Here is a 53,018-nt window from a genome sequence, read left to right on the forward strand (position 1 = left end):
GGGTAGATTTGGAAAGGTGGCAGTGTGTGTTTGAAGTAGATTAAAGTTGCATTCTTGTTCCCAGCCCAGCAGCTGTGCGGGTGATCAGCTCCTTTCGGTGACTAGAGAATCGCTGGGGCTCCCTTCTCCTTTATATAAAGCAACACATGGGAAGATTACAAACATCCAGATTTGTTTGCACTCCACTCCCCAGCACCCATCCCCGGGCACCACTCACAGGGTAGGAATCCTCCCTCCTGCCCGTCTCACCCAGCGGTCAAGCTAAGGTCTGTAGCGCACAGCGACGGGAGCTACACGCGTGCAGGGAGTCAAGCTTTAAGGAAGAAGCGGGGGAGGGGAGAGTTTTGTCATTTGGCAAAGATGATGTACCCCAGTCCAGCCTCTCACGTGGAAACCCCCCGCCCCCTCTGGCTGGCTCCCCCCCCCAAAAAAATTCTAATAATCATTACAAAGTGTAAATTCGCCTCCAGATGCCTGGTCAAGCAACGTGCTTTAAATGTTCAAAGCCTTTATGAATACAAAAGGAAAGAATAGATGGGGAGGGGGTTACTGGACCCCAGAATCCCCTCTTTTCTCAGTCTCCTGGTGCTGCTCCTGAAGCTGCAACGGCTGAGATTTTCCTTCCGAGAAGCAAGATTTTAACTGGGTTGCAGTGTGTTCCTGTGTGTAAATGCTCCTGGTTGCTCATGGTCATTATTGTGCAGTTTGCAACCTGCTGATGCAAGTTTCCTCACATTTTGTTGTACGGCGTGTAGTAGTTTAGAACGAGCACCGCCCACTATGCGTGTTGTCACAGGGGGACAGGGCTCCTATTGGTCGGGCTGGTGGACAACACCTGCTCGACTCCTTCATTCAAGTGACACCAGAGCTTCCAGCGATATTTGAGGCACCATCCTTTCCCTTTCTGGCCACTTTGAGCACTTGCACCAGCCCTGATCACATGCTATCCAGCGAGCAGATTACAAGAAGAGCAGTAGCCTCCATTTATACACCCTTTGAAAAGAAACAGAGGTGGGAAACCCACAAAGGTCTCCAGTGTGGGGTTGCAACCAGGACCATGTGTGCAGAGCTGTTAAGTAAATTAGTTACCCTGGCGTTGGTACTTGCAAGCTTTGATCCAGTTTTGGGCACAGAAGCCACCAATCCGCCGGAAGGTCCCCAAGAGAGAGCCCCTCAACAAAAAGGGCGGCTGTCTTTGCAAAATACAGGTATGTGATCTAAAAAGAGGGGGGGGGATGCTTGAAGAGACCGGTCTAATTAAACTCAAATGCAAACAAACTGCATGTTAAATGTTGGTCAATAAGGAAGTAGTTATAGTGAAACGGAGGTGTCTTTCTGTTGTATTTACAGAGTATTGGATAACTAGACGTGCATAATGACATTTATTTTTATGTGTGACTGTCAAACATAAATCATGAGGAAATAAGTGTTCACTCCTAATTACCTTTAAAGCCCCAGCTAGCCAAGCACGTGCTGTCCTTTGAATCGCAGAGACAAGTAGCTCGCTGCATTTAATCTCTGCTCAACAATGATGAAATCCTTATAGAGATCAATTTAGCGGCAACTGGAAAGTTATTCCACGTGATCATAAATGGTGAAGACGCGATTTTTGTTTAAGATTATTGTTACTTGTGGCACCGAATCAGAAAAGTGCCATGGCCGTCCTTGCACGTTGCAAATCAGTCCACTTCAATCCTTTAATTTTAAATAATCCAACCATTCTGGAGGCAAACAAGAAACTCCAGCAGGTCAGACGCAGGCGATTTCTAATCCAGGAGATGCTGTTTGAACCGAGGTTTAGATTTCGTCTGAAAGAGAAGGTTTCTCTATGCTAAGTACACAGTTAAAACATGGGGGTGAGGGGGGGACGTGACTGAAAATTACTAGAGCTGCTGCCTGCTTCTCTTGCGCAGAGAACCAAGTAATGATGCAATTGGCCATGGGGTTTCTCTTCTCATCCCTCCTCGTGTATTATCTGCCTAGTAGAAAGAACCGAGGCGTGCACATTACTGGATCTTTTCCCAGGCATGGAAAGAGCACGAGGGAGCTGTACACTTTTCTCTCTCTCTCTCTTACTTTTTTTTTTTTAACTGTCTCAATGCTGCAAGCCTTGTTTAAACACACACACGAGCCGGAATGCACGAATGCCCATTAGGGACTGCCACATGTGAATCACGGCACTGTGCAATTCTCAGCAAACTGGGAGCCAGGACATGTGATCCGAGAACCGTCTGCATCTAAATGCCAACAGAAGCACTACAGCTGGGCTTCCAGACCCAAAAAAAACCAAGATGCAGTTATACAACGCTTGACAAAGAAACCCCTTTTCGTTTTGTGTGCCTCTGTATGTGCAGCTTTCCACGTGGGAATAACACAATGCCAGGTCACACTGATTAACTGATTTCCAGCTCCCCTGGGTTTTGTAACTGCAAAGCCCTATGTGGCTTTTCCTGCCCTCCCCCGTCTTTTCGCTCCCCCTTTACATCTGATTGTCTTTCTTTCTACCTGAACACAAACTCCTAAGACATTGTCTGTGTCGTTATTATACGGTATTTGCACATATTAATTTTCTTGTTGTGATATATTAAGAGACATTACAACAGTTTTTTCTCCTCTTTGTCCTGAGTGAATTAAAATGAAAGTTGCTGTAAGGGATTTCAGATGGCAACATGTCAAAGGGGAAGGCTGCAGATGTTTTAAAAGCATGCTGTGGTTTAGAGAGGGATTAGGCTAGATCCCAAAAGTGAGCTTTAATTAAAGGTGCCACTAGTAAATGAGTACAACAAATTCTTAGCATCCTCAGTTCTGCTCGAAAAGCTGCCCCTATTTGACTTTATCCTTAAGCTTCTCAGCAACCACCTTCCTTTTGGCAGCATTTTTTTAAGGAAGGGCAAGGAGCTGCCTTGTTAAGATTTTGATTTGAAGGTGTCTGCCCAATGTTTGAAATAAAACATTATTTGCTTCAATATTATACACAGTTTGGAACGAAAAAATAACAGATTCAGTATGCATGTGGCTGAAAGGTCTATTTCACTGTTGCATTCAAATAATCTGAATTTTTGGATAGTAAGGAGGGTGGTGGGGAGAGGGCTCATGCAACAAGGGGCTCCGTCCCCTATTGAAAATTAGTGGGAGTTTTGCCATTGACTGCAAAGACAGCAGGATTGGGGCCCCCAGTGGTCAGCAAATAGTAGTGTGGTAATCATCAGACACTAGTTCAGAGTACTAGACAAAACAAATTCTAGCCTGATCCTGCAGTTCTCACTCAGGCAAAATTCCCATTCAAGTTAATGAGGGACTTCGCAAGAGTAGGAATTGTAGATCAGGCCCATCATATGTGCCGAAAGAATGAAACAACATTAGATATGTTCAGAAGACTATGGCTACGAGGTAAGTGGAGTGAATTTGGCATTTACTTTTTGGATCTCATATTCATAACAAAATGCATAAACATGTTGGCCTAATTTCTGCAAAAAGTGGACGTGCGGTGGGTACCGGAACTGTTGTCTCATGTGCTTTTCCTTTTGAACTGATGATCTTAGCAAAATAACTCTTCTCTCTCCCCTCACCCCCGTTTATGAATATTTGTACAAATTAACCATAATCTATGGTCATTTTAGCTGAAATCCAGCACTGCCTGGTTAATGCTGGCGATGTGGGATGTGGAGTGTTTGAATGCTTTGAAAACAACTCTTGTGAGATCCGAGGCTTACATGAGATCTGCATGACTTTCCTACACAACGCTGGAAAATTTGATGCCCAGGTAACCAAAAAAAAGGGGGGGTGGGTGAAATGCCCAGAGATATATGTTTAGAAGGTGCTATATTTAATTTAATGATTTTTTTAAAATACATCTTTAAAATAAGGCTTTAATTAAGGACCAGATCTGCTCTTCCACATGCCCAACTCCCATTTCCTTAATTGAAAATTGGATGCATACCACCAAGGGTTTGATTCTTTCTGCTCCCATTCAATTCAGTTGAAAAACTTCTATTGACTTGAATGGTGCTGCATCAAGCCCCAAGAACAGAATAACATATGCATTGTGTTTTAAGTTGTCGTATGCAACAGGCAATCTGTTTCCTACCGAGCTGTACCTCCACCTAAGAATTTTTTTCTAGTGGACCTGTGATAACAAAAATGGAATGGTGATGATGCCATGAATGAATCCTGCAGTCCTTACTCAGACAAAACTCCTGCTGCATTCATTAAGGACTGTAGGATTGATCCCATTGATACGAATGGGCATTCTGCCAATAGGTTGAAATATTGTAAGTTCTTCGCGGCACAGAGAGTATTGTGTATGTATCATTTTATTACTTGCATATATGATGCTGAAAATATCTCTATATCAACTGAAGTATCACGCTTTAGCATGCCCTATGCAAATCTGATCAAATTAATTCAAGTGAGTTGATGGATACACTTTTCCAAACCATCTAAGTGACTTAGGAGCCTAAGTCCCGTTTTCAAAAGTCACTTAGGCATGTTTGAAAATTTTTATCCAATGTGAGCTTGTGAAATTATTTTCAAGAACTACACACAACCAGCACAGGCATCTCCAAAAGCTGCTGTATTCAAATAGTTCTTTGGCTCAAACACTGACAATAAAATACATTCTTTAGGCAGTATGCGGTATTAAATTTGTCTCCTTCATTTTCTCCCCAGACCATTTAGGCATCACTGAAGCATCCTGTTATTATGTCTCGTAAACCTACTCTCCCATTTCAGTGTGGAGAGAAGAGAACATTACGACGGGCCAGCGGCATTTGGCTTGACGCGTGCAGTTTACAGCATAACTTTACTGAAGTCACCCAGCTGTAGCCTAATGGCACTTTATACAGCATAGTAGAAAACAGAGCTGTCTTGCACATCCAGCTGTTCTATTTAGTTGGGCCATGGGACCAGACCTAGCAGCAAAACGAATTCCCCTGTGCTGGAGATTTTAGGCTGAGATTTGCAAAGCTACATAAAGGATCTGGATGTCCAGTAAAATTGATGGGAACTGTGTGTCCAGATCCTCTGGGCATCTTTGAAAATCTCAGCCTTAGTTTCCAGGCAGCTGCCAGAGAATGATAATTAGAGATTATTTTATTTTATACATTATATATTATCAACAAGCAAAAAGTTTATGGAAGTAAAACCATGGGAAAACCAAACACACATATGAAATGATTGCAAAAAAGCCAGCAAATAATTGCTCCATTGGACATGTTCATATCTTTAAAGAGAACAGGGGCTATTTTTCATCCAGATTGTTTCTACTGCAATGCAAAGACACTGGGATCCGTGGGAACAAATTGTCCTCTAAAAAAAACGTGTAATTCCCATTGACTTTAATTTCTTCTCTTCAGTTTCTTTTACTGACCTTATCACTACAGTATCTGAGCAAGTTCCAGAATCCTATCTGACATGACTAGCATTTGTCACACGTGATTCTCTCTTTTCCTTACCCCTCTTTTTTTCTCCAATGGCAAAAATGTGAGACTGGGTTTTTTAAAACATTATTTCTTCTGTGTGTACAGTAGTTAAAGTCTACTGTGCCATGTGTGTTTGTTACTGAATGCAAGGTCAAAGAAGTGCACCTGGCACTTGGAATGGAAGGTGGTGATGTTTGACACAGTACTTTGATCAGTGGGGCGCATGTGTGTCTTGCTCTCAGATCTGTGTGAATCTGGTGTAACAATTGATCTCAGTAGAGTTACAAGGGTGTAAATCCGGAAACAGTGAGAGCAAAAATTGCCCCATTGATCACCCATCAGCTAGGATAACCCAAGGCTAATAAAAAATGGGGCAACACGGGATCGCTACCACCCAGCTGTCACTCAACAAGGAGACGAAAGCTGAGCATAGTTGCCAAGAGAATTGTGACATACCTATACAGTAGGACTAGCTATAATATTTAATGGTGGACAGAGGAAATGATAGGGATGGGGGATGGGCATGCCTTGAATATTCCTCTGTAAAGCAATATGAGGAGAGCATGGAAGATGGTTCTGGACATCACCTAAATAGCCTTTATTGTCTTCAATTTGCTTGTGAAGGCTTCAAATTGAAATGTCTTCCTCCAGCAGACACAAACATCAAGATGTTATTGTGGGTGACTTATGAGAGTGGGCTGGTAGCATTGATTTGGGGAGTCTTTTATTGTGAGGATGGGAGAGGGAAACAGGAAACATTGAAGCCAGTGGTTTCCTTAAGGGGACAGGGAGTGCTTCTATAAGAGCTATGTGAACTTTGCAAACTCATAAGGAAAGGCAGTTTTGGTGTGACTGACTGTGAATATCCCCTTTGTGGTCCTGGAGACTCAAAACACATCACTCTCATCAGTGATGTAAGCCCAATGTAGTCCATGGTGACAGACCAGGAATGAATTTAGTCCATTAAGTTGGACTCTCTGTTGTTTAAAAATGAAGCTGCTTCTTTCTCTCCTAGACCAGCAAGGACATGGGCTGTGATAGAGGCAGGGCACTCAGTGCTGGGAGGAGGCAATGAAAGCATAACATAACCATGGAGAAAACCAGACACAACCAGCCATGGAACAGCATCCAGCCCTTCTAGAATGGCAGGACAAGACAATCTGATGTGGCCTTTAAGAGCAAAGAAATAAAACGGGGGGAGACATTAACAAATAGCCTTAGCAGTCTAGTCACCCTTGACGCTGTCATGTGGAAGAGTGGCTAGTTGAACATAAATCACCCGATGTGCTTAACGGACACAAATACAGAACTACTCCGTTTCTTATCTTCTCAGGGAAAATCCTTCATTAAAGATGCTCTGAAATGTAAGGCTCACGCCCTGAGACACAAATTCAGCTGCATCAGTCGCAAGTGCCCTGCCATTAAAGACATGGTGTTCCAGTTACAGCGGGAGTGCTACCTGAAACACAACCTCTGCTCTGCCGCCAAGGAGAATGTCCAAGTCATTGTGGATATGATTCACTTCAAAGACCTGCTGCAGCATGAGTAAGTATGAGTGTGCAAGGAGCCTAGTATTGTAGTGAGGGCGAGGGAAGAATTTCACCTAAAAAGACATGTCACCTACTGGGTTGTATAGTCATTCCCCCAGCTGTTCTATAGCACTTTTCATCAGAAGATCCCCAAGTGCTTTACCAAGGAGGTCAGTATCATTATCCCATTTTACAGGTGGGAAAACTGAGGCACAGAGCAATGAAACGACCAGTTCAACTTTCAAAGTAAGTGTGAGTGTTGCACTTTTAGACACCAAGGCCTTTGAAAATCCCAGCCTAATTCCCTTAGGTTCTGTTAAAATCTCACCCTTAAACTCCAGGTTATGCTTAAGGAGAGTGGAGCTGTGACACAAATTTACTCCATCATTAATTACAGTTTCACAAAGTGAACATGGCCCCCTGAAAGCAAAGTTCCTTCCATGAGCATGGACCTTCCTGAAGCTAGGATCAACAGCATGGCTGGTGTCCTTGCAATCATTTATTGCATTGCCATTTCTGGTCTCTATCCTCATGGTGGTAGGGGATGAGAGTTTTGTGGAGGCACCAGCATGCCAGGCTTCTTCTGGGACAGTGAGGGCAAGCAGTGCGTCACATTGCACACCAGCACTGGCATTTCAGGAGCTGCATAGGCTGTAAATTGGTAGATACTTGTCTACAAGTAAAACTTTTTAGCTCTATAGCTGAAAAGTGCAATAAGAACCGAGTGCTTTGCCAAGGTGAGGCAATGTTCCCCACTTTACAGAGTGGGTAAGGTCAGAATTCTCAAAGGCCTCAATTTTTGGGTCCCCAACTTGGTTCACCTCCAGCCTGGTCAGCTAAGCTCTTTTAGAGCTGTGAGTGCTCAGCGCCTCTGAAAATCAGGCCCTGCCTATCCCAAGTTGGGCTCTCAAAATAGAGGCCCCCAAAATCAGGACAAGTTTTGAAAATTTTGGACTTAGGGACTTGCCCAGAGGCAATCAGCAAGTGGGTGGCAAAGCTGGGAACAAATCCAGGTCTTTTGACTCCGTGTTTTGCTCAGGTCACTAGGACACAGCTATCCTGTAGGCAGGATGAGGAGAGCGTGAAGTCAAGGAATGGGGAAGAGGCACTCCTCAGAGCTCTGGCAGACTATGAACACCTGTAAAGGGCACAACTAACAAAGGCTTCTAATAGTACCAGGAAAACTGCGCCACCATTTTTCAGGTGATTTTGTAGAGCCAAAGTCCAATTTTTTAATGGATGTCAGTAAAATTCTCACTGGCTCATTTGACAGGCATATTAAAATCTGTGTCCTGTCCCTTCACAGTTCCTGTTTCAAATAAAAGACAAAACTTTAGACCAGGAAACATTATTGACGCTCATTCTCACCACCTCCTTCTGTACTATTCCAAAATGAGCAGTCTTTTGTCATATTAGTTTTACCGTTTTCTCTTCATGTGTAAGCTAAACAGCACCTTGTGGGCCGTAAGTGCACCTCTTGGGGAACAGGTTGGGGGAATGGAGGTTTGGATCTATTTTTTTATTATAATGGTGAAAATGGTCAGAACAGTTGCACTTCCAGGACCTGTTATGCTCCAAATAACTAAAAAAATCCCAACACCACCACCCCAGTCAAGAATCCAAAGATGGATTCCTTATTCCTTAAACTCCCTCCTTCAAAGAAGTTGCATCCCCAGACATTAGTGATTCCATACAAACTTCAGTTTAACAACAGAGTAAAATCTCGGTACTTTCATCTACTCTACTATCCTCGTTTGCTAGCTCTCCTTATGCCTCCCTGTCTATTTTGCCTGTTTCAAGAGGATAGCCTCAGGTACAGGGCTCATCCGGCACCCGGCACTATGCACAACTGGTCTCCACCGAAGATGACATGAGCACCACTCCATGTGCCAGATTCAACCCTGGTGTAAGTGGGCTGAGCACATCACTGAAATCAATGGAGCTGCCACTGCTTACGCTACGGATGAATTGGGACCCTTGAGAATGCTAAAGTTGCAATTCAGGTGGTTCCTTTGACTAGAGACTTTTAACTGTATCACCCTTCTGGGCTCGCCCAGCCTGCCTGCTAACAGCTGAACTGTTGTCTGCTCTATTGGTGATACTGCCTAACCAGACGTGCTCCTCCAAGTGTTCTACTTGCCCTCTCTGACACTTCGCTAAGTAAGCTGGGCGTCATCCATTCACTGGCCATGTTGCGTCATGTGAATGCAGCACCACGGGATGTGACTCAAATTAAAAATAGTCAGTCTATAGATTTCCCGGTTGGCGGATGATTGCCAAGTGTGATCAGTATTCTGCCTGTGCTCTCAGGCTTTGAGTAACTTGCCATAGAGTGGGAATCCTCTTGCCATCTGCCTCAGTTGGGTGGGGGTGAAGATAGACAGTTTTGATCCTTAGTGACCCCGTTGGCAAAGAAATAGAACCAAATAAGTCTGGATAAGACAACTCAATATGGTAACAAACTATGCTTTCAAGGTGGACTTCAAGTCTCCTAGCTACATAGAATTAAATCAGTGGCCTATTGATCGCACTTCCAGCAGAGGCAGAAACTTGAAGCTTCAGATGAAGGCAAATGAAAGTGATAAAACCCAGAGAAACCCCTAGCCTGTTGCGCAGTGCTGTTCACGTGGGTGGGGAAATTCCTCCCTGACCTAGGCAGGTGATCAGTTTATGCCCTGAGGTGTGAGATTTGGTTACTGTTATGTACAATAATATGAGTATCTACTAGTGTTACAATTAAATGGCATTTACAATTAAAAGTCAATTTTAATTGTAGCTACTAGTGTTACAATTAAAAGTCAATTTTCTGTAATTAGCTAGATATTTTAGGAACGTGATGGGCCACATGGGAAGGGAATTGGCTAATTTTAAGGTCTCTTATCTCAGCTGACAACTAAGAGGGAGGTGGGGGGAAGGAGACAGAAGGGTGGCCACGCTGAAACATGCACAGTGACAGAGCATTAGGTCAGTGGCAGATGTGCTGACAGGGCTTTGGAGAAAACACTATCTAGGTATTTATACTGTGCTCACCACTGTAGCATCTAATGATATTAAAAACATCTCCTTAGCTCAGGGCAAGTTTGCATATTTCCTTTTTACATGAATGGTGTGTCCAGTAGGCTTCCCTCTGAGTTATTAGCTGCCATGGACAGCTAAATAAAGAGGACAAACTGCTAAAAAATATATTGTGGGGAACAATCTGGTCTGGCTAGGGTGAGATGGGACCTAATTGCTTTTTCCATCTAATTTCTGTGACTTGTGGTGGTGAAACTCACATTGTTGCCTCACCCTTGGAGGCTCAGGCGTATATGTAGAAATTTCATTATTCTTTTCCTTGTAGGATATTTCCTTGCCATTGCCAATCCTGGAGAGGGTCCAGAGACCTTGCCCCTTCACTCCCTGAAAACATAAGCAGGGTGATGCTCTGATAAATCGCCACTCGGTCAGTTAGGAGCCCCCCTTTTTCAGCCCCCTGCATCCCATCTATTCTAGAGAGCCGATGAGTCTGCTTTCAGTCTCAGCTTTTTCTCTTCTATAGTCCCAAGGAGTAAAGACTGAGTCCCATATGGGCTCCCATATGACAGTAATTTGTAGAAGTGAATAAAGTTTGTAGAGGCCAGGTGTAGGACTGATTTAATATCTGTTAGAGAAGTATCAGGAAGCAATATCCTACCCTCACAAGGTTTGGATTCAGTCGTTTAATAGGTGTTTTCTGGCTCTAACTGCTCTGAAATGACAATTTCACAATTAGCCTAAGGCTATGCCTATACTCCAAATTACTTAGGTACAACTTACGTTGTGGACAGCGCTATGTTGGTGGAGAGCTTTTCCCGCCGACATAGCTACAGCTTCTCCCAGAGGCAGGAGTAATTAAGCCGATGGGAGAGCTCTCTCTCAACATAGAGCATCTTCACCAGAAAAGCTACAGCAGTGCAGCTGCATCGGAGCTGCTGTAGTGTAGACACAGCCCGAGTAAATGCAAGACTGGAGGCAGTCCATCTCTGGGACAGTTGGTGACAATTCTGCCTTTGCTACATATGTTTTTTATTTTCAACTTAAAAATAAATCTTTGTGCTTGTGGCAGCCAAAAGCATCACCCCTCAAATCAATGCAACTCTCCAGCCCATATCAACTCGGGTGCAGGGGGGATAGGAGGGAGAATGGGCATTGGGTACAAAGTTCATCTTGACTCCTCAAATGGGTGAGCTGTTCCCAAGCATGCAACTGACTGATCAGACACCATATAATCATCCACTTTTTTTGTGCTAAAATACTTTAGCACTATTGACTCCACACAAGCAGCAGCCCAGGTCTCCTGATTCCTACCCTCTTGTTCTGTCCACTAGACAATTCAACATTGTGCATCTGTTGCCTGTCGTAACCCGACTAGCCATGTCTCTGTAGAAGCCATGCCTAATGCAGCTTCCAGGTGTAGGGGGACGGGACATTATTGTTCACTTGGTGTAGATGCTACCAAAGGACTCAAGTCTCGTTGTAACATGTAGGATATAAAACATGGCTGCCAGATGAGGGAACTGCTGTACTGCATTTAAGTCTTCTACAGCATCTGGCCACTAGCTGGCAAACACAGTCAGCCCCAAGCAGATGCTCTGGAGTAAGCAAGAGGAGAATGAGGCACAGTGACCTCACACCCACTTGCTGATGTGTAACCTACTTGCATCTTGCAACATGATTCTCTTTTAACTTCCCCTTCTGCTGTTTGATTTACCTTCAGGCCATATGTCGACCTGGTGAACATCCTGCTCACATGCGGGGACGAAGTGAAAAAGGCTATCACCAGAAGCATCCAGACCCAGTGTGAACAGAACTGGGGAAGCCTCTGCTCCATCCTGAGCTTCTGCACCTCAGTCGTGCACAGCGACTCCACACTAGGTCCTGAGAGGAAGCCAGGTGAAGCCACCAAAGCCTCTACCAGCCGTGGGGACATACTAGTCCACCCTGAGTCTGACCACAGGGAGAGCTCACGAGCTGCCAAGGGGGAGAGAGGTGGCAGGGCTCACTTGAACACCCACCCCCGGGTTAAAGCTGGAGCTCACAGCCCCAAAGGGGCACACGGGATCATTGAGCGGGCAGAAGAACTGTCCGACTTCTCCGACATCCGAAGGTGAAAGGAGGCACCAGCTCAACCCTCCCCCTCCACCAAAACTTCCTCCATTGAGTCCATCTTCTTAGCTATGGACATTCCAAAACCTTTACCATTCAGAGGGGTGATGTCAAGCACAGGGCATTGTGGGATATGTGGACTTCAGTGATAGTGTATAGATTAGTAGAGGGAGAGCAGTGGTTCTGGGTTATTGATTGTCTCCAGAGAATTGGATACTCACATAACCAATGGGTGAGACAAAAATGTTAACCCCCCCCCCCCCCTTTTAAAAACAACAGAACAAGTGGATATTGTTTTCAATTTGCTTTTCTTTTGGTTGGGGAAAAGGGTGTGGGGAGGGTTCAGCCAGCTTTTATTTTGGCCATTCACAGCTCACAGCTCCACTATGCTTATGGGGCAGTCTCCAAGCAGATGGCAGAATTCCAAAAGAGATCTTCTCTGCCCATGGCTGTGACTGTAAGAGTTCAAAGTGGGCTGCTGTGACACTGTAATGAAATAAATGTCCAGTTTATTGCACGGGGAGATTGCTGTTTTGAGCTATGTCATTTTCTCATAAGTCCTGAGCCATTGTTCCTTTCTGGGTGACACTATCTGACGTAAATGCCCCCTTGTATGTATTTTAACCACTGCTTAACTTTATTTTATTTATCCAGTTACTCCAAGATGTCAATGGCCTAAATAGCCAGCTTTGTGACCTGCTTAGCATCAGAATGAGCACATTTTCCACAGACCTCCAAAGTCCCCAGGCATGTCCTCTTTCAGAACCTGTGGCTGTGCTCACAGAGGAGCATTTGCTGCAGCAGCCTCCCCACTTGTGGGCAACCCAAAATGTGGGGCTTAGGCACAAACAGTTGATGTGTCCTTAAGCTTTGCGGGCTTAGGGAGTATTTTGGAGGCCTGTTGAAGATCTATCCCTTCTATTGTCTTTGGAAGCAGCATTATGGAGTTTGCAGGGCTGTAGAGACTCAGTGTTCTAAATCTGGCCACAGGCCATGGTTTATCAAAGTGCCAAAAATGACTATGGGATAGTGAGAGACGGTTAACTTTTTTTTTAAAACTAGCACACTGGGTAGTGACCTCCAAACCCTACAGAGTGAGAGTGAAATGCAGAGTGATAAGATGGGTTTGGAGAGCTTAATCTTCCTGAGTGATTTAAAGTTGGGGTGAGATGCTAGGGTGCATCCTTTCTTATCCCCATATGCAAATGTGGCCCTCAAGTTGCACTGCTGCAACCACGTATCCTAGGATGTTATTCTTAAAACATTGGTTATCGTATGCAAAGGCAGAGTGGGGTGGGAACTTTAGTAACCTCTGTTGGGGAAGGATGATCTTTCTTGCAAGACAGTATCACAGCAAGGATCTGAGCACTGGCCTTTTGCTTCAGGAGGCCTGGAGTCAAATCGCCAGTGGTGGGAAGGCAGTTTGGTACAGACTGAATTAACACAGGGAACTGACCTATGTCTTTGTCACTTGGGCCTTGTCTTCACTTACCGGAGGGTCCGGCGGCACGCAATCAATGTTCTGGGATCGATTTATCGCGTCTGGTTAAGACGCGATAAATCGATCCCGGAAGTGCTCACAGTCGGCGCCGGTACTCCAGCTCGCTGAGAGGAGTACGCGGCATCGACTGGGGGAGACTTCCTGCCGCGTCTGGACCGCGGTAAGTTCGGACTAAGGTACTTCGAATTCAGCTACGTTATTAACGTAGCTGAATTTGCGTACCTTAGTCCGAAGTGGGGACTTAGTGGGGACCAGGCCTAAGTGGGAGTGGAGGTGATTAGCACCACAAGGGATTTAGCCATAACTCCCACTGAGTCAAATTCTGCTTCTGGATATGTGTATGCGGCTTCCAGTATCTTCAGTGGGAGACTTGTGCATATATCCCTTAGCAGAATCTTGGGCATTACTTTTAATAGAAGACTTGTGGGTAAATCTCCTTGGTTCGGAGGGAGCAAAGAACAACCATTAACCTGAAGAGTTACACCGTTATGCAGCCATCAACCTCTTGATCAAAAAAGACCCCGATCCTACTCCCATTGAAATCTCTGCCAAAACTCTCAAATGACCTCGGGGAATCTAGGATCAGGCCAAGAGTCCTTGAGGAGTGGGCAAGTTCCTTCTAGTATGTGGACAAGATGACCGATTCAGTCATGGCAATGGTGGCCTGTGGCTCGTACACACAGAGGGTGCAACTCAGAGGGACTGTAGTTCCCTAGCTAATGTCAATGCACATACACCGCTTCCAGTGGTTTGCTTTGAAGGATACCCTCCCTACCCCAAAACAAAGTGTCTTGCTGCTGGTGATGCAATAGGAAAGTCTCTGGTCTCCCTCACTGTGAACTCCTCATGAGCATCCCACTGCCCCATGATGACACAGAGGCATAGTAAAGGACAAGCTCAAACCAAAAAGAGAACCAAACCATGACAGCGAAAAGGACTTGCTACCAAGTTAATATTCTTGCCTAACTCCATTGAGGTCTCTCTCTCTCTCTCTCTCTCTCTGTCATTAAAGGTCTGATTCATCTATGAGAACCAAACATATAGCGATATATATATATACACTCTTGAATGTCTTAGTCAACATATCACCTCAGCATGCATACAGTTCATTTTATTCATTCATTCTGCATGGGGAAAAGTATATATTCCTCCATCTCGTTAATTCAATGAACATTTCTTTATTGTTTCAAGGGGGCAGGGGATTTTGTATATGGCATAACATTTTTTTCCTCTGTGTGTGAAGATTTTCTGTGTTCATCTACTGATTCCACATATGCTATTATTGTAAATATTTAACATTTCTATTTATTATAGTGTCTCCATTTAAAAACCAAACACTGCTGGCTATGGTAATTTAAACGTGTGTCATGACCTGTGTTGTATATATTCATGCCACTAGTAGGTTTTTGTTGTTGTTTAAAGCAACGTAAATATAATTTTATACAGTTCCATAATGTTATTGACAGCACAAATCATTTATTTATTGTTAAACCTTCTTTCATGTCTAACAAGTAGGGTATGTTTACCTGAGAGTATGTTATCAAGACATCTACATAGCCTTAATTCTTTGTGAAATCAATTTTAAAAAATCTACTGTCCCCTTAGAGACCCTATGATACGGTGATCAACAATCCTCCCGAACCCGCTGTTTGCGAAGGAGGTTTAACTTCAAAAACAAGGTCTGGATATTTCTCTTAAGCTTTGCATCTGAAAAAAAACCCACCTATAAGAGAAACTGGGAAAAGTAAAATGCTTACTGGAAAATATAGAAATAACCCATCGCCCCACAAAAACACTGTCCTATCTTAAAAAATCAAGTTCTGAAACATAATAATTTAAAAACTGTCCTTAAATTCCAGTTCTCTGGGAGAAAAACATACTAGTTCTATCTCATGTAGAATTTACACCCAAATAAGCTTGTAAACATTGCATATGGATTTAGGCAAAGCTCTGTATCTTTTCACACTGCTATTATTTTTCCTGGAACACTAATAAATGTTTTGAATAAGTCTTGCTGAGATTACTACTTTTATTTTTTAAGTGCAGTTCTAGCTATGTTGGTAAGAGATAAGAAACCACGTTGAAGCTAGGCTTTTCAACAACATAGATACATTCAATGGGCTACACCCTCAGGTATGCCTGAGCTGTACTTGGCTTACCTGAGAAAGGGAGAGGGCAGTGATTTCCTGCTAGTCCTTTCCCCCAAGCCTGAGGGCTAATTTGACCCTGGAGCAAGTTAGAACAGCCTCAGGGATGCTCTAGTTTGCACCAGCTGGAAGGGTGCCCCAGGGCCATTTGCTCCAACCACCTCCCTCCTACTCCCTGAACACATCCTTATGTCAGGGGAGCAGGAGCAGGTGAAGTAGACCTGACTGCAACAGCTGTATGCAATCGGGATTCCCTATGCAAGCGAGGGACTCTTCTGGCCGCTTTACACTGTCAGAGTGGGGCCATTTTGTTTACTCTTGCAGTAGAGAAAGCCAAACAGCAGATCTTGACTCCATTATTGTATTATTTAAAGGGCCTGATTCTGGAGTCCTTAAACTAAGCTCCCATTGATTTCAGGGGGAGTTTTGCCTAAGTAAGGGCTTCAGGGTGGTGTTATTTAGGTACATGTGATACCACTGTATAGATAAGAGTCCTGCTCAGTCTTAGTTCTGTTTTTAAACTGTTCATCTTGAAGGGTGAGAAGCAGATATGGAGATGCATTGGTGCTCACAGATTCACCTTTCACCTCTGGAGCCTTGGGGTCAAATATTAGCTGCAATCAAATGGGCACATGAGGCTTGTTGAGTTTTATCCTAGCCCTCAGTAACTCAGATCACAAAACCATTCCACAAATTGACATCACTGGCACTTTTTGCTCAACAGACTTAACTGATGGATGAAGCTCAATGGACCTGCAGGATGGATGCAGATTAGCATTTAGTTATGTTGCCAGAGACGTATAGAGGAACCCAAGACTGGTGCTGCAGAGCTGGGTAGCAGGGTGTAGGGAAGCTGCCTGCATTGTCTCCAGTCTTAGTTCTTCATTTTGATGACTGCTAAATTAACCCATGTATCTTAAATATGGGACGCATTGCTTAAAGATGTGACAATTGCTGAGGATTTGTATTCAGATGCAATCCCAACGTGAGTTGCTCTATTACAGTCATTTCAGCAACAGTCTGAATGTGCAGCTGTAAATAAAATCTTAGAACTCTGTTGGTCCCTGAGCAAAGCAGAGCAGGTAAATCCCGGGATTTAAAGCAAGCAAGCAAACCCCAGTTTGAATGGTCTCTATAGTGGAGATGTGGAAAAAGCCAGGCTGGTGACCTGAACTGGAGACCAGGCCTGGAAACTATTTTTTTTTCCTTCTTCAGCTGGGATTATTTATGGGGCAGGGGGTGGGGAAGGGGAAGAATTACGAAAGAGCAAACCCAGGCCCTAAGGCAGGAATTGTTTATGACTGCTTGCATTAAAAGCACATTTTTAATGCTCCTTCTGCGAGGTTTAAAAATAACTAATCCAATTTAAGCCTTTGGATAAGATGGACTTCACAAGCTTAAATGTGATTTGCAGGAATCCATGACCTGTAATATTTCTTTGTTTAAGGTGCATTGCCACCTAGCAACAGCCTGTGCATAATCCTGCCACCGATTATCTTTAACCACTGTGCAAAGGGAAAGTGCATCTTGCCAGCAGTGCAGTGACAGCGTTTAGCAGGAAATGGCCCTATGCCAAGCTACGGTTTGCACCAGGAGGCTTACAGATAAGATGTAAAACCGAGATTCTGACCACTCATGATCATTAAAGATCTCACTGCATTCATTGCAAGAGTTGGGTCAGAGTCATGGCCAAAATCCAGCTCAGGTAATTACATTCTGCCAACTACTATTCTCCCTAAAATTTCAGCTAGTACAGTTATTTTCCATGTCCTGAAGCATAGTGCTGTGGAATCGCATTCCACTCCCGGCGTGGCTACATGTCAGTGATGGGTGATGTGATCCTGGCATTTCCTGAGGGGTCCAGTCTTATAAAACCCAGCAAAGTCTGAGTAACGGGGGGTTGTGCTGACATAAAATGTACAGAGGCATAGAGAGAAAGGGATCCAGATCTAAAATGAACTTCAGAGCAACCTCACCATGTAACTGGCCTATGGTCACCTACTACTATGAATGAGGGAGAGGGAGCAGTAGATTTAGCCACCTTCTTGCCTCCTACATTGGTTGTAGCCCTTATAGATTTGCTCTGTATGCACCTCACTAGCTACACCACAACACACCCACTTCCTACTCCCTTGTATTGAAGAGAGTCTGTGATGGCTTGCTGGGAGGTATGGACCATTCCTGTGTGAACTCCTTGCAGCCTGACTTTCTAATGAGGCAGGATTGCAGCCACTATAGCATCATGTGTGTCAGTCAAAACAAATAATTTATTCCAGGAATTTCATCTTATTTTTCCAGTTAATAAACTGCCTAGGCAGATCATAACTTCTTGCTTACGTATTAATTTGTGAATGTCTTCAGCAAATAGTTCTGCAAGTAACCTGCAGTTTGCAATTGAATATACAACCAGAATGTATGCCACTCTAAATAGACATTACACAAGTCACATGATATTGTTCCTTTTTCCTGATTGGAGGACTTATGGAACCAAACAACACAGTGCAAATGATGAGTTCTATATTTGACTGGCAAATTTTCAACCCACTCTGTGGTGTTCAGCACATATTATAATTTGTACTATTTTTATTTATATTACAATACCACCTAGAGGTCCAAATAAGATCAGTGTCTCATTGTGCTAGGTGCTGTACAAACACATAGCAAGAAACAGGCCTTCCCCCAATGAATTTACAGTCTAAATAGACAAGACGGGTAAATAGGAAACCGAGATGAAGTGACTTATACACGGTGCCACAGCAGATCAGTGGCAGAGCCAGTCATGGAACCCAGCTCTTCTGACTCCTAGCCCAGTACCCTGTCCATTTCCAGGGATCATGCTGCCTAACCAACATTTGCATTGGTGAACATTGCAACTAAAAAAAAGTCATGGTTTGGGAGTTTTCATGCTAGAAAAGCTCGAGTGCTCGAATATTTGCAGAAAGCAAATATAGTTGAACTGAAATTTGTTTTGAGTTCAAACACATAGCCAATTTTCCCAGCAAATTGTTCCGTTGTAGTTTCCATTAGAATCTTCTCATCTTCTGAGGGACTGGACTCAGCTTGTGCCCTCTCTTTTCATATTGCAGTTAGAAGGGAAAAACACATATTGTAGCTTGGGAGCATCCCTTCCAGGAAAAAATGAGAGTCCAGCTGGGTCTATCAACGTATTTACAACATTTTGTTGTTCTGTGCTTGTATAGCAAGGAGCTGAATGGGGTCCTGGTCCCTTGGTGCTACCACAATACAATTAATAATAATTATTATTAACCTTGAATACTGCATGCTCTTCTGGTTGCCCCTTCTCAAAAAAGATATATTAGAATTGGAAAAAGTATAGAGAAGGTCAACAAAAATGATGAGGGGTATGGAACAGCTTCCATATGAGGAGGGATTAAAAAGACTAGGACTGTTCAGCTTAGAAAAGAGTTGACTTGGGGGCAGCGACATATTATTGCCTAGGCCAACAAGGCCTAGGCCTAGGGCGGCAAATTTGCTGGGGGCGGAAAATTTGCTCTTGCCCCTTCCCCAACTCTGCCCCTTCCCCAAATCCCCGGCCCGCCTCCTCCCCCAGGCGCACCGCGCTTCCCTCCTTCCACCTCCGTCCCAGGCTTGCCGCGCTGGGAGGGAGGGAGAAGCGAGTTGCAGCGTGCTGGGAGGAGGCGGAGCAGAGGTGAGCTAGGGCCCGCGGGCGTGGGGAGTAACGGGGGGCCGGGAACCACTCCCTGGCCCACCCCAGTTCCCCTCTGCTCCACCGCCGCTGCCATCCCCCGAGCGCGCCGCAACTCCCCTTCTCCCCCCTCCCACCCAGGCTTGCCGCGTGAAAGCGCTGGGAGGGAGGGAGGAGAAGCGAGTAGCAGCGCGTTCGGGGGATAGCGGAGGTGAGCTGGGGCTGGCGGGCACGGGGAGTAACTCGGGGGGGCGGGGCAGGGAACCACTCCCTGCCCCAGCTCACCCCTGCTCCACTGCTGCCATCCCCCGAGCATGCCACAACTCCCTTCTACCCCCTTCTCCCCCCTCCCTCCCCGGTTTGCTGCGGGGGGAGCGGAGGTGAGCTGGCGGGGGGGGCAGAATTTTTTGACGGCCTAGTGGCGGCAAATTTGTTAATCCACTCCTGCTTGGGGGGATATATTAAAGGTCTATAAAATCATGAACTGTGTGGAGAAAGTGAAGAAGAAAGTGTTATTTACCCCTTCATGTAACACAGGGGTAACCCAATGAAATTAATAGGCAGGAGGTTTAAAACAAAGACAAGGAAGTACTTCTTCACACAACACACAGTTAACCTGTGGAACTCATTACCAGAGGATGCTGTGAAGGCCAAAAGAATAACTGGATTCAAAAAAGAATTATATAAATTCATGGAGGACAGGTCTATCAATGGCTATTAGCCAAGATGATCAAGGATGCAACCCCATGCTCTGGGTGTCCCTTAACCTCCAACTGCCAGAAACTGGGAGTGGATGACGGGATGGATCACTTGATAACTGCCCTGTTCCGTTCATTCTCTCAGAAGCATCTGGCACCAGTCACTGTCGGAAGACGGGATACTGGGCAGGATGGACCATTGGTCTGACCCAATATGCCCATTCTTATGCTAATAGTTAACAATATACTTACATCTATTTTTTTTGTACATTTTCTCTAGTGAAAGATGTCCATGCCAGCGTAAAATGCCATTTCCAAATCAAAACCTCATGATTTCTTGATCAAGAATGTAAAACTGTGACTCAGGCGTTTAAAGACAAGAGAAATTATGGGGAAGATAGAATTCCTATCTCCTAGGAAGCTGCCGGCTGTTGCCTTGAATTATAACCTTTTATTGCTTGTAAAAATGTGGTTTGGAGTTTATTTAGGAATTCTTTAAAAACAGAGGGAGCCTTATGAAAGTGTGCTCTGAAGGCCTCAGTGCAGAGAGGGCCATGGCTCTGACAGAGAATAACTTAGGAAAAAAAAAACTTGGTGTTCTTCCAGAGCTGGAAAAATAGTGCCATAGGGCACTGCTGCTGTGGGAAGTGTAAGGAGCTCTGCTGCGATGTAGCTATCGATATCTGTGATAAGACAGGCTGCAAAGGTCAGGGCTGTAACATGGTTCCGTAGTATGGGTGAAACAAGGTCTAGCTTGGGCTACGCAGCAAAAATCAAACAGTGTTAGAGCAAACTCCCCTTGTGGTGTACACAGGCCCAGTCAGGGCCGGCTCCAGGCACCAGCCTGGCAAGCAGGTGCTTGGGGCGGCTGCTCCGGAGAGGGGCGGCACGTCCAGCTATTCGGCGGCAATTCCGCGGACGGTCCCTCGCTCCCGCTCGGAGCGAAGGACCTCCCGCCGAATTGCCGCCGCAGATCGTGATCGCGGCTTTTTTTTTTTTTTTTTTTTTGGCTGCTTGGGGCGGCCAAAACCCCGGAGCCGGCCCTGGGCCCAGTGCAACTCTGTCTGACGTCAATGGAAAGAATAAGGAGTATCATGCTAATGAAAGCACTGTCACCAAGATTATTAGATTCCCCATCCCTCAAGGAATCTTCATTTTGTATCTAAGAACATTTAAAGTGCTCCGCCCTGCTCACGCTGAAGCACATTTGTCAGGCAGCCTCTCCCTCGTGATTCTTGCTCAGATTTCAAGGGCTCTGTCTCCCCAGGATATAAATGCAGCAGCAAAGTGCAGGGAGTGAGACTTTAGGAGAAGCTGCCAGGCAGTGGGAGGCTGGGAAAGGCCTGGAGGAACTCACATGCAGGAGTCCTGTGTCAAATTGATAGTCCGTTTGATGAAGTACAAAAGAATAAGGCACACTCTGCAGTTTGCTAAATTGAAATGAAAACAAAAAATCAATAGAAAGACAAATGTAGCGGGCGCAGCAAGTTACTGCCGTTGGGTTGCTTCAAAATATTATTATTTTGTTTTATTTATTTATTGCTGTGGTAGGGCCTAGAGACCTACCAGCTCGGGGCCCCATGGTGATAAGCAGACAGTGAGTCCCTGTTCTAAAGAGTTTACTATCACTGTCTGTAGGATAATTATACAGGCCCAGATTTTCTAAAGTGTGCATGTCACATTGCAGACACTTGCATGCATGTAAATCTCTGGTGCGCACGCACAAACCCTCATTTTTATGGCCATTGTATAGGTAGGTGTGCATGCAAATCAAGGTTTGCACACACACCAGCCCCCAGTTGTATCAGTGCAGAGCAAAAAGTGACTGTGATGAATTTGGGTCCCTGGCTTTATATTGGAAGGGTTTTCGCTACCCCTTTGGGCCCAGATTTTCAGAAGTGTTCACTCAATTTGCGGGCCCAACTTTAGCCAATTGATTTTTCAGAGCTGCTAAGTGCCACTAGTGTAGCCAACAGGGGTGGAGGATGCTCAGCACCTCAGGAAATCAGACCGTGGGCACTAATATTGGGCAAGCAGAAAAATGAAGCACCCAAAATTACAGGCCTTTTTTGCTAATAGGGGCTTGGGTGTTTAGGAAGGGACGGTTCATTCTGTGAGTTGGATTTGTGGCTCTCATTGCAAAATAATAAATGAATAAGAGCTAAGGGACAATTCCATCACACTTGTCTGACCTCCTGAACAGATGAACTGGACACTGCTTGTGCCCCGGTACAAGTGAAGGGAAACGATTAAATCGATACGTTGGGTTGCCGATGACTGGCCTGGACACTCAGAATTACTTCATTTAACAACGTTCTTCAGAACAACAATTGTGTGTATTGTATCTTTTTTCCATGGTCCTAACATCGGTATTTGTTGGTCCAAAAGGGGTGCATGAACCAAAGCAGGAGGAAGGGTAAAAATATAATGGGTGAAGAAGGCGTATGTGACAACAAATCTGGAGAGGCGAATGAGAAAGACTTTGGCTAGCACAGAAGACGAGTCAGAGCAATCGAGGCTGCTCGGCAGTTCTTGGAGCGTTCTAGAGATCGTCGCCAAGGCAGCTGGAGAAAGGTCGGCACTGTTGAGAGAGGCCTTTCAAAGGAACAGAGGCAGGTGAGAGTGGCAAGCTCAATAACGCTAAACTCTCAGAAAGGGGGAAATGTTTTCATGGAGAGAGTACTGGTTGGCTCCCAGTGTTACAGGGAGCAGTGAAAAGCTGGCACATTCTGGAATGTAACAGTAAGTAATGAGCCCTGAAAGATAAATAAAGGCCTAATCCTGATTTCATTGAAGTCCATGGTAAAATGTCTATTGTTAGTAATGGGATATCAGGATTGGGCTTTCTAGTTGGGCTTAGGGTCCATCTAAGGTTCTGGGATGATCACACTAGCATCAGGTTTTAAATACTTGATACGAGGTTAGAAGATGGACATGGGCCTGCTGCAAAATTCTGGTCCAGATTTCAAGTAACCCAAAGTTCAGGGATGCCTGGATCTGTTTTTATTTTTGCGGGGTAGGGACCCCATGAAGCAGGGCCGGCTCCAGGCACCAGCTTCTCAAGCAGGTGCTTGGGGTGGCTGTTCAGGACAGGGGCGGCAGTTCCAGGTATTTGGCGGGAATTCGGCGGACGGTCCCTCACTCCGCCTGGGAGTGAAGGACCTCCCACCGAATTGCCGCCGCAGATCGCGATCGCAGCTTTTTTAGATCGCGATCGCGGGGTTTTTTTTTTTTTTTTTTTTTTTTGGTTTTGGCTGCTTGGGGCGGCCAAAACCCTGGAGCCGGCCCTGCCTTGAAGATGGAGCCCTTTTCAAAATTTGGAGCCTGCTTTGGGTTCAGAATTCAGGGATGTTTGGAGCTAGTAAACTGAAAACAATCTGATGAGCAGAATGGTGCAGCTAGGGAGATTTCAAACTATATGGATAGTTAAGTACTGGAATAGATTTCCAAGAGAGATTGTGTAATCCCTGTCACTGGAGGTTTACAAGAATAGGTTAGACAAACACTTGTCAGGGATGGTCTAGGCATACTTAGTCCTGCCTCAGCATAGGGGGCTGGACTAGATGACCTCTCGAGGTTCCTTCCAGCCATACATTTCTGTGATTCTATGATATCTAGAGTAAAGCAGGCAAAAGGGTAATTAGAGAAGCAACAAAACATGCCAAATGTCACACTGCTGAGGATGGGAGCTGGGTAAGTTGTGTGGGCAGCAAAAAGAATGCCCCTCTCTGAATTTCTCAATTCTGGCTGGGACTCGGGGGGAGGGACCACTATTATTATTGATTTTTACAGTATCCAGAGTTGCGCCAGGCACTTTAAACTGCTTTGAAGAGCCTCCAACAGAGTTTTAGAACAAATGTAACAAATAAGCCAGGTGACAAAAAATAGGTTGGGTTGGAATCAGGAAGGACCAGGGCATAGCAACAAGAATATGATGATGCAACTTAAGCAGAGGGACATCTCAGTGAGTTAGTTAGAAAAGTTGTTCTTATGGTATTTTCAGATTCATCAGAAAAAGGAAATCCACTGGAAGATCCACTGGTCAAATCCTCTCTTGTGAAATTTCTAGTCAAATTTGTGCACACATGAAAAGATCAGACAAGCATCCAAACATTGGGAGTTGATCAAACAGGGTTTCTTTTGAAGATCCACCAATCTTTTCTTCTGTCTTTAATGAAGATTCAAAGAGGAGCTGCCTAAGGAGAGGATCAGATTTCCTGGCAGGGTGACACAGGGATAGTACAGAGAACAGCAGTGGCTGTGTTGAAAAGCCTGGGCACTCCTATGTTGGACAAATCCCACATTCAGGCAACATGCATCCCTGAGTTGTAAGGGAAATGAGAGTATTTTTAGGCCGCCTTTGCTGACAGATTCAACTCCGGAGGACAGGAAAGAAGGTGAAACTGACAACATCCCTCAGAAAAGGGGTCATGAGATATGGCAAGCAATTATAGACCAGCTATTGCAGCTGAACATTACTTAGGGGGGGAAACAGAAAGCACTGAGTGAGCAGACACCTTAAAAGTATCATTTGGAGTGAGGCAACCAACAGCAGGAGCAGTGCTAGTTTGGGACTGTCTCCAGGAGCTGACCACCCCAACCTTAGTGAAAGATACAAGTGTGGTTCTACTCTGAAAGAGACTATGTAAAAATCGCAGCCTTTTGCTCAGCTGATCTACCGCCCATATGTATTCAGAGTGAATTATATTCACTCTGTGAACATAGTAGGTTTTTACTACTATCAGGCCTGCAGAACCCACACACAAGTCCTGGGAGAGGTTGCTGGATTCCATTCTGTCTCCTATGTCAGCAAAAGAACTGAGTTCCAACTGCGGAGTCACCAGTGTAATTGCACTGTCCTCAAAGGATGCCCTCAGTGACAACTGTGGAACCCACTGACAGTAATGCAATTGCACAGATGTCATAGAAGGCAGCACAATTTTTATTATGGTTTTATTATGGTTGAGGACGCATGAGCTGGGAAAACGCAGCATGAGTCTGTGGTCTCAGGTTGAGTTTACAAAGCTGGCAATTAGCTAAAACACTACTAGCAATAGTAATATTACAGTAGTGCCAAAAGACCCCAACTGTGCTAAATTCTGAACAAACACACAGTAAGAGACAGTTCCTGCCCCATAGGACTTACCATCTAAACAGATCAGACGGACAAAAAGGGGAAGGAGAAATACAGGTGAAGAGACTCCAGTATCCTATCCACTAGATAAAACTCCTCTTCAAACATCTTTTTACTTGTGAAGTGAGCAAATTTGAACAGGAATCAGAGAAAGAGAGAATCTACGACCCTATAGTGACACAGTTACAGCACTGCACCTGTGCCGCTGAAGCATCGTTCTGTAGACACTTCCTATAGCAATGGTTTTTCCAACACCGTAGTTTACCCACCTCTCCCAGAGGCAGTAGCTAGGTCCACAGAATTTTTCCATTGACCTAGCCGTGTCTACACCAGGGGATAGATCAACCTAGCTATGGTGCTCAAAGTGTGAAATTTTTCACAGCCCCTGAGCAAAGAAGCTAGGTCGATCCAATTATTGAGTGTCAACTAGCCCTATGTAGCAATCCACAAGGCCACTTTCACAGAATGGATCCACCTTTTAAGGGCCATGTCTTTAATTCTCTGCCTCCTTTTGCACCCAATAACTGCAGGAGTAGTTTTACTCTTCCAGTTGTGTGCAGGTACCACTGGATTAATTTAGATGTCTTTCTACCTAATACATGGATGCAAACTGGTTAGTTAGGCATCTAATGACAGCAACCATGGCCGTAAATAATAATTAGATTCAAGTGTATGAGAGGAGGAATGGATGTACATGAAGGAAGGAAATGAAATGGATGAAAGGCTGAAAGGAAGTCATCTGTGGAAAGGTGGCCCCCCACTAGGTTTGGATAGAGATGACCCAACCTGTGGAGTTTAGATCTGAATTCAAACTTCTTCAAAGTCCAGGGATGTTTGGAATCAGGGTTTGTTCCCAGGGTAGAGTTGTATTTAAAAAGCAAACACAGAGGGGAAATGCATCCAAAAGAGAGAGAATGCAGAGCAAGATAAAAGGGGCTGGATTAGACTCCGTCTAGTATGATGCACTCAGTCAGTCTGGGTCTCCTTTTCCTGAGATAGGTGGGGCTTGCCATGGACAGCGTGCCCTGGAGAGCAATGGCAATAAGCCCAGGTCTGAGGAATAGTTCTTAGAGCTCACTCTCAGAGGAGAAGAGAAAAGACTTGGAAGCAAACTCATGGAATTCAAATTACTAGCTGCTAGCTTTTCAGCGGCCTCTGTGTAATGAATTGGGAGGGGGAATTTCCCAATCCAGCAGTTAACAAGCACAACTGACCCTAACTGGAAGTCCCAATAGAGAGACCCAGAGATAAAGCAGCCACAGGGACTGACATGTCATTTTAATTCTGGTTTTGAGCTTCAGAAATGTACGGGGTTAAATAGTCTTTGATTCATACACTCATGTTGTTTCTGACACCAGGTAAACATGGCATCTCTCCTTAGCTCACCCAGGGCCTCTGCCTCCACCATCCCCCTTTTGGAAAGCTTCAATGCCTGCTTTATATCTGACAGCAGCACAAGAGGGATGCAAAGCTAATCGTATAGAGAGGGGAGCCAAGGAGAGAGTCCAGCAGCTTGAAAAGCAGAGGAGAATGCCAGAGTCATGGTATCTGCAATCGGTATCTGGGACCCTGAATTTTCCAAGAAGTTGCAGTGATAAGGCAGTTCTGTCCAGGTGAAAGATAACAGTGAGGCTGCTAATTGTAGCTGCACAGACTGTTTCTCATGGCAATGTTGTTATCTCCCCAGATTCCAGCTCACAGAGGCTGCTGTCACTGCTCATAATATCCAGCAACTAGAGAGAGGGAGAGAGAAGGAGAAAGGGGGAAGGAAGGGAAAGAAGAACTGCAAACGAAAGGGAGGAGGAGAGAAATGAAGGGAGGAAAGGGAGAACAAAGAGCAGGTAAACAGAAATAACTGGGAACAGAAAAGGGAGGGAACTGAGATGGTAGATAAGAGAGGAAATAATAAAAGGAAGACAGGATAGGAGCTGCCCCAACAGGGACCTCCTATTGGCCCTAAAATCCCCTCTCTGGGGAGTTTATCAGTGAGGGATGGCCGCACAAAGTTAGTGCTGAATCCATCAGTCTTCACTTCTGAGCAAGATCCTTGTGGGGTGGTAGGAGACAGATCTCCACGCCCCACACATCGCCGATGGGGCTTTTGCACGCTCCACAGGGAGTGGAGGAAATGGTACAGCAGAGGCAACATGCCTCCCTTCCGCAGGGGGCCTGCTGCAGGGAGAAGATGGGGAGGAAGGTCAGAATAATTGCAAAAGAAATGAAGGAGGGATGATTGATGAGGCTTTCATGAGGTTAAGCCTGCGTGCAGGGTGTAGCTCAGAGAGGTGGTTGCTCTGGGCACTGACGATGCTCCCATTATGAATGGGGGAGTAAGGAAGGATGGGAGAGGAGAGTATAATAGCAGCACTTGTACTACCAAAGTGTCCCCCACCATCGCCGCACCCCTCTAGCCAAGCTGCTCAGGGCAGGTGCAAAATGAAAACCATTCTGAAATATATGCAAAAGCAATAGGATAAAAATCCACTTTCATTCAAATAAACAATTAACACAAACGTAATGGGGAAGAGGTGTGGAGGTCTGATCCACTAAAAACAGGAACATTATTGTTATCATTATTGTATAGCTCCTACAGCCCCCAAGCAAGATTGAGGCCTCACTGTGCTAGGCCCTGTACACACACATAGAAAAGGCAGCCCCAAAGAGCTCACAATCTCAACAGGCACGACAGACAAAGGGCAGGAGGGGAAACTGAGGCACAGAGAGGGGAAGGGACTTGCCCAAAGTCACACAGAGGGCAATGTCAGACCCAGGAATAAAATCTAGGTTTCCTGACTCCCATGCTAGTGCCCCTAGCCACTGGGCCATGCTGTCTCCCCACTAGGTCATTCAGGGAAAAAAAATTGGAGTGTGTGGGGGAATGGTTTCAAATGATTTTTAGCAATGGGGAGAGATGGACTGAGATCTCAGGGGAAGGAATCTCGCACTCTGCACAGCAAAGGCAAGGACACAGGATCTCTTAAAGGCAAGCAGTGCATGGACAAAGATACCTATCAGAATGAGGATCAAGGACATGGTCTTGAATCTAGCCCAGGCTAACACCACAAGAGGATTTTAAAAACAACAGTGCCAGCGTATAAGCAATCTGCCACGATCCAGGCAAACACAACCTGGGCAAAACATGCTCATGAATGGCCAGACCAGAGCAGCTGCACGCTGGCCATGTTGCAAGGTACTGAGAAGCACTGCTAAGAGGAGCATGATAATGCTGGAGCTTCATGGCCAGCCGTGAGGATCTGCCAACTTTGTCCTGAACAGGAGATATGACCAGAGATGCAACTTGTAACCATCTCCAGGGTCACCAGCTCCACTAGCTCCTTTCTCATTACTGCCTGAAGGGTTCTCCACAGTGCTGTCCAACAGTGCCTCCCCTGCTACTTCATGGTGGTTCTGGGTGCGGAATATGTCCACGGTAGGGCTCTGTGGGGCAAACCCAGCAACAGTGTAAACGGTCATGTAAATGGATCAGAAATTAGGTGTAAGCTGAATAAAACAAGTCAGACTTACAAGCTAAGGGGGCAAAAGGTGGGGAATGGCAGAAATGTCAACTAACACAAGGAAAATGCAACACAGCAGAAGAAAGCCCTCTACACCAAGCATTCATTTGACTGATGGGTGCATGTTACACAAGTCAATTCAACACTCCATTGACACAACAACCTCAAGTCTCTGTCAGCAATAGATATAATCCATCCAGAACAGGACTCTGCAGTATGTCTGGGTTGTCCCCCATATTCATTTTTCATTACCTAGGTCTGCCTGTTACACTCGCAGCTTACAGCAGACATGCAATTTACCCCCTGTCTTATATCAGGGTTGGATCTGACCCACGGTCTTCCATAGGGGCTGCATCCTTACACCAGGTCTAAATGCAGCCCTCAATGTCTAGCAAGCAATCTGATTACAGATCTCATGCACATCCTTTGGTTACATTGCTTCCCTTTCCTTTCTTTTCCTCTCCTTTCTCCCTCAGTGACTGGCACAGTCACTTGCTGATTGCTGTAGGGAACCCATTTTATTGCTAGAATATCTACTGCATAAAAGTATCTCTGAGGCCGGTCCATCTTCAGGCACAGGGCTCATTTCCCTGTTCTGCAACGCCATCTTGCAGCAGTATGGAGGAAAGCACCTTCCAGAATAGGAAGAAACATGGAGACATGCATCTACGGGACATCACAGCTTGAATGGTAATTGAAATGAAACAAAACTATGTAATATGAATTGGTGATGATTGCAGTCATTTGATTACTGCTAGAGACTTCAGGTCTAAAGACAAGTCAGCTGTGAAGTCAGCTCTGGGATTCAGCCCAACTTGTGACAATTTGCAAAACTTAGCAGCCTGTTGCTATCCCCATCCCTCATAACTGTGTCCACTACCCAACTTTCCAGCTTGCCACAACCCTTCCACATCCACTTAGGAAAGCGCTTCTGCTCCTCCAACTGAACCCAGCCAGCTGTCAACATTTGCACCATCCATGTGACATTTTCCCCCAACCTACTCCACAGCATCCAAACACCTCCCACATATGGGACATCCGCCTACAAAAAGCTGGAGGGGATATGGAGAGGAGAAAATAAGTGTGAATGCATGAGGGAGACATGCAATGGCAAAGACATCAACAGGACATTAAGAAGCCAGGACTGAGGGACATGTCCCCCATTTGCTCCCTACAGTGTTCCCACATCTGCTAGGACAAACCGTCTTCCCAGCTGCCAAAATCCTCCTGCACTCTCCTCCCATGCAAATCAGGTGCAGAAGGGACAGCCAACTCCTCGCTGTAACCATGACAAAAATAAATCACCTTTTAAAAAGAACCACACCCCACTTATAAATCTTGCTTCTGTGTGAATGCTTTTATTTTCTATTGTTACAAATAGCACCTGAATTGCTAAGACTAAAAGAGATCAGAGAAAACAAAGATGTTTCTCTGTTTTTTCAATTTATTTGATCTGTACATTAGACAGCACTTTGTGTATAGTCAATTTCACTGTTTCTTCTGTAGTGTCAATCAGTTTTCCCTCTTATTTATGTGGGATTTTCACACAGCAACAAGGGAGAGAAAAAGACATTTTTAAAATATAGGGAAATATGATTTCAAAAACATAAGAAGTGGCCAGAAGACTCAAGGACATGTGTAGGACCTGAAATAACTTTTAACTCATTTTTTAAAATGACTAAATTTTAACTTTCCAGTTGTCCCTTTAATAAGATAACGTTTGTTTGAATTTATGTTCACAGAACTTGACACTTCTTTTTGTAGTATTAATTCCAAGGCAGGTCACATTTTTTCAAGAGAGAAATGAATCTGCCAGAAAAAAATAATTAGTTCTCACTACTGATCTGGTTTTAAATACCTGGCTTGGAAGAACAATGGGCAATGTTGTGCAGTTGTAACTGAAAGAAGAGCTCTTGTAATTCTTGTTACTCTGTACTCAGGATATGTTTTCTTCCTCTCTGCTGTAAATCACCAGTGTTAGCACAAAGAAAAATACTCTCAGTAAAAATCTGTGAGGCTAACCACAAAAAAGATGTGCAGAGTCACATCATCTCACTTTGTCAGTTGTAGGTCTGGGTAGGGAGATGATGGGATAATAAAATAGGCTTGCTCTCATCCTGGCAACCCCAACCCTTCACACAAAGCCCTCGATCAGACACATAGGTAAGTGGTTGGAGAGGAGTCCAAATTGCTGCTAATCTCAGTCTGTTCTGTGAGAGGTCTCTAGAGGCCTCAAATGGTGTGGAGATTATTAGGGCTGCAAAGAGATGCCAGAGCTAGTGTGTCAGTATTGTTGATCCCCATTTTGCTTGTGTTCACTGGCTCCATCTCCTGCTCAGGGCTTTGTCTGTCCTCGTTTTAGTTCTAAGAATAGTTCCCAGGTCTGCTACTATCAATTCTGATGCTCAAAGTCTCTGGGTCTCCCCACCTTGCAGTACTCCTCTGTTTTCACTTGAAGGCAACATTGCGCCACACATTTCTATAGAAAGAAACAGGCTGGGAAAGGAAAAACACCACCACCGCTTCTTTCCCCAAATAGTATTCCACATTCTTTAGGATCCAACCCATTCATCTGCAGGTGGAGAGAGACACAGTTTCAGGCTAGGCGGGAAAGGGATGAGAGAGAAATTCAATTAAAGCACTGAGAGATCCCCGATGGAAACAGCAAAATCTCTCTCTGCCTCTGACAAATGGCTATGGGTGCCTGGCACCAGAGAGGCCCTATTACAACCATTCTGCTTCAAGGCCGCAACTCTCAGCCACCATTCTTCTAGGAAAGTTGTCACCTTCTGAACCTGGCCAACTCTTCTCCTGAATAGTTCAGAGAGGTGGTTGTTAATAATAGCAGGTTGATACTCTGCTATGTGAAGTATTCCTCAATAGGCAGTAGGAAGTAGAGTTTGGACTCACAATTTTCTCATTTGTCCCTGAGGATAGGGGACGATTTGCCACCTACCCTTTCCCACTGCAGAAGTGTTAGGAGATTTGCCACTCATTTGAGGCTGTGCTACCAGGAACAGCCCCACTGGCCACTGCCCCTAGAAACAGTGTTCAGGGGTGCAGCACACACTGCAGTGAGGAACTTGCTTAAATTCATGCTTGCTGAGGTTAGCATGTAGGTGTGGTGTGTGGAGAGAATATAAACTCTTTGGGGCAGGGCCATCTTTCTGGTCTGTGTTTGCACATCACCTAGCACAGTGGAATTTTGGTCCATGAGTGAGGCTCCTAAGTGTTACTGCAATTCAAATAATAATAATCATAATAATAACAACACTGCATTGAGCAGCTATCTTCTCACACAACCCCTTTCTTGAATGCTGCAAAATACCCACAGAGTGGATTCTGCAAGGGTGATTGGGGAGGAGGGGAGGGATCATGCCATGAAAGGACGGACTCATTTCTTTACCCTGCCACTTCCATGATCAGGACAAAGCATTTAAGCCAACAATTACATTTTACATTTATCTCAAGACTTTCACCCCAAAGGAACCCAAAGCATGCTATGAGTAATACACATCCAGAAATCAAGACACCCAGCATTAAAATGCAGACAGTGCTAGGGTAGAACATAGCAGTGGTTTAGTCATATACAAGAGTTTAGGACAGAAAGTGAAAACACACTGTATCCTTAAGAAGACAAAGAGTGCAGTCAATGCCTAAAAGTGCTTATGGGGGGGATTCTTAGCTTGCAGGGGAAATCATCTTGAGCTTCTGCATAAAAGGACACATTGTGTAAGACTTGTAGGTAATGTGGATTGTAGCTATCTAATTGGTATTCTGAATATCATAAATCAGGATCAAGTCCCCCAGAGGACCTTGCATTAGAACTAGTCGGGAAATTTTAGACAAAACATCTTTTCACTGGAATATGCCAATCTGTCAACATAGAAACTGTTTAAAGAAAAGATTGTTTTTTATGAATTTGCCATGTAAAAAAAAATTGAAAAAAGTTTTAAGATTATCAAAAAGTCCCATGTTGACATTTTCAAAACAAAAAAGTTCAGTTTTTCAGGTGGAAATGATTTTTCATTTTGAAATTTAAGTTTATTTACAGTAAAAAAGTTTTACAAAAATTAAAGGTCAAAATCAAAATACAATATTATGAAATTATGAAAACAAAATATTTGACCCAATCTAAAAAAAAAATTCAGATTTTCAGTTTGTGAAAATTTTCAAAATTTCAAATAAATTTTTTCAAAATCTTGAAAATTCTGATGGGACAGGAAAACCATTTCCTGCCTAACTCTATCTTGCATATAGGACAGCAGGAAAAGCTCTTTGGGACAAATTCATCGTTGTTGTAACTTCACTGACTGTCAAATCCCAATCTCAGTTTTCTTGGGGCTGGCAGTTCGAAAAACCATCTTTTCCCCTGTAAACTGAACAGATTTGATCTGAGTCATTGAGACATACTGGCTCAAATTTTCAAAGAGTTTGGGGGATTTAGACACATTTCTTCCATTAATTTGAATTAAAGAGAAAATATCCACTAATATCCCAGTGGGACCAACACGGCTACAACAACACTGTAAATATCAACCTAAATGGAAGCTGCATAACTAAATCTCCGATACCATTTTGAAAATACCGACCATTAACATAGCAGCCCACAATGTCATTTTTACTAAGTTACTTTTCAAAGTAGAACCATATTTGATGTTTTGCTCTTTTCCTTTTGCTCAAAATAGCCATCTGGTGATAAAACTCCTGGAACGGAGCCTTTGCTCTAGTTTCTGTTTGGGTATATTTTGTGCCAAAGCCTCCAGCAGTTAATATGACTTTAGGAATGCAGAATGTGGTTCTTTTCTGATACTTTCATATTCATGAAGCCAAATCCAGCTGCTAAGAGGACTTGTGAAGTATGGTTTGGGTCAAGATAAAGTTTTCTGTGTGCACATGCAATGCATCAAATGGAAAAGACTTGCCTGAAAGTTTTCATCCCTATTCAGACAGTCTCACACTTGCAGAGTTAATTACTCACATTAGCTACTGTTACTTTACTCATAACTGAAGATATGAAGCTTCCCTTAAATCAGTACCATCAAACCAGACTGAAGTTTCAATGCAAAGTCCTAGGGTCTGGATCCTCAGTGAAGTTAGTGGGTGCAACTTCACTGCTTTGTCTGACTTCTCAGGATAGCAGGGGTGAACAGGTCTGCAGAAGTAACTTTCCTAAGGGAAGAGAGAGTCTGACAGCTCCTGGAAGAAGGAGAGCTTCACTGCAGTGAAAACTGCAGAAAAACTGTAGTGTAATGCAAGTGCTCCTGTACTGCAACAAATATGAGAATCTAGAGAGACAGACAGAGCCAAACCAAGAATCTAGTCACAATACAGAAGAGTGACTCACAAACAAGAATTGTGGGCCTTTCCTGAAGTCTTTGTTCCATTTTGTCTGGGTTCATTGTGAGTCAATCCACGACAGTGAGACAGATAATTCCAAAAACTGTTTTGAAAGTTCATGTTAAATTCCTGATGTTTTCCTTTAAACATCTCAAGGCCCTGGGGGGAGGATTTTGAAAACTGGACACTTCTGTCTGGCCTGGAGGCACAAATGACAAGCACAATAGTAGGCAGCAAAACAGAGGATAAATGATGAGATACAGTGCATAGGGGGTGGGGCTAGGACTTCTAGACTGCAATGCTTCAGAGGATTAGAGAAGGGACATTCAGAGACTCTCTGGAGATCAGGACAAGCCTCTCACTATTTCTCCAGGGGAGTCTCAATGAAGCAATCTCACTACCTGCCCTTTTTTTTTTTTTTTTTTTTTTTTTTTTTGAGGGACAGTTCTTTTAGGTCCAAAATGTAGGTTGGGCAGGGGGAAAAGTTTACAAAATTTAATATTTAAACCAAATTATCATTGAAAATATTTCTATTAATCACAATGAAAACATCTGGACTTTTATTGTTTGGATTTAAACAAGTATTTCTAGCCAAAACTTTGCAGCAATGTGTTAGTGCAGGAGGAGCGGAAGGGGAATCTATTTGCCATAGCAAGGTTGAGTGAAATGCAAAAACAAACAGCAAAAATAGTGAAAAGTTAACTACACTTTAAAACTCCTCTCAGGTGTTATAATCTCAATTTTTATTATTGCTTGTTAGAGCTAGTAAAAAAAATGAGATTTTGAGAGGGGGAAAAATGAAAATATTTTGCTGGTTTTCAACCAGCTTAGAGAGTGGTCAAAATTTATCATAATTTTTTTTTGTCTATGTTCTGAGTTTTTAAAAATTTTCACCACTCTGTAACTGTTGGAAACCAGTGAGAAATTTTCAGGAAAAATACTGAAAAATTTTGCCAAACAGATGTGTTGAAATTTTGAAATTTTTTGACCAGCTGTATTATTTATTAACTATATCACAGGATACTGTATCAGGGGTCCATTGTGCTAGGCACTGTACAAACACATACGAAGAGATATTCCCTGCTCCAAAGACCTTGCAATCTGAATAGACAAGACACCCAAAGAAAGTATTGTTATCCCCATTTTACAGATGGGGAACTGAGATACAGAGCGGTGAAGTGATTTGCCCAAGTCTGTGTCAGAGCTGGGGACTGAATCCAGCTCTCCTCAATCCTATCCTAGTTCCTTAAATATTAGTGCATCCGTCCTATTGATGACATAGAGGGAAGAATTGTGTGATTTTTAACAATACTGCATGATTTTGACAATGAACCTAGACATAGGATGAGCTGAGACCAAAAGCCTTGCTACTGTCCTGTCCCTGCTCCAGCTACACCAGGTAAGAGTCCTTTATGTTATCTGGTGGTCAGCTGAGTAACATGCATCCGAAGCAAAGGTGCTGCTTCCCCACTTGGGACTGTAGCAATGGTTATATACGGGGTGTGAAAACATGCCAGCTAACCCTACAATCCAGATAACAGCAGCAAAATCACAGAGCATTAAATTGGAGAGACCAAGCTTTGAATTTTGGGGCAGCTGCTGGAGCTGCTCCCACTAGCTAACATCACCAGGAGAGGGATGTGTAGATTTTAGTCACAGATACGGCTGTTGTGTTTTTTCAGTGTAAATCTTTCTCCCTATTTAAATTTCCTCTTTGAAGGGGAATTGTTAATTGTTTCAGTTTTCCGTTTTCCCCTTAACTCTGGCAAACCTACTCATATATATAAACAGCTGTCAGACCTGGCCATCAAGAAAGCAAGCAGGCTGTTGAACTGGCTTTCTGACCACTTCTCAAATGTTTGCTCCTGCCTTTTGCAGCAGACGTGAGTATCTACTGCCAAAGAGTAAATAAAGGCTACTCCCTCCTCCAAAATTAATAGTAGCTCGTTTTGTCTCCCTGCCAGACAGGCTGTAATCTAATCGCACTCCTTGAGGCTTTACCCAGCAATCACTCTTTCCCTCACGCTGTCACATATGCCATCACATTGCATCACAGATTCCTCAACATCCACAATAGGTACAGTATGCTGGGGCCTTTCTCTGCAACACATCCACAGATTTGCAGGGGCGGGCTTTGTTCCATGCATTCACAAAGAGCAAAATAACAAGAGAAGACACACTGGGAATACTGGATTTTCGTTGTTAGGGTGCATTTCTTTTTCCATTAGCCACTATGTGTTAACAGGATACACCATTTGGTCAGCAGACTGCTGCCTTAGATGTGAGTGCAAGATGCCAAGAGGAGTTATCAGTTTAGGCATCTCTTGAAATCTAGGTCTAATTATGGCAAATCAGCTAGCTGGTATCTCAGCTATGCTAGCACGTAGGATGCACACAGAGAGTCCAGAGAGCATATAGGGGAATTCTGCTGATATAAATCACAACGTTTAACTCATGCAAAAGCCAAAGCATAAAGCAGAGGACCATTCAGATAACAGGACATTCGTGTGGAAAACTGAGGGTCTGAATTCCTGTAGAAATTGGGTTAAAAAATGAATCAAAATACAGACCGCTTGCAAAGAGAAGAGGATGAATTTTGGTGGGGGAGGGAGGTCGGCTAGTTCTGTGCTTTGGTTTAGTTTGTTTGAGAGGAGAAATCCAACGTGATTAGCTTATCTATCTGCCAGGCTCGAATGGGTAAACCTCCAATAGGCACAGGCGACATGTGCCAAGAGCATCACTGTTGTCACACAAATAACATTTGCTCTCAGGGAGACGTTAAAAGCAGCCAAGTCAGATGGAAAGAAGCCAGGCCAAGGCTGCTGAGTCTCTAAAGTAAAATCAGTAATGAGCCTAGCACTCGGATACCACAGTGATGAGCAACCATATCTAGAAACCTAGATACATCCTAGTCATTCAAAACCAGACAGATATTATAGGCATTAACTATCCCACACAGCATCTCCAAGTGCTCAGGTGGGGGAAGCCTTTGCGCACACCATACCTGGCACCAGCCAGGGCTCTTAGGCCCTCACCTTCCTGAGAATCATATTCAGTTAAAAAAAAAAATAATAAGGCAACTCTTGCCCAAAAGTTTCTTCAAAATTTGTTGAAGGCTTTACGTCAAAGCACTGAGGCCCCTCCCCAGAAACCAGAGCATCCTTTCAGTGATCTTTGAAATCCTGACCCAAAGCAGCCTTCCACCTCCCAGTGGATTCCCATGTGACACTGAAACCCAGGCATCCATTTCAGAGACTGCCTTTCTGGCCGGCTTTGTTTTGGTATCAGATAAACCTTTTTCAAGGGCAAAATTCAACACAGAGCAATGGACTGTGGAGTGGGGGTGTCAGACAAATCTTGCCCAGCTGGGGGGGTTCCATGGTAACATGCCAGGAGCCAGAGAGTTGCATTAAATTTGCTTAAAACAGAATAAATCCCAACCATTCCGAGCATTCCCCAACCCGTTGCTTCAATATGGATGTGCAGATCAACACAGACAATTGCATGCTGAGACCAGTAATCTTCACAAGCTACACCTCTGCATTACAAGAGGGAAGAAGCTGTGGGCTGCACTGTAGAACTCTACAGGCTACACTGGACCTGCAGGTGATGCTTTGGCCACAGTCCGTCTGCAGCCTGCTGGCCATGTCAAATCTCCGATACCCTGTTGTGGTGGGGGAAGAGGAAGAGCTGGGCAGCATTTTATCTTGGCAATAACCTTTCACAGTGAATGAGATTTGTTCAGCAGCTGAGAACTGCATGTTAAGCTACTGCCAAAAAAGATCGCAAATAGCCACTAGCATCATCAACCCTTAGCTGAATGGTGTCCCAATAGCATGAAGGATGACAGATTCATATCCATTCCAGTCAGCAATGGATTATAAATACCCCACCAGCCAGCGGCCATCTGATAGGATAGTCCTTGAGCTCTGCAATTGTGTGAGGGAGTTGTCGACTCTAAATTTACACACAGGCATATATTATATAAAATATATTACGCTGTGCTCCTTGGGCAGAGTAGAGTGACCAGATACCAAGTGTGAAAAATCGGGATGGGGGTGGGGGGTAATAGGTGCCTACATAAGACAAAGCCCTAAATATCAGGACTGTCCCTATAAAATCAGGATATCTGGTCACCCTAGGGCAGAGCCTCATGCTTACAACACAGCCTAGATAAGCTATGGGAACCTCCTTCAGCTCCATCTTGCACAGAAATGAGACCACAAAGGAGTTGTGGTGGTGGGGCTATATCGGTGATGGGATAGGGAGTCTCTAACCTCTAGATTGCAATCCACTTCAAATCTAGTCCACGTTGGTAAGTAACCAGAGTTGGTCCCATCTGACATCTTTTTGATGGACTAGATGAAATGAGGTAGTGGCCTCAGTCCAGTTCCTAATGGACTACTGTCTCAGCACATTTGACACCACTAAGTAACCTAGTCCTAGAGTGGAACTACATGCAGTAATTAACACTGAAGCAAGCAGACATGATAGGCCTGCCATTCTTGGCAGTGTAGTAGGCTGAAGGATTCTATAAATGGAATCTTCTCTCTAAGAAGATCTGGAGGGTCTTAATTATTGTGAAGTGGAAATTAGACATAATAAGGACTAACAAGAACTGAGCATGGGTAGGAAAACCCTCTCAGTCAATCAGAGAGATTCAGTTGTTTCCTAAATTATAAAGTCATTATGTCAGGCAAAATTAACTGTTCAAATTCCACTTCAAATATTAGCAATAGATGACCTGGCTTTTGACTCAGTTGTGTGGCATCTCCTCATTGGTTTTACACCCTGGATCTCCTCGCTTGTTTTCACTGCCCGGTCCTGTTTCCATACCATGGGTCAGAGTGTCATTTACAGCCAAAACATGTTTTTGGTTGCTTCTGGCTTTAATCCCTGGCCCTTCCAGTACTCATTCAATTTGTGGACAGGCAGGATGTCCAGAGAGGCAGCTGAGTGAAGATCTCACATCTTCAGGGATTTAGCATGTCACTTCCATTTAAATTATAAACATGCATGAACCATATACATATGGCTCTTATAATATGCAGTATCTCACTTGAGCCAACAAGGGCAAAGGAAATTCAGAGAGAATCTTAAACTTCTCCTGTGTCTAAGTATTACAAATCACCAGGGCAACATTCAGTATACAACTATGTAATTAGAGATTGTATCACCATGCAAATACACAAAAGGGATAAATTAAGGTTTCGTGGGCAACCTTAATTCTAGCACTTCCTAACTTTTGAGTGCTTGATTGTGTAACCTTAATATTCTTTTGAGCATAATTTTTGAGTGTAACATAAAATCAATTCAGATTGGCTCCAACCACCAGTCATTTCAGATGTTGAGTATAAAATGAAGATTTATTCCAGAACTGCTGGGGCTTATCATGAAAATGTACACAGAACCAACATCAGTTACTCACGTCAGAGTGGAGGATGTAAATCTGTATTTCAGGACATTTTATCCCACTGGAGTTTTAATCCAGCAAATGCTAACAAATCTTTCAGAATAAATGCATTAGGAATGAGAATGAGAGAGAGACTTCCTGCTCTAAGATCTCTTCGTTAGACCTAAAAGATCTCTTCGTTAGACCTCTATTACAGTTTGAAAGCTGTACTAACGATAGATCCCTAGAATCTCAGAATTGGTGCAGATAGGCAGAGATCTAGCAGTGACTTTTACATCCATGTCCATTTTGAATGTAATATTATAGATGTCCCGTTTCATTGGACTTGATCTTCCATTCCTTATTCAGGCAAAACTCCCCTCAACTTCAGTGGGGAGTTTTGCCTGAGTAAGGACTGCAGGATCAAGTGCATATTTTGTGAATATTATTTTTATAGGGCTGTGTGTTGGGCTTTGTCATCAATGAGAGCAATGATAGAGTTTAGAATATGACCCATTGGCTGCCAGGGTAGATATTATATGTCAAAAACAGAAAGACAGACAGAAAGTTTGGAAATGTGGTTAAGCACATTTTTTCTCTAGAAGCATTTAGGGGTTTGTCGTTTGCTTTGTTTCTATCGTATTGGGAACTAAGTAAAATCACATTTTAGACCTAAGATTTCCTTCCCTTTCCTTTTCAACTATTGAAAATTCTGAGACACAGAGCTGAATGCATCTTGGGCAGCTCTGACAGTGGCTTCAACTGACTGGATCTTTAATGGGATAAAGAGCACTTGTTTCCTTCTGGCACAAAGAATTTTTCATTTTTCCAAATGTTGCTTTTAAATCTATTTTTTTTATTTTATTTTGAAGTAATGGTTCAGTTTTACTTCTTCTTCTTATGAAAAAAAAATAATCACAGATAGACTATGAGCCTTCAGCATGTAGCCAGATTCTGGGAGGCTTTTTCTGGACCCAATTCAGCAGTGCTGAAGTATATGCCTATCTTTACTAATCCAATGTTACTTCAATAGGACTATACTGGAGCGCTTAAAACTGGACCCCTACTTCAGTATCTGCTGAATCAGAGCCAATATTTGCATGTGTTTTTCTCTTCCTTGATGATTTTGTCTTAAGTAGTAGATCTATATTTTAAATGTCAGGATACGGCAAAACTAAAGTCACATTTTTACCAAAGTGCCTTCTCTTTTGTCATTATATACAGATACAAAGGGGACAGCATGTGAATTCCAAGATCTTGGTTCTGCTAGCATTGGATGTCCATCACCTCTCACTTTCACCATATAAAATAAAAAGCCTAGATGCATTACAGCAACTAACTTTTACTTTTATCGTTTCCCCTAATTTCTGCTTGTAGCAGCACACTGGCGAAGAACCAACAGGATAGGAACAGGATAGGAACAAGGAGAGTGGGTGGGCTATAGATATTTTCTCTCCTAGGCTGGTAGTTCAAATACAACCTAGGTTGGCTGTGACCCAAAGTTGTTCCCTCAGAGGACTGTTCGGTGAACTGTACAAAAGGAGTTTGACCACTTCAGTCCATTTTACAGTTGACCACACCATTAAAAGCCACCTCCAGAATTAGAACTTGCTTCCCCTCCACTCTGCAGCCTTAGAGGTTGTGTCTACACAGAGGTTTTGGGGCAAGTCTCTCACCTCTGCTGTAGTGCAACTCCACTCAGGCTAATAACTGCAGGAGCACCCGTGTAGACTGGTTTCAAGTGTTTTTACCTCTATGTCATCTAACCCTGGTTGGGCCAGGTGAACAGTAGCCAGTGGCCCATCTTCACTAGGGCACCCAATGTTAAAGTTAGCAACCGTGCAGCATTTTAGAACGTTTCCCCTGCGCAGAAAGGGCCATTAATGCCCAAACAAGATATTATTTTATGATTCTATGATACCAACCGCTCCGTAGCGATTCACAACGCCCGGGATGGGGGTGGGGGACAGTGATAGCTGACCAAAGGGGTGGGAGGGAAGGAGGTCGTTTCCGAGGAAGCAGCTCAATGCATGAGAGTTAAAGATCTGTCCAGATGTTTTCATCGTTATTGGAAAATCTGTTGGTGCCTCTTTGCCCAGAGAAGCGCTGGGAGAGGAAATATCCTCTTCAGTTCTAATTAGGGCTGGACATTAAAACCAAGATGGACCATGAACAAAAAACAACAGAGATCAGAGAGAGAGAGAGATTCTCCTTTTCAGATTAACTCTCTGCAACCCTAACGTTATCATTCATCTCAGAAATGCTTAAACTGTGCCAATAATTCCAACCGTAGCCGTTCGCCTCTTCCTGGTCCAGGAAAATCATTTTCATCAGACTGAGAGACTAGCTAGAAAGGCTCCGATAAATCCAGAAGAAATTAAAATAAAAGGAGTTTTGTTGTTTCTACTTAAGACTTGAAAACATCAGAACCCAGTAGGGAATATTCCCGACTGGCCGCTAGCTACTCAATAGTTGGTTCTTACTTCAGCCCGCAGTGGAAAAATCACATAGCCAGAAAGAGAAATTAAACAGGCTGCCCTGTCCTCCAAAATGGAAAAAAAAATCTTCCTCTGATGAAAGCCATTTGCTGTGGTCTCACACAGCACGTCGCTTCTTCAAAACCCTGGACAAACAAATTAGTCCTTACAACCCTTTTACAGGTTGGGAAACTGAGGCACGGCGCACTGAAATGATTTACGGACGGCACACAAGTCTGTGCCAAAGCCAACACTAAATTTCCAGTGCTCCCGACGCCCAGTCCTCCAGACCACACTGACTCCAACTGTCTTCTGAACTGTCTTCACTCCGAAGAAGTGAGGTTTTTACTCACGAAAGCTTATGCCCAAATAAATCTGTTAGTCTTTAAGGTGCCACCAGACTCCTTGTTGTTTTTGTCTTCTGAATTTTCCACCTCGCTGTAGCCGTAGGAGCCTATGCGTGTGTTTGTGTTTGTATACACACGTGTAGTTCCCTTTTGGTACAATAGAAATTCATTCCTACGGCAGATATTCACTTCAAAGGGCCTGTCTGTATTTCTAAAGGGGGTTTGATGCCAGAACTATAGACATAGTGAGCTTGCTTCTGCTTCCAACTGAAGTCAATGGCAGTTTTGCGAAGGGGGTTATTTAATAGGCCAGTCATATCAACCCTATAGAACTTTACCGTGAATTTGCTAGGGGAGCCACAAATGAATACGATTTAGATAGGCTTTTCTAACCCCCTCTCCCCCCCGATAGAGTACTTTTCCTATGGCCCCAATTCAGCAGGGCGCTTGAGCACGTGCGTAGCTTCAAGGAGACAGAAAGCCAAGTGGGTGGCTGAAGAGCAAATAACAGTCAGAGGGGTAAAAGCTGCCCCTGGAAAAGGCGAGGCACACAACCCGCCCTCCCCCCGCACCCAGCCCCTCAGACACAGTGTTCGACACTTTAAAGGGATCGTGGGCTCCTGCACCAAGCTCAGGCTGAGACCTGGGACAGTCTCCCGGCTCCTGCAATTCCGCGGCCACCGCCCCGAGCCTTTGTCCTGGTGGAACGTGCTGGGGACACCACGTGTCAGCCGTGTCAACAGGGGACAGTCGCCGTGAAATCAGCTGTAGACTCGCCCCCGCATCCCCAGAGGTGGCTGTGCCCGAGGGGCGAGCGGTACGGCGGGAAACGGACGGGCTGCAGGGCCGCTGCAGCGCTCAGCACCAGCCAGGCTCCCTTATCGCCCTCCACTAACCGCTAATTACCACCGCCCTGATAACGCGGGCAGCCCTGACAGCCTGCAGCCCCAGGCATGGAAGCCGGTGGGTTGCTAAAAACAAACGGGCAACAACACAAAAGACTCCCTAGATACGCCGTAAAAGGCGTCATTTGCCAGTGTCTCTTGGGGTTCCAGGCTTACTAGTGGGTTACAACAGCGTCTGGGGGCGGCAAAGGGTTAAATGTACCAGGATCCCCCACCTCTAGCAACCACTGTGCCCAAGGGACATTATTTTAAAACTCATGTTCCCCCCTGGATTAGCATTCGGGTGTGAATCGGGGTAAAAAAGGTCACGATTCCCTTGTTTATCGGATCCAGCGTCCTCTCACGCTGGTTTAGACAAAAGCCCCTCTTTTGTGCCAGGGGGCGAGGTTATTTGCTTATGGAGGCTTGGGTATGCCAGGTTTCTTCTGTCCCTGTTTACGTAACGCACTCAAACCCCAGGGGTCAGTGCAGACCGCTGCCAGCAGTCTGTAGGCATTCAACCCAAATCTCTCGCTGAAGAGCCAAATTCCGCAGCCCTTCCTCGAGAAAACTCCCACTGACTTCACTACACAATCACCTAGAGCGTAGACTAAAGGCATTAAGCAAAGAGCGGGCACCACTGCTGTCAGTGGGGACTCCTGTTTCAAAACGGATGGCACAACGCGCCCCATTGGCTTTAATGGGAGTTTAGCTTGGATATGAGTCTGATTTTGGTCCTCATTAAGCTTTCCCCCCTCCTGTCCTACAGACAATAAACCTTCCCCCAAATCTGCACGCTGCCCTTTTGCCAAGTGCTCACCTAGTTACTTTAGTTTTAGTCACAGGATAATCTTAATTAAAAACAAAAATCCCGTCACAAAATCCCCAAACCCAAGGAAAACAATCTTGGTAATAAAGTTAGGTGCTTGCGTTTCTGTTTAAAAGAAGACTTATTAAGCAAAGATAAATTAAGGTGTGTCAATTTTTCAGACATTTTGCTGTGTTTTATTTTGATTTTTTTAAATGTTGCCAGGTTTATAGAGTGCAGATGATTTTTTAAATTTTGATAGATGTGCAGAAGGATCGTTCCAAACGCTTATTCGATGACATGGTGGTGGTTGGGCATGAACTAAGTTGTGGAAAGGCAGCGTTTGCGCTGCAAAGTTGATCGCGGTTCTTGTTGGGGCTTTGGGATGGCAATTGCTTTTGTATGTCCGTATCCATCACGAAAAAAGCCCGATAAATAATTAATACAGCCATTGTAACTAACTATAGATCTGATATTTATTTATGTGAACTTCGTTTCTGCATCTGAAAAAGAAACTTGCCAAAAATCCCAGTCACTGGGAAATTCTGCCTTGAAGAAAATCCAACACTCTACAAGGCTTTTCGCAGGTTCTCCTTTCTCTCTCTCTCTTCCCTCCCCATAAGCTCTTAAAATCACATTTATCCTTCCACTCTCCTTTTACTCTCACTGAGCCCTGGGTGCACGGGTTTTTATTCAAGTATATTGGTCCGGTTGCTTGAATAACTCTCCCCCCAAAATATTTATTTTTGGAAGCTTCTCTCTTCTAACCGTTTTCGTTTTAATTGCTTTACTGGACCCAAGAAAATACGCCTCTGAGGATCATTCGGGGCTTTGCCTCTCTTGTAAATTAGAAACCATCAAAACCTGAATGCTTGTGCAGTTCTCTTAACCGAGCAAATGTCTCAATCGTTGTCCAAATGAAATAAATAATCTCTCCTGCTATCTCCTCTTCGAAACCTTTTACAAACAGTAACTGCTTAATTGACCCTGCTCCTGTTCAAGTGCACGGGAAAACGCCTCTGGATTTCAAAGGTGCTGCATTAGGCGCTAATTGCAAGCATTATAAAGCCTGGTTTGGCGAAAGGACAGGTGCTTCTCTTTATAGGGACTTTTCGCCGTCGCGTTTATTGTTTAATTGACCTTTTCCTATGCAGGGCAGGCAGCTCTGTCCAGGCCCCAGTTCTGGTGGTCGGACCCGTTCCCAGCCCATTGTTTATTATTTGAGTTAACAGGGACGCTTAAAAGCGCTGGTCAGTTTCACACCAGCCACGTCGCTGGCTGCTTCGTTTTGCTGTTCAGTTGCAGCCATTGGGAGCATGTTCCCCATCACGGTGTATTTAGTTTTCCCACTTTCTAGTGGGCTCCGTTTCCATAATTTGTTTTCCTGCCCCCCTCCCAATAAAAATAAAATCATCCCCTTTGTTAACCCTGTTTGCAAATGTGGGGTTCCGCGTGATGGGAGAGAAAAATAACCCCCTCAAATCGTCAGGTCGAGCCTAAACACCATTGGTCTTTCTAGCCAAATTAAAAGGGCGATACCCAAAGATCCAACTCGCTGGCTTTCCGCTCAGTTCAATTCGTCTAACGGAACCGGCGCTCGGATGCACACCAAACCACAGATCCTCAGCGGCTCTAAATCACCCTAGCTCCATGGAAATCGATGGCCGATTTACACCAGTTTAGGATCTGGTGCTGCTTCCTTGGCCCTTCGAAGTTCGGGTCTTTTTCGCCTTCCCCGGAAAACGCTTTTCATTTGCAACTCGTAGTGGCATCCTTAGCGCCGGATCCTTTCCACTCCAGGGGGGATTTTCAAGGACATCGGATTTAAAGTCTGGGGCTAATAAACCGATTTGATGGCTCGTCCCTCTCTCGATAGTGTCACCACCCTCCGGATGCGTAAACTGCCGTTCACCAAATAAACAAACAAAACGGTAAAGCACAGAGCTCTTCAAAAATGGATCGGGAAGTCTAAGTTAAAATGCTGAACCCAAACAAACCGGCCCCAAACAAAAACCAACACGCGGAAACTAGATTCTTCTTATGCACACACACAATCAACCGGCTTGAGATGCAATATTAAATATACAAACACATATTTGCGTTGTTACACTGGTGAAATGGACACCTGTGTTTACTGCACAAAACACTGCGGAGAATCAATGATAGATCAATTCATAACAAGGCGCCTTTGTTGACAAAAACAAGAATTTCCACACACGCTTTTCTGGCTACATTTTGATCAAAATTCTGTCGTCGGAACCTGGGAGGATTGGGTGACAGGAGAAATTGAACTAGGGGCAATTAATTATAATTGCCAGGCTAACAATTAATAATGGGTGGCGGGAATATTTCTTCTCCATCCAGAGAGACTAGCACGGTATAGAAATATATCCCACACGCAAATATGCAGAGGGAAGTGAAATCATTAAAATAATATCAGGGGTAGCCGTGTTAGTCTGTATCTACAAAAACAACAAGGAGTCTGGTGGCACCTTAAAGACTAACGGATTTATTTGGGCAAAAGCTTTCGTGGGTAAAAACCTCACTTCTTCGGATGCATAGAGTCTATGTTAGCTTGTTGTTTTCATTAAAATAATGTCTCTACATTTGAGCCTTCCCCACAGCTCTTACTGAGTCCTGCTGGGGGAAGCAGAGTTGCAGGGTTCAGTGCCTGTTTTTTGTGTACCGCAGAAGTGATTTTCGCTATCCCTTCGGCAGCCGATTTCCCACTGCTCATGGGCAGCTGGTTCTCTGTTACATACTGGGCCATGGGACCGCTCGCTTTCCCCACTGCCGTGGAGACGCGCGGAGGGAATAGGTGGAGAGAGACCCCAACCCAGAAAAAATATTTCGAAGTCTAGATATCTGTGTAGCTGTCCGCCCGGTTTCCCCCTCCCCTCTCAGCCCCAGCCTAGCTAATACCCCCGGGAGAGGGCTCCCCTGGTGGCGGGCGTGGGATTTTGTGAGTGACTGAGGACAGAAAGGTTCCAGTCTGGGTCGCGTCTCCCGTAACAGGGCAGCGTCCGGGGACAGCAGCGAAGACAAGAGATAACATGACCTAGCCCAGCGGATCTCAGTCCCTGGCACTGATAACTCCGGGAAGGGGGTGAGAGAGGGGTTATTTAAGAAACGCTATCGGGTGCTTTATCTTCCCGGATGGGAAGTAACTTTTAGGAGGGGAAAAGATCTGGATTAACAGAGACTAATCAACAGCTTGTGTTCGACGTGGCTATAAACCTCACACTTTTCCCTGCGCGGGTTGGTTTCCCCTCTCCTAGAAGTGTGTTGGTTTGCGGATCTTGTTTTTGTCGTTAGTCATGTGGGTCGAGCGGATGGGGGACGCTGAGCCAGCTTGTTTGTCTACCTCGGCTGTTCCCCGGGGTTTGGGCGGCCGGGGGTCTTGAACCCAGCAGCTGTTTCGTGTGCTACTAACTGTAAACTCATAGCACGGAACCCTGAGGCTGGAGCCGGGCTCAGCCCCGCCCGTCTCTCGTCACAGTGTAAAGCACGCACTGTGACATCGCAAGACTGATCGGATTTGCACGGCCAGAAGGAAGTATCCAAAAAGTCAGACCTTTATCTCCTCTGGAAAACATCGTGTGGACAGACAAGCTGCAAACACCCTGAGATCCTTGCACAGACGTCAGGCTTCCCAGCCAAGCGCTTGAACCAATTCCCACTGAAGCCTAATGGGAATCTTTCCATGGCATGGGAGTTAGATCAGGCCCCAGTTAGGAAGGGAAAGGAAGGGAGGGGAGGGGAGGAGTTTGTCTTGCAAACCTCCTCATAACCGCACAGCCTGCTGGGTCTATAACTTTCTCCTTAAAAACAAGCCCCCTCTAAGGGACTTTGTGAGATTTCATTTCCAGCCATTTTTCCTGTGCATCCATAGAAACAGGTGTATCCTAGAAGTTGGACTTTTCTTTCAAACAGTTGCAGCCCTTCCCCTTTTAATTTTTAATTCAGTTATTGTGAAAGTCACCTCCTTTACTGGGTTTTATTGGTCCCAGGAATAACTATTTCTTCTCCCCCTTGTGTGTTTCCATTTGAAACATAGCTGATAATTACTTTTTAATAAGCTGCCAATGGTCAAGCAGGAAAAAGCAGAAATAAATGGTGTATTGAAATAACTGTTAAACACAGGGATGGGCAAGTGCCATATTGGGTCTTCACTAGAAAAAATGCAGGAAGACACGTTTAAAAGATCCTTCTGTCCCCATCCTCATTCTCAACACAACAGGCCACTGAAGTGCAATTACAGGCAGAAGAATGGCATTTAAAAACGAGGCCTTTAACTCAGCTGACTCACTCCCAGCTGTATTTCCTTTCACCAAGAAAAATAAGTTTCTGTTATTGTTTGCATGGCAATGCACACAGCTATGGGAGGGTGAGCTGGCCTCACCTATCATGGGCACTGTGATCAGCCTTAGCCCCACAGTGATGCACAAAGCAGGACAGGGCAACTTGATGGCCTGATCTCAGGTTGAGTGCCCAGTAGTAACAGTCACAATGGGATTTATTAACCTACTAAGACTGATGAAGCCACCGAGAGAAAAAAAATACCAAGGAACCTCATGGCCACTTTTGTGCTATATTCACAGTGTAAGGACAGCCCCCCTGAGGACCTACAAAGTTCCCTATTTTATGTTTTGCTTCAGCTGTCTGGGTGTACCACATGCACATTGCTATTTTGTATGTTTACATGTTGTGCCATGAATGGAGGGTCTGACCTCCATTATTTGTAGATTATAATTTGCAGTTGAGAGCACATGGATGGGGGATGAATCATTGCCATTAACTAGTCTGTCATGGTGCAGCTTTGAAATGTGTTTATACATAGGGATTCTGAGATCGGATGATTATGGGTATTAACAAAGTAGTATTGTGGTAGGCCGGGTGTGGTCATGGACCCAGATGCCACTCCGCTAGGCTCTGTACAAACAGAGACCATTCCTGACCCACAGACCTTACAATCTATATAATAATACTTAGTAATGATGATGTCTGATAATGATTTTTAGTCTTTTACTATTAAGACATCAGCTACCCCAGCCAGTGGCTGTCCTGATTAACTGTGCAAGTTCTGTAGTTTGTAGCTGGGGAGATTACAGCTCTATTGTGGCTTAAGCCTGGTCTACATAGATTGACCTCACTACGTTGCTGAGGGCTGATGTGAAAAATTTCCCACCTTGGTCGCCTAGTTAGGTGACCTAACCCCTGGTGCATGTAGCTCCATGGAAGTATTCCAGAGTGTGCACTATTGTAGACTGTGTAGAATTGTAGCATGTGCAAAAGTGAATGGGACCCTGGCAGCCCTGGACAAAGGGATCCACACAACAGCTCATAATCAGAGGTGGGATCCTGCTGCCCTTGAAGACAATGGCAAAATTCCAATTTTCTTGAATAGAAACTGGATAAGACCCTAAAGGGAAAGGGCCTTTAGAATTCAAAACCATTCACAAGCCCTCACTAGAAGTAGTGAGCTGGTCATCCAGAAAAGGGTCTCTTATTGGAAAACATTAAAGCAAAATGGATAGTTTAAAAATGTAGAAGGAAAGGAGCCTCTCCTAGACAGGCTGCAAGCATGACCTGCTTGGACAGCTCCATTTTCCTCTACAGAAAGCTAGAAGCAGGCAAAAAAACACCACTGTCTTCATGTCAAAAACACAAAGCAACAGAAAGCTTAAGGATATATACATGTTGATGTCTCTGTTGTAAGCCTGCATTGGAAGTCCCAAAATGCTCTCCCCAAATCTCTCTCTTCCCTGGCTCTAAAGATTCAGGCCAAATTTTCAAGATCAGATGCCTAAAGTGAGGCACCTAACTTCAGATTTAGATGCCTACATAAGTGGTCTGCTCTGCAAAGGGTCTGAACTTCTACGGTTCCCTTTAATGGGTCCTGCCCTCACCGTTTGAGTTTGTAGAATTGGGCTTCTAGACACTAAAATTAACACATATAGCACTTCACATCTTCAAAAAAATGTACACACATTCACTAATGAATCCTCAAAATGAAATGACAATATCCCCATGGTACAGAGGCAGAGAAGTTAAGAGTCTTGCCTCGAGTCAGCTGGTAACAGCCCCCAAGCGTTCCTAATTCCCAGTCCCTGATCAGACTTCAGACCACCCCACCTATCTATTTGTCTCAGTTGCCAATTGAACATTACATTAATAGTAATGAAGACACACAAGTTCCATGAAGACACACAAGTTCCATGATAATTTAAGTTAGAATTGTAAAACTATTATTATTTTATATCAAGCTCTTTCCAACGTTTGTTCTCCTGCGGAGTTATGTTTAAAAATCTCTTTAACTGTATAAAACAGAGAATTAATGACAAAGTCAGGAAGCCAGAAGTGATCGATACAGACACCAGCACAACTTATCCAGTAGCTTCTGCAGCCAACAAGGGGGTAACTAGGAGATTTGCAAAAGTTTACTCAAGGAAACCCTAATAGCCTATTTCTGGAATACTAGCTCTTAATAAATATACCGCACCTTAAGTGTTAGCACTCAATTAGTGACAAGGTTTCAAACCCCCAGCGTTTAAACAGAGTCCTCCAACAGATAGCAGCAAATTCAAAGGGGGGGGGGGCATGAGTTATGACATTTACACCAACTGGGATTAAAAACAAAATAAAATCAACTGTCTAAAATGAGAGGTTTCAATATCTTAAAAGAGAGAGTGAGAGAGAGAAATGTTTATTTCCTAAACTGACTGCAGTAAAAAAAAAAGTTAAAAGCAAGGCTTTTAAAAATCAATTGTATTTAAAATCAAACCTAGAAACTGTTCAATGCCGCAAACAGACGGTCTGCAGATGAACACGTGTGAACGCTACCTATATGTACTATAAGGAATGAAGGTCTGGGTCCTGTTTATACCAAGGTCCGGATAAAGGGCAGCTTTGACTCATCTAATATATGTGCCCATATATTATGTTGGGTTTGGGGTTGGTATTTTTTTGTTTGTTTTTTGTTTTTACTCATTTTCCTCTAAGTGTTAAAGAGTTGATTCTGTATGGCTAATGTCTGCTGGACTCGGAATTAAAAGTTGCTACAGGATATTTATCAGATTCTGTGTTTTTAGTTATTCTCTTTGTATATATATCTGGGACCCGATTCTGTTGTCATGTTTACCGTCCTGAATCAGAAGTAACTCAATTGAAGTCAATAGCGACAGTGAAAAAAACCTGCATACATGAGATCAGAATCAGGCCCTGACTTCCCTATTAAGGAATCTGGAATAGGTATAATCACGGTGACTACCCTGATGTTGTCCATTGTCTGCTTTTTACAGAGATGCATATGATGCCATAAAACTGAACAAGAGTAAAAACTAAGCTAATTTGTGCGAAATAAGGAGGATGCAGTAAAAACACTAGGGTCTGTGGCAATTAGTGCCATCTTCGGCTGAACTGAATACCCCTGTGAATAAGGAAATTGATTTTAGATCAATCATTTTTGGGTCACAGCTTGCATTCCTTAAACCCCCTAACTCCTACTGAAAGCAGAGACAGGTAACTCAGGACCTGATCCTTCAAGTGGAACAACAACAAAGATAATGTCCAAAATATTGGCCAAAAGCAAAGAAAGAACAGAACCCGGGGAAAGCAGGTGAGTGCTGGAGAGTAGGAACTCTTATGGGTATATTAATGCCACTTCCATTGCTGTTTGGTGCCTAAATACTGGGCGGATGGACACACCAGATATAGCTAAAAGAACGCTGTAGAAACTCTAATCGCACACCCACTCCTCTGTTCCGCATTGGACTTCCTTATGCCAAGGTTAGCCTATAAGGCCTTGCCTTGAGGCAGGGATTCCGGCTGTCCTACACCAATGCTGTATCAGAGCTTCTTTGGCGAAGGCAGAGTGGCTCTGAAATGTTTTCCTACTGAAGGACTGATTGCCAGGAGGCTAGCAGAGGGTCCAGCCCCGCTTGACAGGTTGAGATCACGGCTAAGTCACTATCTCGGCTTTGCTTCCATCTACATGAGGGGAGCTCTCCTGGAACTCAGGAACAAGGCTGGGTGCTTTGGTTCCCCTTTCCCCCCCCCCCCAACACCTCCCTCCTATTCTGCCTCTTGCATGCTTAGTGGACTGGGGGTCATTATTTCAGGGGGATGAGAGGCTTTAGGGGAGGAGGGTGATGAGCCCCGACCCGGAAAGTCCATGAGCTGCTGTATGTCAGTGGCTTATTCATCAATCAGCCGGACACAGAGCAGACCCGACCTCTCTTTACGGAGTGTTTGCTTTTTCACCAATTATTGCGGCCCTGCAGCTCTTTTTGTTGATACAGTAGTTTTAAAAAGTGCTAATGTTCATTTATCAGGGGGCCGAGCCCGGGACTCCCACTCCTTGTGATTCTTCCAAAAATATAAACACGGCAGGGCCGGGCTGAGCCGAAAGCCCCCATTTGTTTCTAAGCTGCAGTATTAAAAGGGATGCATTGTTGAAGATAAAGCAGAGGATAACGCTGTCTGTCTCCAGCGAATGTCTCGCTAAAGCATTAATGACATTCCAAATGAGCGCTCCGGCTTATCTTTCAATTAATCACATCTACCTCTGCAGCAGGGGCCCTATCGATTGGGAGGGAGGGTGTGATTCGGGCCCGCTAGGAACCCCACAGTTTCCAATTAATAATATTTTATATGCAGGCAGCTTTCATCTCAATGTACACACAGGCCGCACTAGCTACAGACTCGGCATGAAGCGAAGACCGACAGAAGCTGCAAGCTCATAGCAAGGACAACATGCGCCCGGATGCCTGGGAAAAGTTTGAGAACCTCTGACCCTGCAAAGACGGTGGTAGCACCCAGCGAGGCCAGCCGAGATCAGAGCCCCATTGGGCTAGGCACTGCACAAACACACTGCAAGAGACAGTCCCTGCCCCAAAGATCTTACAATCTAAACAAATAAGACCTAGAAAGGGTGGGAGACAGGGGGCATTAACAGCCCCATGTAGAGATGGGGAGCTGAGCACAGAGCATTCTATCCACGGAAACGCAAGCGCAAGCAAAGACAAAATGTTTCA

The 53,018-nt window shown here is 44.4% G+C and overlaps 1 protein-coding gene across 1 annotated transcript; it reads left to right on the plus strand.

Annotated features, from left to right (window-relative positions):
- Positions 1-912: 912 nt before the first annotated feature.
- On the plus strand, positions 913-15,587 carry STC2 (stanniocalcin 2). Its single transcript, XM_054037384.1, has 4 exons — positions 913-1,208; positions 3,621-3,763; positions 6,754-6,965; positions 11,685-15,587. Exons 1-4 carry the CDS (start codon positions 941-943, stop codon positions 12,076-12,078), a joined length of 1,017 nt encoding a protein of 338 aa, XP_053893359.1. The 5' UTR covers positions 913-940; the 3' UTR covers positions 12,079-15,587.
- Positions 15,588-53,018: the final 37,431 nt, after the last annotated feature.

The sequence above is a fragment of the Malaclemys terrapin genome, chromosome 8, assembly GCF_027887155.1.
Source record: "Malaclemys terrapin pileata isolate rMalTer1 chromosome 8, rMalTer1.hap1, whole genome shotgun sequence".
NCBI lineage: Eukaryota > Metazoa > Chordata > Testudines > Emydidae > Malaclemys > Malaclemys terrapin.

Bases quoted from the DNA above. Each gene is read 5' to 3' on its own strand.
- STC2 (XM_054037384.1), top strand. From the start codon at position 941: ATGCTATCCAGCGAGCAGATTACAAGAAGAGCAGTAGCCTCCATTTAT. The intron at 1,209-3,620 runs GTATGTGATCTA...TGGTCATTTTAG, and splicing joins GCTGTCTTTGCAAAATACAG to CTGAAATCCAGCACTGCCTG. The intron at 6,966-11,684 runs GTAAGTATGAGT...ATTTACCTTCAG, and splicing joins AAAGACCTGCTGCAGCATGA to GCCATATGTCGACCTGGTGA.